This window comes from Silene latifolia, chromosome 1 (assembly GCF_048544455.1).
Source record: "Silene latifolia isolate original U9 population chromosome 1, ASM4854445v1, whole genome shotgun sequence".
NCBI classification, from domain to species: domain Eukaryota; kingdom Viridiplantae; phylum Streptophyta; class Magnoliopsida; order Caryophyllales; family Caryophyllaceae; genus Silene; species Silene latifolia.
This window is the reverse complement of record NC_133526.1, coordinates 52,917,811-52,989,899: the sequence shown is the minus strand read 5'-3', so window position 1 is coordinate 52,989,899 and position 72,089 is coordinate 52,917,811. Positions and strand designations below refer to the sequence as shown.

The following is a 72,089-nucleotide window of genomic DNA, read 5'->3' as shown; positions in this document are numbered from 1 at the left end:
CTCCCATGCTTCATACAAAGATTCCTCATCCCTTTTTTTGAACCCGGTGATTTGGGCCCTCAACATGTTAGTCTTCTCCGCAGGATATAATTTCTTGTAGAAAGCAAGTGCCAATTTTTTCCAAGAATCAATACCAAGAGTAGCCTTATCTAGGCTCTTCAACCATTGTTTCGCGGAAACAATCAAAGAAAAAGAAAATAAGACCCATCGGATTTGGTCTTGAGTAACTCCGGTTTGAGAAATCACATCACAATAGTCACAAAAAGTCTCCATATGAGAATGAGGGTCTTTACTAGGCATCCCTCCAAATTGACTTCTCTCAACCAAATGTATGACTGCGGATTTGGCAATGAAATTACCGGTTAAATGTTTTGGTGTAGGAGTACCATTTCGTAGGTTCTCCTCGGTTAGTACGGAATGTGATGAAAATTTAGGCATTGTGGGTTGATTTTGTGGCGGGTTTTGTATTGGGTTATCCTCTCCTTCTCTTGCAAAAGGGTTGATGAACTCAATGTTATTTGGTTGAATGTCCACAATCTCACCAATACCTCTCAAAGTATTCCTAGCAAGTCTTCTATTGTTGGTCAAAGTTCTTTCGATTTCAAGATCAATGGGTAACAAGTTACCTTGTGATCTCCTAGACATGCAAAATATCAAACAACTTGAAAACAATTAGAACAACCTTGAGGAGATTGACTTCCCCAAGGTAAAGAAAGACACAACTAAATTCAATTAATGAAAATCAAATCAAGTTAACACCGTCTCCGGCAACGGCGCCATTTTTGGTTCGTAGGTTTTTAAACTCGTCGTCAAAAGTTACCCAACCAAAACAATATTTATAACTTCACCAACTACTCTTAGTAAAGAGGCAAGTAAAGGTCGGATCCCAAGGGACGGGTATTGATGTAGGATTTTCAATTGTAAATGGTCGTGTCTTAGGGTGTCACAATTTGGGGTTGAGATAGGAGATCAATTAAAACTAATCAACAATAAAAACAAAGCAAGATAGATAAAATGAAGGTGTAAATAATTGATTAAAAGCACTAGGGTATCATGGGTTCATAGGGGAATACATGGGAGTTGATCATACAAACATGTTCTCAAATTATATGCAAGCAATTATTGTTGTGATGGGATCGAGTTAGTGTATATCTTACAATCCCTAAGAAGGTTTGGGTCCCGGAGCCGAATCGATTAGATTGTACAACACCAACAAGTCGACTTAATCCTTCCTATTCAACATTATGCGTGGTCTAATGAGGCTCGAGTTGGTTTATGTCTTACAAGCCTTATTGAAAAGATAAGTGATGGGTAAAAAATGCAAGGATTCATAGGCTCGCATTTCATCAAACATAACATGTGCATAAGTTGAAATCACAACAAGCAAGCAAATAAATTATGTGAACATATTATATTAAGCATGAATCATTCCCCATGTTGGTTTCCCCTAATTACCCATTAATCCTAGCTAAGGAAACTACTCACTCATGATCAAGTTTAACATGCTAACAAGGTTGTCAATCACATTAACAAGGCAAAACATGATGAATGAATGAAAATGATTAAAAATAATTAAAGCAAGGATTAAGAGAATTATACCTATGGAGATTCAAAAATAATAATGCAAAGAATAATAGATGTACTTGATGATTGATGGAAGGTTGCCAATCTCCCAATAAACCCAAATGATCTTCTAATTACCCAAAATAAATGATGAACAATAGAGAAATTAAAGAAAGATTAAGTATTGAGATTAGTATTAAGACTAGATTAAGAGTTGATTACAAGATTAAGGAATGATTACTAATTGATTACAACTTGATTACTAGATGGTTAAGAGAGCATGCTAATCTAAGTAGTACAATGGGGTATTTATACTAAAGATTAGGTACATAAATTAGGGTTACTAAGGGCTTAAACGACTATTAAGTCCTTAAGAAAAGTTGAGGAAATGCTCCTCTCGAAGGAAATGAGCATCTCCGTTTTGCTAGTCTTGCCATGATCCGAGCGACTTGAAAACAGGCACGGGCTCTCTGGGGTACGATCCGAGCGGATTGTCAAGGGAGACGCTTGGATCTTCTTGCTTCAGGACGAGCGTCTTGGTCACGGGACGCTCGGATGGTGGTGGGGAGACGCTCGGACCCTCTGTGATCCGCTCGGATCCCTTGGCAGGCAGCTTTTCTTCTTTTCTTCCTTCATAATCCGCGAGGATCAATCCGGGGATGCAAGGATCCTTTCGCCATTGCCCATTTCACTTTATTATCTACATAGGCCTTCCAGTATCGTCTTCCCTTTGATGCTTGGTCATTAGATGCGATCAATTTAGCTCCATTTCGCCATGTAAATGCAAGGTTTGCACTCCTCTCCTACCAAGGAAACAAAACCTCAAAGAATATGCAAAATGGGAAACTAAAGATAGTAAGTGACCCAATTATGCACTATAAAGCATAGGAATGAGGCTAATTCGAGGACTAAATGTGCTCAAATATGAGTCATATCACACTCGTTCCTTTGATTTTCAAGTAGGACTCCATGAAGGTGAGATCAAGTTCATTCACAATAGCTATGAAGGCGGGCAAGTAGGGTACTCGCTATGAATCGATAAGTGAACCGAATGATAAGGTTTTGAATATAGAAAGCCGAGCAATCCTTAATTCTTGTCAAATCTCGGCCCGTTAAGGCTCGTCATAGAGGTTCGACACTATAATTTTGAGGCTTTGAAGATCGAGTAGGTGATACATCTAATCTTAGCACATCCACGAACTCCACTAAGGTCATCATCCTAGTAACATTTTCAAGTCGGAACTCTATGCAAATTGTCTTGTTGAGGGTGGAGATTCTCAGGAAGCTTAGGAATTCAAGCACTAAGGGTCTATAAGTGAGTTCATGCATGTGAAATATTGTTGACAGACCAAATAATTCAAATAGTGCTTCGGTTTGGTGGTAAATTCCTAGCTTTCTTAATGTTTCATGACAGACGAACTTAGTAGGGAGAATGTTCTTACCCATAAGTCGGTGGAAGACAATCCTTTGATCTTCGTTGATGAACTCAATGTTTGAGAATTCATATAGGCTTTCAAGATCAATTATCTCTTCATTCTCTCTTCTTAGAGTGTTGAGGTGTGAGGTTGATGAACTCCCAATGACTCTTCTTCTTCTTTCTTCTCTTGTCATGAATCTCCTTGGGGTTTTCATTTTGATGGAGAGGAAACAATCCTTCTAAATTAGTTCTATTTGAATGTCTCAAACCCTAGGTTTTTGGGTGAGCTAAGGTTTAAGAGAGGTTTGTTTACTTGGAAGTGATATTGGGTGATTTCAAGTATTCGAGAGGGAGGTTTTATGTTTTGATTTTGGAGGGGGAGATGATGTGTCTTGATATGTGTGGTGGAAAGAGGGGTTTATGTTGGGAAATGTGTCCTCAACAATAGTGCGATCATGTGATTTAAATATCATTATTAAATCTCATTTTAAAGAATACAATTGGGAAGTAATTTTGTTACTGTCAACTGGTCAACATATATCGGTAATGATTGGCTGACTAGAGTTTGACATTACTGTCGTGCGACGGTGGTGATCAGTTGATCCCCTTAGGTCATACCTATAGGGAAATACTCTTAATTGATTATTTAATTAATCGTATACCGATACGAGTTAATTAAATTGCTTAAAATTGACGGATGATTTTGTGAGTATAATTTACGTAACTTATTGTAAATATGATTAAATAAGATACGGTCTGAGTAATCGAATTGTATCATTGCTCAGATGAAATTATTGTTTAAGGAAACAATTGAATTGAATGAATTATTATAAATACAATTTATTGTGATTTATAAATTGGTAAAATATTTTGGTACAAGTAATTATGAATTACTAAGTCGATTTTTGTATATGACGTATTTTTATTAATATGTTGATTTTTAATATGATAAAAATACATTGCATTGTAACATGTCATGTAACTTGAAACATGTGACAAAATTGACAAATGACAAAATATAAAATGGACTCTCCATTTTATAAGTGCCGAAATATTAAGAGGGAGTTAGTGGAAATTGTGTTAATTGTTTAAATATAAACACAATGATGAAAGCTAGCTAGTAGGCATGCCAACCTAAGCTTTTGAGAAGAGCAAAATCTAAAGGCATTGGGCATGCTACCCAAGGCCATATTTTCGGCCACCCTAAGGAAAGAAAAGGAGTTTTTCTTTTTCTAATTCATTTTTTTTCACAGAATACAAAAAATTTCTAGTGTAAGAAAATTAAAAATGCTCTCTACATCTTATGAGATTTCTAGAGAAATAAAATCACAAAATCCTCTTCTCTCTCAACCGAAATTTATGAGAGAACAAAACATTTTGTGTCATATTTTTAAGTAAGACTAATAATAATACTAGATCACATTATTTTTAGTCTTTAAGATGTATTCCTTGGGTATATGCTTTTGGGAGAGATTCTACACTTGAATCCTTGTTCTTCCATTTGGAAAGCTTAAGAACAAGAGAGAAAGGTGATCTCTCTTGTGCCCATTAAATCGAAATCCAATGTAAGAACATGATTTCTTCTCTTTTTATTATATTGTTTGCATGCATAAAATCCACATTTAATTTTATGACAAATTAATTTCGACATATATGAGTATGTTATTATGTATATCAATCTACATTTCCTTCAATCGGTATCAAGAGCCACGGTTGTTTGCATGCAAATTGGTTAAAAGTTTTTCCGAGTTATATGAATAACAAAATAAAACTTGTAAAATTTGTGTTATTATGATATATCACGAAATTATTACATGCATGTTAATATTTCTGGTCCTAAAATGTTTTAGGATATTTTGGTTAATTTTTCGGATTTTTATTGTTCATAATTTACAATAATGGCATTTAAATGTGATTTTATGAGTAAAAATGTCATTTTTGGTCTAAAAATAGCTATACTTCGAATTTTCACTTGGTTTTTGGATATGTTGTCACATATATTATTTTGAGATAACCTGTAAATTTTCATAATTTTTGGACTTGTTATGCTCGAAAAATGAATTTTTCATTATTAAATTCGGTTTTAAGTGAAAAATAGGTTAATATGAGTTAAATTTCGTATCTGGTCATAGAAAATTAATATGTTGTCACATGCAATTTTACAAGATGTGTGTAAAATAATTGGCTATAAAGAAGTCTTTTAGCATGATTTATGGATTTTTGAAGAAAAATAGCATAAATAGTGACATTATTAGTGAAAATTAATAAAAACATAATCTATGACTTAGGAAAAACGTCTAATGTTGCATCTTATCATATTTTTCAGATCTAAAATTGAAAAGTTAATGAAAATAATTTTTCCATGTTTTTTATGATTATTTTATTAAAAATCGATAAACCGCAACATTGTTTTTCCGGGAAAATTTCGAAATTTTTAACCTAAGATTTTGAACATTATGAGTGTCATGGTATTTTTCCAGAATGTTCATGAGTTTAAATTTCAAATTTTGAATTTATTTGGAATTTTTGTGATTTATTTGAAGTTTAATGGCTTATTTTGTAATTTTTGGTCCATTTATGAACAATTTTGTAAATAAAGGTTAATTATGGTCAAATTATTAGTGAAGACTATATTTTGAGTCCTAAGAGGTTAGGGTAATTAACTTATGCATAAATATGAGTTTATGTATTTTTGTGATTATAAAATGTTGAAATCACGCAAATCCGTAAAAACCGAGTAATATACGATATTGGCTAATTAAAGGCGATTTAGCATAAAATTTGAGCATGTTCATACATATTATAATGCTGCATTTTCTTTATGATTGTCATAATTTTAATTTATGTAATTTTTGAATTATGTAATTTTACTTAGTATGGCCTTAGTTTTTAATTGGTATTTCCCGAAATGTATGGGAATATCGATTCGGTTGTAATTTTTTATTGTGATCTCGTATCACCGTTTTGTAATTTAATAGATTTATTTTATATTAGTTACAAATGTATAATAGGAAATTATGTAATTTATTATGTAATTTTATTTATTCTCGGAGTTCCTAAAGACGGATTTCTTCAAGAATGACGATACATAAAGACGGTGTTACCTCGAGATGCGTGCCACAACCGAAGTTCAAGGGACCAATGGAGTTGGTTTCCGAATATGTAATAGTTAAATAGTTTTTCTATTTTAGGAAAGGCCATACTAGGATTTATTTATCTTTATGCTTGCATTTTATTTTATGTCACATGCATCGCTAAATCGCCATAACTAAAACATGCATCCTTATTTTATCGAGTTTATCGACCGTGTCAATTAGAATTATCGTAGTTCACCGCTTTAGTTCACTTAAAACGTGATAGATAATAAATTGACATGACCTCTCGCTAAAACAATTAATTGAGACATAGCCTTACCAAATAGTAGAAACCATGAAAACCTATTTCGTGAGGGAGTGCACTCGGCCACACCGGGGTACAAACCTTGTTACGTAGGGGAAGTGGGTGATAAATGTCTATCCACCGAATTCATGTTGATAAGGGTTTCATCGGCCACACCGTGCCCAAGTTAATGTGGGTTTGGATCATGGACACATTTATTCGAAATTTGGATTGAACTCAACAAAAGTTTTTCGATAAGGGTTTTATCGGCCACACCGTCCCCTTGTTGAATGTGTTTTGGGCTAAAGATATATGTTAATGTAATATTATCGACCAAGAGTTCTAAAAGTAGAATCGATTAAAGCGTTAATCCACCGAGTTATATTGATAAGGGTTTCATCGGCCACACCGTGCCCAAGTTAATATGAATTTGGGTCTTGGAATCATTTATCATAGTTGGGTAGAGGTCACTATGTAAATGCTTTACTTGTTATTTACAAGTATTAATAAAACGATAAATGTTGTGTTTTCCACTATTCCGTTATTATTGTTCTATTTCTTTACCACAATTCATATACGATATCATTTCGATTTTGACTCAAATCTCCATTAAAACATCGTAACTAAAGACAAATATGTATTTGCTTCTAAAACCTCATATGAACCATTGCTAAGGATCTCTTGTAAAGAGTATAGATTGAAGTTATTCATTATCAAACAGGTTTTTGATTCTTGACTAACACATCTACTTACAATGGATTATTTTTCATGTACTTAAATGAATTAAGTACCTTGAAGTGATAAATTGTTTTGGTAATTAGTTTTGTCAAGAATTCATAATTGACCAAAATAACGCAACCACTTCAATGAAAGTTTTAAGACTAAAACGAACATATGAAGAGTAATCTTCATGAATTCAATTTTGCTTCTCAAAGCAAAGACTCATTGAATTGAGTGGGAGCATTCTCTTAAACCGTTAAGATGAGGACGAGGTTCAAGAAGTAAAGATTATAATGGAATTGATACAAGGTAATGTTAAAGGTAAAGTTGTTGAGAATGACGATACTAAACCTATCAATCCCAACCGATAAAGTTTCCATTGTCTTAAATGTTGGACACGAGATAGGAAACTACCCCAAATTATTGAAGAATTATCAAGTTAGTTGTGGGACATCTAATGGGACCTTCTTCTTTAAAATGTTTATTTGATTAAACATAAAATTTTGCTAGTACTACTTCGTCAATATTATAAACCAGTGGTGGTTTACATCATTGTACTTGATACATAGAATGATTAGAATATGATGACTAGCAACAACAATATCGAGAGATAGAGTAATTGTGTACTCAATCTAGTTTTTGGGTTTGGAGTTGTACTTAATTGTGACTATTAAGTACATAAACTCTAAATAAGAATATAAACTTGTTAAGATACAAAAGAGGTTTTCACTTTTGTGACCCTATACACCACGATTTGATGTATGGCTAGCCCATTATCAAGGTGATTATATTCTAAACCAAACTAGAATGATATATCATGTAGATGATGTAAAGATTCAAATTGGTAACCCAAGATCAAACCTAAGATTCTGGAATGATGAACGCAAAGAGTTATCGAGTACTCTTGAAACCATTAGATTGTTAATGGTATATGCGTATCTTGTATTCAAAGCAAGATGTCTCGTGCCTTTTGGTTGAAAAGGAGATCGAGGTTGTAAATCATCGATTCAAAATAGGTTGATCATTTTCTTTTACCAACGATTTAAGTTGACGCTAATATGTTCACTTAATAAGGTAAATAGAGAAATCTTTGAAGAATTTCAAAGAGTTCAAGGAATTACGATTTAGTCGTGATGGGATTATCATAGTGAAGACTTTGATATAAGCCAAATGAATTGTGATATAGTATCACAAATTAATCTCTCTTAGCACACATCATGGAATAATGTGTGATTAGATAAGAAATCAAACGCTATTCGATATGATTTGGATTTCAATCAAGTTACTTTGAGTTACTTGATCATTTTGGGGATTTTATCATTTTTGTCTAAATTATTTTTCCACTAAATCGAATCATATAAGATATGAAATGGTAATGTACCATGTTTGTAAGTTTTCACAAGAAACAAATGCTCATTTTTCCCTTGCAATTATCACGAGTACGACGGGTTTGCGGCTCGTGAAGCTGTCTTACTAAAATACAAGTTTATTTCTAGAAGACAGAGTGGGAGAAATTATTCAAGAGCCACAAAGAATGTTATGTTGAGCCACAGAATGTTATGTTGAGCCACAAAGAATGTTATGTCGCAAGAAACTGGTCTTTCTTGGCTACATGAGACGTTTTGTGTAAGACATTGTTTCTTCAAAACCTAGGAGGTTAAATTCGTCACTTGTTAAAAATGATGAATTCATGCTACTTTTAAGAAAGTAAAGAGCTTATAACTAGAAAGTAAAGAGCTTATAACTTACAAAAGAAATTGTTTGATTCAAGTTGATTACTTCTAGAAAGTAATGAACATATGACTTACGTAAGAGTGTTTAAGTCACAACTCAATACAAGGCTTAGAGCCATGAGAATCCGAAACGAAAAGGCTTGATTAGTGACAAAGGGTTTGCACTAATAAAGAGATATTTTATAGCAAGATTGGTTGCAAAGAATTTTGCACTAATTGAAATGCTTAAGTCTATTTGGATCTTCTTAGGGATTGTGTTTCATTATGAGGTTATGAAATACGTAGCAAGTAAATCTAAAACCCGCTTCTTCAAAAGAAGGAATGTATTCAATACATGTCTTGAGTTTTGTAGATTCTTGCAATCCTAAGATTATGTGAAACTTAAGAGAGGGTCTTAAGTAGGACATCAATGAGTTAGAATCAACATTTTTGATCATGTGATAAAACATTTCTCGATAAGTCGAGAAGTTGTGTTTATACATGGAGTTTAGTGGGAGTTACGGAAATTTTAATTAGTCCGATATGTGGATGACATATTGATCATTAAGAATGATTTAAGACTTTTGGAGTAAATATAATACATCTTTAATATCTAGATTTATGTAGATAAATCCACGTGATATTAGCGTCATATAAGAAGTCTTGTGTTGATAAGATTCATGACTAAGTTCAATTAAGTTGAACATATTTGATTGATTTCATTTGCTTCCGCTGCCAAATCAATTAAATAGAAAATGATGTATAACACTTCATATACTTTGAGTATGATGAATTGTTTTCAAAATCGAATTTAAGTAATCTTTACCAAGTAAGCTATAAAGATTACCCTTAAGTGCTTGCAGAAGCATTAAGGAAGTAAAGCAATGTGTTTGTGATGCAATATTGTGTAAGGGTGTTACACAAGTGACAATTGACAATTGAGATTGCGCATGGTTTCCGACAAAACCATAATCAAAACACATTAAGATGGTTAAGATACCATTGTGGCTATGTTAATTAAGAAGAAGATTTTCTAGAATCGTTCTAGGCAATAAAGAACAATGAGAGATAATTATAACGGAAATTGAGTACACTTGCAATTATGAGATGTGCAAGAAGGATGAGTCCCACACACTGTGAAAACAGTGGGAGCTATTCTTAGGCTAGAGGGCCTATGTCTTGATTGGATTTCGACACGTACTCAGAAAGTTTTGTAATGCAAATGTATACATTACAAAGGAAAACAAGTATGTAGTAAGGTTGAGTAAGGTACAAGAAATTGATAAAACCTACTAACCAAAGCCTTCTCAAAGGCTAAACATGATGAGTCATGTCATTTCAATTGAATTGAAATGAACAACTACGTACAAGATCAAATTAGATTATAGAACATGAAATAGTAATCAGGCATTGACTATTCATGTGTGATAATCGCATTTGTCGTTCGAGTTTTATTTTAAAACTCTTTTATTATACTTTGTTACATCCAAACGGGTTGTAAAGACAATTGAACCCCGTTAAAGTGAACGCGGATTAGCATTGTATTCGCCCATAGTCACTTGTATGAGGTGACGTCTCGAAGTGACTAGAGTGTGATGCGATTGATGGCAAGTTCAAGTGCCATACAGTCATGTGAGATGACTAGTCGATCACATAGGCAGATTGTTAGGAACACTTTGTCGGGCCTTATGACCGCTTATAGAGTTCTGGCAAATTTATATAGCCTAGTCGTGGCGAGAGCTGCTATAGTATTCTAATGAGTCGATTCTTTTGACTAAAGACTATTCACCTAAGATGGCACAGTTTCAGATTAACTTTGATTTGTGTTACTACGACCTTCGTAAATGGGGTCAAATGGGCATATTTTGGGTTATGATGGCTGTGGCTAGTCGAAGGGAATGAGTGCGATAGGAATTGTCCATCCCCTTGTCAGGGTTAAAACAATATCTCAGGGCCACTCGAGGAGCAATGAACTGGAAATGCGTGGCCACGCTCGGAAAGTATCTATGATAGATAAGTCCGGTCAATCAGTTATTCTCCAGATCGAGGAAACCACTCTCGATATGATCACTTGCAAGTACGACCTGAAAGACACCTTGCATTGAGTGGGAGATAGTAATAGGACAAGAGAATTGGTGACGCACACTTGTCGAGGACAAGTGGGAGATTGTTGGGAAATGTGTCCTCAACAATAGTGCGATCATGTGATTTAAATATCATTATTAAATCTCATTTTAAAGAATACAATTGGGAAGTAATTTTGTTTCACAAACTGGTCAACATATATCGGTAATGATTGGTGACTAGAGTTTGACATTTGTCGTGCGGACGGTGGTGATCGATTGATCCCCTTAGGTCATACCTATAGGGAAATACTCTTAATTGATTATTTAATTAATCGTATACCGATACGAGTTAATTAAATTGCTTAAAATTGACGGATGATTTTGTGAGTATAATTTACGTAACTTATTGTAAATATGATTAAATAAGATACGGTCTGAGTAATCGAATTGTATCATTGCTCAGATGAAATTATTGTTTAAGGAAACAATTAAATTGAATGAATTATTATAAATACAATTTATTGTGATTTATAAATTGGTAAAATATTTTGGTACAAGTAATTATGAATTACTAAGTCGATTTTTGTATATGACGTATTTTTATTAATACGTTGATTTTTAATATGATAAAAATACATTGCATTGTAACATGAAACATGTGACAAAATTGACAAATGACAAAATATAAAATGGACTCTCCATTTTATAAGTGCCGAAATATTAAGAGGGAGTTAGTGGAAATTGTGTTAATTGTTTAAATATAAACACAATGATGAAAGCTAGCTAGTAGGCATGCCAACCTAAGCTTTTGAGAAGAGCAAAATCTAAAGGCATTGGGCATGCTACCCAAGGCCATATTTTCGGCCACCCTAAGGAAAGAAAAGGAGTTTTTCTTTTTCTAATTCATTTTTTTCACAGAATACAAAAATTTTCTAGTGTAAGAAAATTAAAAATGCTCTCTACATCTTATGAGATTTCTAGAGAAATAAAATCACAAAATCCTCTTCTCTCTCAACCGAAATTTATGAGAGAACAAAACATTTTGTGTCATATTTTTAAGTAAGACTAATAATAATACTAGATCACATTATTTTTAGTCTTTAAGATGTATTCCTTGGGTATATGCTTTTGGGAGGGATTCTACACTTGAATCCTTGTTCTTCCATTTGGAAAGCTCAAGAACAAGAGAGAAAGGTGATCTCTCTTGTGCCCATTAAATCGAAATCCAATGTAAGAACATGATTTCTTCTCTTTTTATTATATTGTTTGCATGCATAAAATCCACATTTAATTTTATGACAAATTAATTTCGACATATATGAGTATGTTATTATGTATATGAATCTACATTTCCTTCAGTTTAAAGTTGAAAGAGGGCGAGTACCACGGGAGGGAGACACGCGACTTGGAGAGGGAGTCGGGCGACTCTTGCTTTTTACAGGATTCATATGAGCAGTTAGGGACGCTCGTCTTGGAGTCGGGTCGCCCGACCTGGTAGATGGGTCGCCCGACTTGGGTATAAGATGCTCAGATTTCAACCACAGTGGAGAATTATCTTTTAAGAAGCCGGTGGGGTCCTGGGTCCTCAGAATGATCCGCACAGATTTCAGGCCAGTGGAAATTTTCTTGGAATCCATGATGAGACGCTCGGCTTGGTGCTGGTCCGCCCGTCTTAAGGTCTAAATCGCTCGGCCCGCGCTTAGAACATGCAGATTTCTGTCCAGTGCAAACTTTAACTTTTAAGAGCTCATTCAAGTCCCACTGTTTGAACTGAGGTCGAGCAACTTGAGTGGCTGGTCGCTCGAGCCAAGGTCGGGTCGGGCAAATTTTCGTTCGAGTGCAGAAATCCGCTTTGTGCTACCTTCCTAGTCCCTACGAGCTCAGGTCTGCTCGTGGGGGCCTTTGCCCCATATTATTTCTTCTTCTTTTCCTCGGTACCTCTTCATTACAAAGGTTTGATTTAGCCTAGGCATGTGCTTCCCCACACTTGATCATCAAGTACTAAACATTTGAAACACATTAGGATTCCTCCCTCTCTTGCTCTCATGTCAAAAGTTGTAATTAAAACAAGGAATTGAAAATGTAATGAAGTTAAAATGCAAGTAAGTGGGTTAGTAAATTTACAAGTGGTGGTTTAGGGAGGACTCTACCAAACTCTCCTCCATTTTAATGCTAGATCTCGGGGGGGAGAGGCTCAAGGCGAGTTACCTCATCCTCTCCTACAAAAGCTCCTTCATATTAAGGCTTGATACGTTGACCATTAACTTTGAACCGATTCCCATCTTCCGACATTAGCTCAAAGTCTCCATAATTTCAACGTTTGTGATAACAAAAGGGCCCGTCCATCGTGAGTTCAACTTTCCGGGGAAGAGCCGATATCGAGAGTTGAATAGAAGGACTTTGTCTCCCTTGTGCAAGGCCTTTTATTTGATTCTCCTATCATGGAGCAACTTGGTCCGTTCCTTGTAGATCCTTGCATTTTCATAAGAGTGAAGCCGGAATTCCTCCAATTCTTCAATTTACAAGATCCTCTTCTTACCACTTAGTTTGAGATCAAGATTGAGTGTTTTGATGGCCCAAAAGGCTTTGTATTCCAATTCAAGTGGTAAGTAACAAGCTTTTCCATAGACTAGCTTGTAAGGTGAAGTTCCTATGGGTGTTTTACAAGCCGTCCTATAAGCCCAAAGGGAGTCATCAAGCTTCATGCTCCAATCCTTACGAGTTTTGTTAACAACCTTGTCATGGATTTGTTTGATCTCTCTATTTGAAACTTCAACTTGACCGCTTGTTTGAGGATGATATCCTAAGCCAGTTATATGTTGAACACCATACTTTGTCAAGAGAGATGCAAGCTTCTTTTCATGGAAATGTGATCCACCATCACTAATGATTGCTCTAGGAACTCCAAATCTTGGGAATATTATTTTCTTCAAAAGCTTGGTCACCGTCTTTGCATCATCGGTTGGGGTAACAATTGCTTCCACCCACTTGGACACGTAATCAATGACAACTAGAATGTATTTGTTGCCTTGAGATGATACAAAGGGACCTTGGTAATCTATTCCCCAAACATCAAAGATTTCAACTTCCAATATACCTTGTTGTGGCATCTCATTTCTCCAAGATATGTTGCCGGTTCTTTTGCAAGGGTCACAATGGAGGATAAATTCTCTAGCATCTTCAAATATGGTAGGCCACTAGAAGCCCGATTGCAAGACTTTGGCGATTGTTCTCCTTGATCCATGATGTCCTCCATAAGAGGATGAGTGACAACCTTCCAAAACCCCTTGTACTTCCCATTGTAGGACACACTTTCGATAAAGACCATCACTACATGCTTTGTAGAGGTTGGGATCATCCCAAAAGTATCTCTTCACTTCAAATAAGAACGTCTTTTGTTGGTTGTAGTTTAATTTTGGAGGGAGAACTCCTCCTACAATGTAGTTTGCAAAATAGGCAAACCATGGTGTGGTATGCTTCTCGAGTTGTGAGTGGATGGCCAATAGAATATCATCGGGAAAGGAATCGTTGATTGTTGTATCTTCATCTTTGTTGTCAAATCGAATTTTCGACAAGTGATCCGCTACTACATTTTCGGCTCCTTTCTTGTCCCTTATCTCTAGGTCAAACTCTTGGAGTAACAATATCCACCTCAACAAGCGTGGCCTTGACTCTTTCTTCACCAAGAGATGTCTAAGAGCACGGTGGTCCGAAAATACAATAACTTTTGATCCAAGTAGGTAGGAGCGGAATTTGTCCAAAGCATACACTATAGCAAGAAGTTCCTTTTCCGTGGTATCATAGTTGATTTGTGATGCATCAAGGGTCTTGCTTGTATAATATATGGCATGTAAAGCTTTCCCCACTCGTTGGCCAAGAACCACGCCAATGGAATAGTTGCTTGCATCACACATTATCTCAAAAGGTAACTCCCAATTTGGGGGTTGAATGATTGGTGCCGAAATTACAACCTCTTTGATTCTATCAAAAGCTTCGACACACTCATTAGTAAATTGGAATGGGGCATCCATAAGCAAAAGTTGAGTGAGGGGTTTTGCAATTTTGGAAAAATATTTTATGAATCGTCGGTAAAACCCCGCATGACCGAGAAAGCTCCGCACCCCTTTGACATTCACGGGTGGTGGTAGTTTCTCTATCACTTCAACTTTGGCTTTGTCAACCTCGATGCCCTTTTCCGTAATCAAATGACCCAAGACAATACCTTCATTGACCATAAAATGACACTTTTCCGAATTCAACACAAGACTCACATCTTCACACTTTTGCAAGACAAGAGATATATTATGCAAATAAGAATCAAAGCCTTTCCCATAAACACTAAAATCATCCATAAAGACTTCCATTATGGTTTCTAAGTAATCGCAAAAGACACTCATCATGCAACGTTTAAAGGTAGCGGGAGCATTGCATAGCCCAAAGGGCATTCTCCTATATACAAATGTTCCATATGGGAAACTAAAGGTGGTCTTATGTTGGTCATCCGGGTGTATTGGGATTTGGAAGAATCCTGAGTACCCGTCAAGGTAGCAAAAGAAGTTGTTAGAGGCAAGCCTCTCAAGCATTTTATCAATGAATGGAAGGGGGAAATGGTCTTTTCTTGTTGCGGAATTCAACTTATGATAATTAATACACATTCGCCAACTGGTGATCTTCCTTGTGGGTATTAGCTCATTCTTGTTATTTTTCACCACCGTGGTACCTCCTTTCATGGGTACCACTTGAACGAGGCTAACCCACAAGGAATCCGATATAGGGTAGATGATTCCCGCATCAAGCAATTTCATAACCTTCGCTTTTATAATTTCTTGCATGTGGGGGTTTAATCTCCTTTGTCCTTAGATAGTAGGTCTATGGTCCTCCTCTAGATGAATCTTATGCATGCAAAAGTCGGGGCTTATTCCCTTAAGGTCATCTAGACTATAACCTATAGCCTTTTCATGTTCTTTCAACACAACAAGCAAACTTTCCAATTGACTATCATCAAGTTTTCCATTGACAATCACGGGTTTGGTTTTAGACTCATCAAGGTAAGCATACTTCAAATTAGGGGGAAGAGGTTTTAAAGTTGGGGTTTGTACCTCACGTTCTACCTTTGATGGCTCATTAGGAACATCTTCACCTCCATTACACATTCCATCCTCATTACATGCTCTACCTTGGTTGCTTGTTCTTCTATAGTGGATTGTGATGCTTCTTTGAGAATGTTATTTATCCTCATGGATTGTTCATAAGAGAGTTCTTTTTTTGCTAGAGCGGCTTCAATGAGATCTAATTCCAATGCCCAATGTTTACCGTTGGCCTCACTTGTTTCCAAGGCCTCCAATGCTTCCAAAGGGTCTTTGATGAAAATAGAACTTGCATGGTCCTCTACACAACAATCTATAGGATCCATCTTGTAAAGTAAACTAAGAGAAAAAGGTGAGAAATACCTTGAGGAAATGCTCTTCCCCAAGGTAGAGAAAGACACAACTAAAAACAATTAACGATAACAACTCAACTGAACACCGTCCTCGGCAACGGCGCCATTTTTGGTACGGTTCGAAACTTTGTCATCTAAGTCAACCAACCAAAACAATATTTATAACTAAACAAACTACTCTTAGTAGAGTGGTAAGTAAAGGTCGGATCCCAAAGGACGGGTATTGAATTAAGTTATCAATTGCAAGTAGCTATGTCTTAAAGTGTCACAAATTGATTGAGTTTGAAATGAGTGTCTAAACTACTAAGCAAGTGGAAGGATAAAAGGGATGTAAACAATTAATGAAAGCACTAGGGTGTCATGGGATCATAAGGGGATTCATGGTGGTGATCATACAAACATGTTTTCATAGTTGCAAGCAATTATTGTTGTAGAGGAACCGAGTTAGTTTATGTCTTACGGTTCATAGGAAGATTTGGGTCCCGGAGCCGAGTTGTCTAGATTGTACAACACCTACAAGTCGACTTACTTTCTACCTATTCACTTCTATGCATGGTCTAACAAGACTCGAGTTAGTTTATATCTTACAAGTCTTGTTGAAAAGATAAGAGATAGGTATAAATGCAAGGTTTCATAGTCTAGCATTTTATCAAGCATAACATGTGCATAGGTTAACACTACAACAAGCAAGGAATCTTATGATAACATATTAGATTAAGTATGAATCTACCCCCATGTTATAGTTCCCCTAATCCCCCATTAACCCTAGCTAGGTGACTACTCACTCATAGTTGCGTTGAACATGCTAATAGGGGTGTCAATCATACTAACAAGTCCAAACATGATGAATGATTAGGAAAACAAGCAATAATTAATACAAGGAGTAAAACAATTGTACCAAACTTATGATGAACAAATGGAAAGAAGGAATGATAGAAGAAAAACTTGATTGATGAATGAAGAGTTGTCAATTCTTCAATAAACCCCAAATAATCTTCCAAATCCAATACTAGATCTAAGAATTCTTCAATAACAATTAAGGAAGGATTAATATGTAATTAAGCTAATTAATTTCTAATCTACTCTAATGACTTGGTAAATATCTCCTAATACAATGGAGTATTTATACTAAGTACAAGTATTAGGGTAACTAAGGGCTTAAATGACGATTAAGTCCCTAAGATGAAGATTAACGCCTTACAAGTCCTATGAGGAGTCCCACTATTGGAAATCATATTTTACATATCACATATTTTAGTTTAAAGTTTTAGTCATAAAAACTTAAGGATCTTATGCATGCAAAACAATTACAATTATAAGGATAAAATCGGTTCCTTACATTGTAAATTTCGATTTATGGGCACAAGTAAGGTCTCCTACCTTCACTTGTTCTTGAGCTATGATGAGTAATGGGATGATCCTCCAAAGACTTCAAGTATAGAAGCCACTCCTCTTGATTGCACCCAAGATTATCCCTTATCTCTACTAAATAATATGTGCTAGATATTTGTTTAGTAGTTTACCTTAAAATTGATTACTAATACTCATATATTACATTAATAATATTAGTAATATGATTTGAACAATTTGGATCATCATTTCTCAAGTTTTTAGAGAAAGATGAACAAGAATAAGAGAGATGAATGCATGTGAATATGAATGAATGGTAAGAGACAAAAATAAGAAAAACTTCTCATCATGAAGAGTAAGGGGAGCCGTGAAAGTGGAGGCTATATGCCAAAATATGGCATCTCCTTTTTCTTTTACTCTTTTCTAAATATGTAGGTGTGTAAGCTAGTTTTAGGCTAGGCATGATTACATTATTTTATCTCATAAAATAATTCACCCACTAACTACTTCCACACCAATATTTCGGTCCATATACATAAAATGGACTAACATTTTATTTTGTCAATTTGTCACTTGTCACACAATATGTCTCATGTAGTATGATACATGTTATTAATTAATTTAATGCATATTTATCACATAAATATCATTTTATAAATTAATTAAATTACATATAACAAATTGACTAGTGATACTTGATCACATAAATAAAATGGGTCATTTAATTATAATTCACAACATCTTGTAATTATAATCAACCATTCATTCTCATCTCTATTGTTTCTCAAACAATAAACAATTTTAGTAATAAAGCATTTTTATTACTAAAATAAATCTTATTTAATCCCATTACAATAATAAATAATATTCTCTCTCACAATTGAATTGTTCAATTTTAAGGAATTGATCAACTTGTATCGTCATACAATTAATCAACTTTACAGATAAGGGCATCATCCTTTAGGTGTGACCTTAAGGGATCAACTAACCACCACCGTCCCACGACAGTAACGTCAAACTCTCGCAAGCCAATCGTTACCGATTAATGTTGGTCAGTTGACTATATAATTGAATCATCCCTTACGTATTCTTAAAATGAGATTTAAACATGTGATCATCATGATCGACAATTGTGATCGCATTATTGTCGGGGACACTCCAACAATCTCCCACTTGTCCTCGACAAGTGTGCGTCACCAATTCTCTTGTCCTATTACTATCTCCCACTCAATGCAAGGTGTCTTTCAGGTCGTACTTGCAAGTAATCACATCGAGAGTGGTTTCCTCGATCTGGAGAATAACTGATTGACCGGAATTATCTACCATAGATACCTTCCGAGCGTGGCCACACATTTCCAGTTCATTACTCCTCGAGTGGCCCTGAGATATTGTTTTAACCCTGACAATGGGGAGGACAATTCCTATCGCACTATTCCCTTCGACTAGCCACAGCCATCATAACCCAAAATATGCCCATTTGACCCCATTTACGAAGGTCGTAGTAACATAAATCAAAGTTAATCTGAAACCATGCCACCTTAGGCGAACAGTCTTTAGTCAAAAGAATCGACTCATTAGAATATTATAGTAGCTCTCGCCACGACTAGGCTTTATAAATTTGTCAGAACTCTATAAGCGGTCACTGCCCGACAAAGTGTTCCTAACTGTCTGCCTATGTGATCGACTAGTCATCTCACATGACTCTATGGCACTTGAACTTGCCATCAATCGCATCACACTCTAGTCACTTCGAGACGTCACCTCATACAAGTGACTATGGGCAAATACCATGTTAATCCGGGTTCACTTTAACGGGGTTTAACATTGTCATACAACCCGTTTGGATGTAACAAAGTACAAGAAAAGAGTTTTTAAAGTAAAAACTCGAACGACAAATGTGATTATCACATATGAATAGTCAATGCCTGATTACTATTTCATATTCTATAATCTAATTTGATCTTGTATGTAGTTGTTCATTTCAATTCAATTGAAATGACACGACTCATCATGTTTAGCCTATGATTAGGCCTTGCTAAGTAGGTTTTAGCAACTCCTTGCTCAACCTTGCTACATACTCATTTTCCTTTCGTAATGCATACCTTGTATTACAAAACTTTCTGAGTACGTGTCCAGATCCAATCTAGACAAAAGCTCTCTAGTCATAGAATAGCTCCCACTGTTTTAACAGTGTGCGGGACCCATCCCTCTCACACATCTCATGATTGCAAGTGTACTCAATTTCCGTTGTAAGCATCTCTCATTGTTCTATATTGCCTAGAACGATTCTAGCAAATCCATTTCTTAAATAACATAGCCACAATGGTTCTTTAACCATATTTAGGTGTTTTGAATACAGTTTTTGTCCAAAACCTTATGCAATCTCAACAGTCATTAGTGTAAGCCCTTACACAAATTTGTGAATTGCATCAAAAACACTTAACTTTCCATCCTTAATGCTTCTTCAAGCACTTAAGAATAATCTATATGGCTATTTGATAACTATTACTTAAATTCGATTTTGAAATAACTCATCATACTCAAAGTATATGAAGTGCTATACATCATTACTCATTTAATGATCCGGCAGCGGAAGCAAATGGAATCAATCAAATATGTTCAACTTTGATTGAACTAGTCATGAATCTTATCAACATAAGACTTCTTATTTGACGCTAATATCATGTGGATTTATCTCCATAAATCTGGATATTAAAGATGTATTATATTTCTCCAAGTCTTAAATCATTCCCAATGATCAATATGTCATCCACATATTAGACTAATTAAAATTACCGTAACTCCCACTAATCTTTATGTATAAACACAACTTCTCGACCTATCGAGAAAAGTTTTATAACATGATCAAAACATTGATTCCAACTCATTAATGTCCTACTTAAGACCCTCTCTTAAGTTTCACATTATCTTAGGATGGCAAGAATCTACAAAACTCAAGACATGTATTGAATACATTCCTTCTAGTTGAAGAAGTGGGTTTTAGATTCACTCGCTATATATATCTCATAATGAAACACAATCCCTAAGAAGATCCAAATAGACTTAAGCATTTCAACTAGTGCAAAACCCTTTGCTACCAATCAAGCTTTGATATCTAACAATTCACTTGGAATTTATTTCGGATTTTCATGGCTCTAAGCCTTGTATTGAGTTGTGACTTAAACACTCTCATGTAAGTCATATGTTCATTACTTTCCAGAAGTAATCAACTTGAATCAAACAATTTCTTTGTAAGTTGCAAGCTCTTTACTTTCTAAAAGTAACACTAATTCATCATCTTCAACAAGTGATGACTTTAACCTCCTAGGTTTTGAAGAAACAACGTCTTACATACAACGTCTCATGTAGCCAAGAAAGACCAGTTTCTTGCGACATAACATTCTTTGTGGCTCTTGAATAATGTCTCCCACTCTGTCTTCTAGAAATAAACTTGTATTCTAGAAAGACAGCTTCACGAGCCACAAACCCGTTATACTCGTGATTATAGTAAGGAAAAATGAGCATTTGTTTTTTTTTTGAAAACTTACAATCATGGTACCCTACCATTTCATATCTCATATGATTCATTTTTGATTTAGTGGAAAAATAATTTAGACAAAATGATAAAATCCCCAAAAGGATCAAGTAACTCAAAGTAACTTGATTGAAGTCCAAACCATATCGAATAGCGTTTGATTTCTTGATCTAACCACACATTATCCCATAATGCGTGCTAAGAGAGATTAATTTGTGATACTATATCACATTTCCTTTGGCTTATATCAAAGTCTTCACTTTGATAATCCCATCACGACTAAATCGTGATTCTTTGAACTCTTTGAACTTCTTCAAAGATTTCTCTATTTACCTTATTAAGTGAACACATTAGTGTCAACTTAAATCGTTGGTAAAATAAAATGATCAACCTATTCTGGATCAATGATTTACAACCTCGATCTCCTTTACAACCAAAAGCACAAGACATCTTGCTTTGAATACAAGATACGCATATACCATAAGATTAACAATCTAATGGTTCCAAGAGTACTCAATAACTCTTTGCGTTCATCATTCCAGAATTTAAGGTTTAATCTTGGGTTACCAATTTGAGTCTTGCATCATCTACATGATATATCATTCTAGTTTGGTTTAGAATATAATCACCTTTGATAATGGGTTAGCCATACATCAAATCATGGTGTATAGGGTCACAAAAGTGAAACCTCTTTTGTATCTTAACAAGTTTATATTCTTATTTAGAGTTTATGCACTTAATAGTCACAATTAAGTACAACTATAAACCCAAAACCTAGATTAAGTACACAATGACTTTATCTCTCGACATCATTGTTGCTAGTCGTCATATTCTAATCATCCTATGTATCAAATACAATGATGAAAACCACCACCGGTTTCTAATATTGACGAAGTAGTACTAGCAAAATTTATGTTAATCGAATAAACATTTAAAGAAGAAGGTCTCACTAGATGTCCCACAACTAACTTGCTGATTCTTCAATAATTTGGGGTAGTTTCCTTTCTAGCGTCCAACAATTAAGACAATGGAAACTTTATTGGTCGTGATTGATAGGTTTAGTATCGTTATTCTCAATAACTTTACTTTTAACATTACCTTGTATCAATTCTATTCTAATTTTACTTCTTTGAACCTCGTCCTTTTCTTAACGGTTAAGAGAATGCTCCCACTCATTTCAATGAGTCTTTGCTTAGAGAAGCAAAATTGAATTTCATAAAGACTACTCTTCAATTCATTTGTTTAGTCTTAAAACTTTCATTGAAGTGGTTGCGGTATTTTGGTCAATTTTGATTTCCAACAAATCTAGTTACCAAAATGATGTAACGTTTCAAAGTACTTAACTCAATTAAGCATATGAGAAACTGTAGATACCCGTATCCGTCGATATTGGAATTTATAGAGAACCCGACAAACACCCGATGATGATAGGACACATGTATTCTTTAGTTGTCATTGTCATTATTTGGAGCTCGTTTTACGAGGTAGAATGGGCGTCGTCGATGAAGTATTTTATTAATTTAAATGATATTTAAATTAATGTTTTTTTTAAGGGAATTCATTTTATTATTTTAAATGATATTTAATTTAATGTTTTTTAGTGAGTTCATTTTGTTAATTTGAATGATATTTAAATTATGGTTTTTTAGGTAAATTCAATTTATTTTATTTTATTTTGAATTTATTTTCCCAAGTTTATTTTATTGAAAATAAAATAAATAATTGATTTGAAAAATCATTTTATGAGTATATTTGATTTGAAAAGTCATTTATTTTAATTTATTAATTGATTTGAAAAATCGATTTTAAAAGCGAAGAACTCGTTTTTAACCGTGTGTTTTGAGCTCGATTTTAGCTCGGTTTTTAAGCCCGTTTCCTTTGCGAATTGGCACGAATCTCGAGTACATTAACCCACCTAGACCAATACCCATCAACCCATGTTCGAACCCCCTCACAAGCAGCCCAAATTCTCGTCCCAAACCCCTCACAAGCAGCCCGCAACCCAATCCCGTATACCCTGTTTTGCAGCTCAATTCTCGAGCCCAAACCCGCTCCAAACACTACCAAGACCCGTACCCATTAACCCTAACCCATACCCTAGTATCCTACCCATATTATCCTAGCTTAATCACCAAGAAAACCCCCAAAACGAACCCAAGAAACCCCCCCCAAAAGCTGCTGGACAGCAGCTATGTTCAGCAAGCCCGATTGCTCCTTCCTCCCTTTTAACCTATTTTAACTCCTTATAAATACCACCCCTTCACCATACAATCATTCCTCTAAGTCCTCCATACATCCAAGCATCACATACAAGCTTTAAACCTCAGAAACAAACCCTAAACATCCTTCAAAAACCCTAAACAAAACCGACACACAAACTGAAACTGTTTGTGTGTCCTCTTCGAAAACCCATTCGTTCCTCCATCAAAACTCCATAAAAATTCGAGTTTCTTGTTCCTAATTAACCACATAACATCCATCTACACATTAGACAAAGATTTACGAGCCAAATTGCCCTTGAGAGTACACGAGATCCCTCGAAAAACAGAGTGAAATAACACTCTGTTTTCGCGGTTTACTCTTGTCTGTCCAGTTCTGTTTGTGCTCGTTTTTCGTGCCCATTAACCCAAATCGAGCAGGGGTTGCTTTAAGATCCTTGTTCTCCTCTCTTTCTAGTTTCCAAAACATCTTTCGAATCGAATTTTCGTCGTGAAACGAGGGAGATATCACTGTTTTAAAATCGCTGTCCAGAAACTTTCCAAAACCCGTGTTTGCTTTGTTCTTCGTCGACGACGGCCTCTCGAGATAAAATCTACCATCGATTACGACCCAAGACGGTGTCAACGATACATGTAGGTTGAGGGTGCATCAAATCCCCTTCTCTTTTCTCTTTTTATTTCGTTTTTTTATGCCTTTTTTATTGTCTTTTTTTGTTTGTTTTTTCGCTTGTTTATCGATTGTTTTAAATTAACGATGAAACTAGTTAGTCCGAGTATGAGTTAAAGTACCACTATGAACACCCGCGTTGACTTGAGATGGGAAAAGAAACCGCTACATCTGTCGGTCGTACACCCCAGTCTCATTTACATATCCTCGTGTTCAAAGTAGGGCATAAATAAAACAATTGTCTAACTTCGTTCTTCGCTTTCGACCCCCTTTTGTTTCGCCAAATCGATGACCCTAGGACCCGTTGCATGTTAGTTTAACCTCTGATTGTTAACCTATGACGTATTTAGATGACTTTAATTTAATTTAATAACCTAATTAGACACGATAGGTGGCTTTGACGTAAGTTATAAAATCAATCGACGATTCTGTAAATAATTGAATGCATCTCCCTCTTTCACCTAATTTCTCGCTAGTATAAGAGTGCGTGATTAGCACCTTCTTATTGACACTCGATGAGTTAAATTAATTAGCGAATTTGACCTAATTAGACCCTTTAGGCCGTGTAGAATGCACCCTTGCGCGACAATCAATCGACATCGTTTTTAACTCGTTTTCTAACTTGTTTCCTATCCCTTTTCGCAATCATTCGATCTAACCAATGAATCTAACTTAGGAACTAGGTTGGCCTTGTCTTGGCCGTGAGGTTGCCGTGGGTTTGGGCCGTGAGTTGGCCGTGGGTTTTGTCTTTCCTATTTCGTTTCTCTTTCCTTGTTTGTCATTCGTTCTTTGTTTATTTTGTAGCTTGTAATTTATCGTTGTTTATTGAGTTGTAATTTTCGAGTTTGTTTTACTTCTTTTGAGTCAAAACCTCTTCAAAAACCTTGGTCTCGTTTGGTTAGACGGTTGTTCCCCAATGCTTGTAGGAGCGTAGTAAACCGCATGTTGTTTAAAGCAACATGGCCCGGTTTATGCTAATGCATGCTTTGGTGCGTAGCCCTATGTCTAATTCGATGAGATTAAGCGCGAGCACGCATTACGAGGAGTGACCCAAGGACCGTGGGTCATGTGAGCCGTGGGCCACCCTCATGTGCACGGTTTTCAAGGCCCAATGGCCGTGTGTTTTGTGTCATGTTTTGAGTTGTATGTAGCAATTGTAATTAGATCGAGTTGTAATTTATTTATCGTTGTGTCGGCATGAAATGCCTAGTTTGTAATAGGTAGATCCCAACGGCTCCCCCATTCCCCTTCAAGCCTTGTTTGTTTCGTTTGAATGTTGCTAGCTCAATCAACCCACATGCTAAATTACAACTTTGACAAAGTTAGTTTAGTTGCATCTAAAACGACATAGAAATTGTTGCCACATGATAGGGTTAAAACAACGTTTGCATATCATACATCGTAGTAGCTATGACCTTGTTTGAAATCCGACATTTGACTTAGTAGAGGCCGTTATCGACGGGCGGGGTTGGGTGTCCTTATGGGCTTCCCAACACGTACCCTCACCCCTTACTCAAGATCTATGGTTTGTGGATCCGTCTAAATACCATTGGATTACGAGAGTCATTCAAATCGAGTGATATAGGGTACAAGTCTTTATCTTTAATCACTCGTAGTCGATTGGCTTTATGCTTTTCGATGAAAGGTGTAAAGTTGACTTGAACGGTTCCAAGTTCCCAAAAAACTTGGTGGCGACTCTAATTGGTCTTAATTCGATTCGAAAGAACCTCGAGTCGATTATGCCTAGTGTGGATCCCGCGGACGCAGTTCCCGAGGGCCTTGTCCACAGAAACAATTCATTGTAAGTAGATATGTTAGTCAAGAATCAAAAACCCTTTTGATCACGAATGACTTTTATCTATACTCTTCACTAGAGATCCTTACAATGGATAATACGAGGTTTTTAGAAGAAAATTCAAATTTTGTCTTTAGTTACGATGTTTTAATGGAGATTTGAACTAAAATCGAAATGATATCGTATATAATTTGAGGTAAAGAATTAGAACAATATGATTAACGGAATAATGAAAACAAAACATTTATCGTTATAATAATACTTGTAAATAATTTAACAAGTAAAGCATTTACATAGGGACCTCTACCCAACTATGATAAATGATTCCAAGATCCAAATTCATATTAACTTGGGCACGGTGTAGCCGATTCATCCCTTATCAATATAACTCGGTGGATTAACTCTTTAATTGATTCTACTTTTAGAACTCTTGGTCGATAAAATTACATTAATATTTATCTTTAGCCCAAAACACATCCGGCTATGGCCGAGAATACTTTTGTTGAGTTCAACCCAAATTTCGAATAAATGTGTCCATGATCCAAATCCACATTAACTTGGGCACGGTGTAGCCGATTCATCCCTCATCAATATGATTTCGGTGGATAGACATTTATCACCCACTTCCCCTACGTAACAAGGTTTGTACCTCGGTGTGGCCGAGCGCACTCCCTCACGAAATAAGTTTTCATGGTTTCTACTTTTTGGTAAGGCTAAGTCTCAATTGTTTATTTTAGCGAGAGGTCATGTCAATTTATTATCTATCACGTTTTAAGTGAACTAAAGCGGTGAACTACGATAATTGTAATTGACACGGTCGATAAACTCGATTTAAAATGCATGTTTAGTTATGGCGATTTAGCGATGCATGCAACATATAAATAAAATGCAAAGCATAAATATAAAATCTTAGTATGGCCTTCCTAAAAATAGTAAATCTAATAAACTATTACAAATTCGGAAACCAACTCCTTTGGTCCCTTGAACTTCGGTCTTGGCACGCATTTCAAGGCAACACTTTCTTTGATGGATCGCCTTCTCGAGTGGCACCGTCTTCAAGGAACTCCGGAATAAATAAATTACAAAATGAATTACATAATTTCCTATTATACATTTGTAATTAAAATAAAATAAATCTATTAAATTACAAAACGGTGATACGAGATCACAATAATTACAACCGAATCGATATTCCCATACATTTCGGGTAATACCAATTAAAACTAAGGCCATACTAAGTAAAATTACATAATTCAAAAATTACATAAAATAAAAATATGACAATCATAAATAAAATGCAGCATTATAATATGTATGAACATGCTAGATTTTACGCTAAATCGTCTTTAAAGAGCCAATATCGTATATTTATCGGTTTTCATGGATTTGCGTGATTATAACTTGTTAAAATCACAATAATTACATAAATTCATATTTATGTACAAGTTAATTACCCTAACCATCTTAGGACTCAAAAATTAGTCTCCACTAACATTTTGACAATAATTCAACTTGATTTCTTAATATTGTTCATAAATGGACACAAAATACAAAATTATGCTATAAACTTCAAATTAAATCATAAGAATTTCAAATAATTTCGAAATTTGAAATTTGAAATTTAAACTCATGAATATTCTGGAAAAATACCATGACACTCATAATGTTCAAAACTTAGGTTAAAAATTTCGAAAATTTATCGAGAAAAACAATGTTGCGGTTTATAGGTTTTAACAAATATGACCATAACAATATGAGAAAAAATTATTTTCATCAACTTTTCACTTTTAGATCTGAAATATATGATAAAATGCAACATGTGACGTTTTTCCTTTAGTCATGAAGTATGTTTTAGCATTATTACTAATTATAGTCACTATTTATGTGATGTTTCATCAAAAATTCATAAATCATGCAAAAAGACTTCACTATAGCCAAATATTTTACACACATCTTGTAACATTTCATGTGCCAACATACTAAATTTCCATGACCAGATTCGAAATATAACTCATATTAACCTATTTACCCATTTAAATACGATTTTAACTTATAAAATTCATATTTCGAGCAAAACAACTTATTTTAACATGGAAATTTACAGGACATCAGTATGTATTACATGTGAAAACATATCCAAAAACCACTAGAAAATTCGAAGTTTAGCTATTTTTCGTCCAAAAATGACATTTTTCTCATAAAAATCATTTTTTAATGCCAATAATATATAAAATGAACAATAAAAATCCATAAATCGTCCCATATGACCTAAAATCCATTTAGGACCAGAAACTTTTAACATGCAAAATTATTTCGTGATTTATCTTCATAAATCCTAAATTTCAAGTTTTATTCGTTAATCGTATTATCTCGGAAAAACGATCCCGATCTTGCATGCAACAACCATAATGCTCTGATACCACTTGTTGGAAATCATATTTTACATATCACATATTTTAGTTTAAAGTTTTAGTCATAAAAACTTAAGGATCTTATGCATGCAAAACAATTACAATTATAAGGAGAAAATTGGTTCCTTACATTGTAAATTTCGGTTTATGGGCACAAGTAAGGTCTCCTACCTTCACTTGTTCTTGAGCTATGATGAGTAATGGGATAAACCTCCAAAGACTTCAAGTATAGAAGCCACTCCTCTTGATTGCACCCAAGATTATCCCTTATCTCTACTAAATAATATGTGCTAGATATTTGTTTAGTAGTTTACCTTAAAATTGATTACTAATACTCATATATTACATTAATAATATTAGTAATATGATTTGAACAATTTGGATCATCATTTCTCAAGTTTTTAGAGAAAGATGAACAAGAATAAGAGAGATGAATGCATGTGAATATGAATGAATGGTAAGAGACAAAAATAAGAAAAACTTCTCATCATGAAGAGTAAGGGGAGCCGTGAAAGTGGAGGCTATATGCCAAAATATGGCATCTCCTTTTTCTTTTACTCTTTTCTAAATATGTAGGTGTGTAAGCTAGTTTTAGGCTAGGCATGATTACATTATTTTATCTCATAAAATAATTCACCCACTAACTACTTCCACACCAATATTTCGGTCCATATACATAAAATGGACTAACATTTTATTTTGTCAATTTGTCACTTGTCACACAATATGTCTCATGTAGTATGATACATGTTATTAATTAATTTAATGCATATTTATCACATAAATATCATTTTATAAATTAATTAAATTACATATAACAAATTGACTAGTGATACTTGATCACATAAATAAAATGGGTCATTTAATTATAATTCACAACATCTTGTAATTATAATCAACCATTCATTCTCATCTCTATTGTTTCTCAAACAATAAACAATTTTAGTAATAAAGCATTTTTATTACTAAAATAAATCTTATTTAATCCCATTATAATAAGAAATAATATTCTCTCTCACAATTGAATTGTTCAATTTTAAGGAATTGATCAACTTGTATCGTCATACAATTAATCAACTTTACAGATAAGGGCATCATCCTTTAGGTGTGACCTTAAGGGATCAACTGACCACCACCGTCCCCACGACAAGAACGTCAAACTCTAGCAAGCCAATCATTCTTCGATTAATGTTGGTCAGTTGACTATATAATTGAATCATCCCTTACGTATTCTTAAAATGAGATTTAAACATGTGATCATCATGATCGACAATTGTGATCGCATTATTGTCGGGGACACTCCAACACCCACGACCTGCTCATGATAGACGCTTTGTGCTGCTTGAGGATCCGCTCGACCTAGGCCTTGAGATGCTCGGATTCAGAATCGAGTCACCCGACTTGAGGTCGGGATGCCCGGATTAAGCAGCGAGTCGCCCGACTTGAGTTTGGGACGCCCGGATTACTGCACAGATTGGCTTCTCTTCCTCTTGACTGCCTCAAGATCCATGGGGATCGTTGAGGAGCCGTGGGGGTCTTCGTCAATGCCCATTTTACTTGATTTATTTACTTAGGCCTTTAATATTAGCATCCCCTTTGTTGCTTGGTCGTTAGATGTGATCAATTTAGCTCCGCTTTGGCCTCCATATGCGCAAGGCTTAGCATCCTCCCCTACAAAGGGCACTAAAACCTCATAGAATGTGCAAAGTAGGGAACATAAGATAGAAACGACCTTAATAAGTGCTAGAAAGCTTGAAAACGAGGCTAGTTAGGGGACTAAATGTGCACAAATATGTTTCACATCAAAGTCTAAGAGAACGGTGTATTGGGCTCAACAGGGGGCACTCGATCGAGGTGAAGGCACTCGATCGAGTTCGAAATAGGCTACTCGATCGAGTAAGGCGTACTCGATCGAGTACCTAAAGGTCAGTACACTGCCTAGGTAATACACAGCAGGTACACGATCGAGTAGAGGGCACTCGATCGAGTATCCACTAGTCAGGACACCCTCCAACGCCAATATAAAGTGAAGAAATCATTGTCAAACTCCGGGGTTCCACCCCGACATCATACACCTGCATTACGAGTCCAGACAATATGACAAAATACGGCCTTTTGGGCAGTTACAACCAAAATAAATCCAATGTATGAAGAAACAAAAGAAACAAGTATCACAAGTCTATGAGACAACAACAACAACAAGAAGCAGTCACTCGAGGTCGCCACCTCGATCCTCCACCATCTCCTCATCTCCTCCTCCTCCACCAGATGTGTCAGCTCCAAATGTGCCTCCTCCTGCGGTAGCTCTTATACCTGAGTCTCCTCCTGCTCTCCATGGCACCAGACATCCATAAGGATAGCTCTTCGGAACTCCCCACGCGGCCTGATCCACTTCGTAGGAGTGAAAGACTCCACTATCGTTCCCGACACCTCGCCACCAAACTGGTTGGGCTAGGTTGGTCCAATTACCCCTGCATGTATGCCATCTCATGAAGGTTTTGGAGCACTAAGGCGTTAGAAACCCTCTCTGTGAGCTCACTCACCTGCATCTCGGGGCTAAAAGAGGAAGGGTAGCTGGGGTAGTGATACTGTGGAGGCACGGGCTGAGTCTCACCAACCCTCTCTCTCACGCATCTAGGACCTCTCCCCACCTTAGGTGCCTGGTCCTCAGGTCTAGCCTGGTCTCCTTCGGTCGGCTCCGGCATCACCTCCAAAAGACCCTCATCTATCAGGTAGTACTGACGGGTAGGGGCGGCCTCATCGTCATCTGAGTCCGATGCAACCACCACCGCAGTCAAAGGCACAGTCATAGGAAGATGCTCCGGGTCGGGTACTTTTATCCAACTCAAACCCCACACCCTCCAAGCTAACCCACCACCCTGCAAAGTCCTCCGCCATTTCTGGCCGATGAAGAAAGCCTTATCCATAGTGGGCACAACCGGGACCATAGGTTTGAGAGCCGAAGTGGCCTCAAAGTTAGTCAATCTCTCAGCTAAACGGGTGGCAATGACACCACAACTCAGGTACCGGGTCGAAGATGTGGCCATCAAGGCCAAACTAGCACAAATGATGGCCGAGGCACTAAAGGCGACTCGGTACACTCTGGTGAGGTTCAGGTAGGTGACCAACAACATAGCCTCATGCGAGTTTAACTTACTCACATCCCTTCTATCATAAAGCAAACAAGTCAAAGCTCGGAGGAAGATCATCAGAGTGAAATGTTGAACATCAATAATCAACATGTTACTCGAAGTAGGAGCAGGCCTACCAGTGAAACAGGGCATGTAGCTTATAGCCCCACACTCAGTCAGGATATCTCTAAGAAATCCCTTCTCAGGTCGTGCAAGTCTAAGGTGAGAAGCAAACTGGTCCTTGGTCAAGAGAAAGTTGGTGTTCATAAGACGGAAATCTACGGTCTTCGCTACCGCATCATAAGGAAAAGAGCTCATAAACTCCAAGGTCAAGAAAGGCTAAGAGTGCTTCCTAAGATGATACAACCCCGCCAAACCCAGGGTCTCAAAGATATAACTCACATCCACCTCTATCTTGAGGTCATCAAGAATGCCCGTGTCGATGCACCTAGTGGGTTTCATACGCCGTTTCATCAACTCAACAAAGGCATCTCTTTGCTTAAAATCAACAAAGACTACGGTAGGGTACTCAGAAACTGGTGGGATAGTAGGCCCCTGACTCCCCTCTTCCACCTCCAGCCGAGTGGCCCTCGATCTCTTGCTCTGATGGGTTACAGCTGCGGCTCTTTGCATCTGTTTTAACATGTTTTACCCACACAATTCGGGTTCTTACTTAATCAAAATGAAATTTTCAAAATACTCATGGATAGGGAAACAACAATTTAAAGTAAACCCTTTTTAAGACAAACGTAAATTTTCCAAGTCACTTTACTCTCATGCTTCATAAAAGATGGTTTCAAAGCTTCAAGACACCAAGTTTTAACAATTACTAGGAATATTGGAATCTTAATCCCTCAAACATAACTTCACAAAAAGATCATTATTACAAAGTTTAGGGCGAAACTCAGTTTTGGGGCACTTTTAAGACAAAGTTTAAAGACGACCTTTTTGGGTGAAATTAGCCTAAATCAACACCAAATATGATACCAATAACATTCCTTAGCCTATTTTCCCTTTTTGGTTTGCAAAAGATGAACAAAAATCAAATTTGTAGAGTAAACCCTAGAAATTTCGGTCCAAACATACTCATAAATCGGTTTGATTTTGTAATTTCTAGAATCAATAACAATGATTTGAAGTGATTCTTACCAAAATACAACAACTATAATCCAAATCCATGGGTACAATTCGAATTTTCATAAAAATTGACACTTTCACATGTTGCTAATTGATTAAAAACAAAGAAAGAGAGTAGCAATCTTACCTTGAATGAGTTTTAAATGGATTGAGTGGAATAGCAAGAAAGATTCAAGAGGATTCAACCACAATTTACACAAAACTTTGAGAGAAAAAAGTTAAAGAGAGATTTTAGGGTTTGATTGATAAGAGAAATAAGGAAAGAATGAATGAAATAGAGAGTATGAATCCTGTTATAACCCGGGTACTGTAGCTACTTACTCGATAGAGTGACTTGGTTATTCGATCGAGTAGCCTCTACTCGATCGAGTTGGGGTTGCTCGATCGAGTTTTCGCTAGCAGATCCAACGATTTCAATCAAGTGACCCAACTACTAGATCGAATAAGGTCTACTCGGTCGTGCAGGCACTCGTACTCGGTCGAATAAGCTTAAAACAAGTCGGAGATTACGAAATCGGTTAACGGTTCCTGCAAAACAACAACTCGTTCTGAGTCTAGGGTATACTTGGAACTCGTCACTGATTATTTCCATCCGATTACTATCCATTAACACTAACTCGTATGTAACACGATTATCTCTTTTTGGTAGAATGTGAAAATTCTCATTAAGCTCAAACGATCATTCAAGTTACAAGGATCAGTACACCATTAAATTACGAACCTCATCAAAACAACCAGTCCTCACTACATAACTATCACTTATCAGACAATAAGAAGGTTCCTAGCTACGAGCCAAGGTCGACTTTTGAGTAGATTACCTTCTGATTAAATCACCTGCAACCGAAATTTAACCATACTTTGAACCTGCTGAAGCACCCTGGTTGGTCTAGGAATGCAGCCATCATGCTTGGCAGAGTTCCTGCACGCCCATATGCTATAGATCAAGCTCGCAATACAGGCCATAACAACCTGTTTCTTCAAAAGACTCCTGACTTTCCAATGAAGCATATCATCCAAGGAAATGCTAGACCAATTCAGACCCAGCCATTGACTCACCAACTGCAAACACTGCATGCTAAAGTGGCAGCCAAAAAACAAATGATCCTGTGACTCTTGGGCAGTAGCACAAATGCAGCAAAGACCATCAGATAAAACCCCAAACCTTAGAAGCCGTTGCTTAGTAAGCAGCCTATTCTTAGCAAAAAGCCATGTAATAAAGTTAACTTTAGGTAAGCATAGGCGATTCCAAATAAAGGGACCCCAAGGCACCTGCTCTCCAGTAGTCATCAAACAGTCATAAGTCTGCTCAGAAGAGAAGGGTTTTTGAATCCAGTGTTGGATATTCATTACCATCTTCAGTTTGTCTTTAACCTTGCAGATCTGGCGCCAAACCCAGCTGGAGTTAATAATAGGAGAGTAATTCCACCAGTCAGTCTGCTTAATATAGATATGATGGACCCAACGCACCCAAAGACTGTCCTTCTTGTTAGCAATCCACCAGGAGTATTTGGCAATGCTAGCCACATTCCAGAGATAGCAGTCAGCAATTCCCAGACCTCCCTTTGTTTAATCCTGGCAACAGTTCTCCCAAGACACAGCAGGGACTTTATGGTACTCATTATCACCTGACCATAAGTAGTTCCTACAAATGATAGTCACTTTGGTCATGATACCTTTAGGGAGGAGAAAAATTCGAGCCCAATAACAGTGAAGCTGAGATAACACTGTTTTGACTAGAATTAATCTCCCAGTATAACTAAGTTGTTTAGCCCCCCAACTCCTGATTCTAAGCACCATTTTATCCACCAACTTGTTACATTGATGATTAGTGAGCCTCTTGTAAGAAATGTCCACCCCCAAATAACGAAAGGGAAAACTTCCTTGCTTGAAGCCAGTAATATTCAGAATGTGTGCTACCTCAGACTCAGGCAAGCCATTCATATACACATCAGACTTGCTAGAATTAATGGTGAGGCCAGAAGCTAAGGAAAAAGTAAGCATAGCCCTCATCAGAATCTTGACAGAACTAGCATTTCCTTTACAAAAGAGCAATAGGTCATCTGCAAATGCAAGGTGGCAGAGGCCTAAAGCTCTACACAAAGGATGAAATTTAAATTCAGGTCTGAGAGTCACCACAGCCAGGATTCTTGTGAAATACTCTAAACACAAGGTGAAGAGAAGGGGAGATAAGGGGTCCCCTTGTCTTAAGCCCCTTCTCCCTTTGAAGTAGCCAAACTGAGAGCCATTCAGTGACAAAGTGTAAGAAGGAGTTGTAACACACTGCATTATCCATTTAACCATTTGAGTGGGAAATTTCAAAGCAATGAGCATGTCTTCAACAAAATTCCACTCAATAGAGTCGTAGGCCTTCCTGAGGTCAATTTTCATCAGAACTCTAGGAGAGCATTGTTTCCTGTTATAAAGCCTCATCAGGTCTTGACAGATGAGAATATTATCCACAATCTCTCTCCCATGTATGAATGCACTCTGATTAGGACTGACTATGTCAGGTAAAACCTTGGACAATCTGGCACAAATGATTTTTGATATACATTTGAAGAGGACATTGCAACAGGCAATGGGTCTGAAGTCCATGACAGTCTCAGGAGAGTCTTTTTTAGGAATCAGAGTCACCATAGTGGCATTTAGTTATTCCAGCAGCTTGCCATTCTCAAAGAATTCATGCACAGCTTGAATAACATCACTTCCAGTGATATCAAAAGAGTCTTTGAAGAAGCAGGATGTGTAACCATCAGAACCAGGTGCCTTATCAATGGGGATAGCAAAAAGTGCTTCCTTGATTTCAGCATCAGAGACCCTTTGTATCATACCAGTAGCTTGCTGATGATTGACACACTTGCCTCTCCTCACAACTCCTAAGTTCACTCTAACAACATCCTTAGAGCTGCCTAGGAGATCCTTGTAATAGGTCAAGAAAGCATCCTCAATGGCCTTATTATCAGAACAGAGTACCCCAAATTGATCCTTAATAGAAAGAATTTTGTTGAGAGCTCTCCTAGCCTTGATGGAGCTGTGAAAATAGTGTGAGTTCTCATCATTACATTTCATCCATTGAACTTTTGCTTTTTTGTTAAGGAACATATTCCTAGCCTCATTCAGTTCCTTATAGGACTTAGCAGCAGCTCTTTCTTCAGTCTGCAAGCTGACATTATGTGGATCCTGATGAAGCTTTTTCTGAATATCCTCAAGTAGAAGCTGAGCCACCTTAGCAGTGTTGATTATGTCCCCAAACCCCTCTTTTTTCAGCTGCCTAAGAGGGAATTTAAGGAGCTTGAGCTTCTTAACCACTTGAAAGCTCTTACAACCCTTGATCTGTTGCTGCCAAACATCCATGACAGTACTCTTAAATCTATCATCCTTGCCCCACATGTTAAAGTACTTGAAGCAAGATGGTTTCCTATCAATCTCATCCCAAAGACGAATAATGCAAGGGCTATGATCAAATAGTCCCTCAGGTAAGAATGAGGCAATACCTGAAGGGCCATTGTTAATCCACTGGTCATTAGCTAAGACTCTATCAATTCTACTAAACACGACTATCTCAACCAAACACTACATATACTATTTAGAGCTGATCAAGTGCGGGTCGGCCCGCTAAAATAGCGGGCTTGGACAAGAAAAATAAAAATTAACGGGTAACGGACAAGAAAACAAGGCCTACTAGAATAAATGGACGTGCTTGGACTAAACAAAATTGCCTATAGGCGGCCCGCTAGGCCCGCTATTAAAAGTACCTCATAAAAGATCTCAAAAACCCTCAATCCTCCGACGTTCTCTGCTCATTTCACTTACAATTTGTACACTTAAACCAATTAGTTAGCGTAAATGAATACGTATGCCTTACGTATAAGTGGAAGATTGTCAGTATTAACCCTTGTCGTATAACGATTCTTCGAGAATGGACATGCTAACGGGATTGCCGTATAAAGATAGTACCTTTTAAGTATTTATTACACGGGAGTGTATGTAACCGCTAACAATGCCGCACAAAGACCAAGGCAAAAATGAATTTTTGATGTTGTAGTAGAACATTGTCAAACTTGTGTTTTTTCCAAAATCTAGTAAACTTATCATTTGCAAATTAGTAAAATTTGTTAAGGGTAAGCTTTTAAAGACAATTGTTAAGTTTTAGTGGGATGTAGCGATACAAACTCGTGTTTTAATAAAAACACTAATTTATGTATTTGATTTTAGTCAGGCCCGCGGGCTGGCTTGCTCTTTTCAAGTGGGCGGGTACAGACAGTGGAAACTGACCCGCTTAGCGGGCTTGAGCTATAAAATAAGGCCCGTCGGACACTTTTTTAGCAGATGGGCCTGGCCCATGTCCGGCCTTAGCCCGCTTTTGATCGACTCTAATACTATTCTACCATGTATCAAACAATTTACAATGTATCAAAAGCAATAACCAATGGAATCGCTTCAAAAGTTCCTCTTTTAAGCATATATATATAAATAGGATCTCGTGCGAACCTAAAGTTCAGTGCGAACTGTGCGAACTAATAAAACCAATAGACTAATTAGACTAAACAATTGAAAGACCAAAACCACATCTTCCCCGTACTCTATCATATCCTCTTCAAACAACAGCCACCCAACCAACCGACCTCGTCATCACTGTCACGCCATTGCCGACCAACAGGTTGGGTTGCCACCGCCGTCACTCCTCCGACAACCTAGACGACGACGCTCCTCCGACGACCCAGATCCCAGCAACGACAAGATGTGTCACCCAATTTATCACATCGACGCACTTCTGGTTCCAATCATCACTGACGAGTCACCTTAGCTGTATTTGTCACCGGATTTTCACCCTCACACACACACACACTAACATCATAGATCTGTGATTTCAATCACAATATTTTTTTAAAAACGAGATCAATTACCTCGAACCAAGCAAGCCCAATTGAAATTTGGATATTAAAATGTAATTATAGGAAGCTGATGACAGTTCATGTATATTGCAGGTGGGATATCCGTCTAAACGATGTGGGTGAAGTGTTCCAGGGCATCAAGTGAAACAAAATCTGAAGCTTTCTTTGTCGATTGTTAGTTGGTTTGATGCAGACCCGTGTAATTGGGAACATGTTCATTGTGAGAACAATGTGGTCAATCGTATTCAGCTTGGAAATCAGAAGATGTCTGGCTCTTTGTCCCCTGAAATTGCCAACCTTCCAAATCTTGTGGTCCTTGAGTTGATGGGGAACGATTTAAAGGGTCCGTTGCCTAGTTTAAAGGCGGTGTCGACGGTTGGGCCAGTGGTAATGGCGGTCAAAATGGTGGGATAGGTAGCTGTAAATTGTTGGGTTAATGTGGTGGGTATGAAAGCGGTGGATTCGTGGTGTTTTGGAGAGTGGTAGCGGTAGTGGGCTGGCGGTGGTGGTTGGTGCTGGTGGTGTAAAGGTGGGTGGTAGGTGATTCTGGCGTGAGGTGGCCCAACCGTGGTGGTTTGAAGTCGGATACACAGAATAGTACCTTAAATACACATATACAAACTCTAGATACATGTGTATTTGAAGTCGGATACATGTGTATCTAGGTTTTATAAGATGTGTATCTAGCTGTAATGACATGTGTATCTAGGTTATTAGTATGTCTAGTATTTATACCATATGTATCTGAGGGTAGTAGTATGTGTATCTGGAAGTACTAACTTGTGTATCTGAAAATATTATACTGTGTATATACTGTATGTGGTTGTGAACCATTGTGGATGAGGAAAGTATATACTGTATGTGGTTGTGAACCATTGTGGATGAGGAACAAAATCATATTCCTGTATATCATATTCTTGTTTCACAGTACAACTAAGCAATGCAATGTAAACAAAGTATGGAACATTTTTGCTCAAAAAAAATGAAAAAGGAAGAAGTACGGAGCCTTTTAATTGCTTTTGACATGTACTGTGGGAACTAAAATAGTGAATTATATGCAACATTAGGAAAGTCAACGGGAAAATGACAATTGTTTTGTAAATGAATCGATTACGAAATATGTATTCATGTTCGTGATGAAATTAAGATGTATTGACAATTGTTTTTATGATGCTAGATACGCTTCTTTAACGTAGTAGATACACACCTTTAAGGTACTAGATACGTTCTCTTAAATTACTAGATACATTTCTTTAAATTACTAGATACACTCTGTTGGGCCTGTAATTTCGCACTACTGACAGGATGGAATTCTACCCTGGCCTGACGATTAGGGCAGGTCCGTCAAGGTAGTCCAAGTTTGGCACCAGCCGATGAGCCTAGACTCCCGCGTCATCTTCAGGATCAAGTTCAACCCTGGCCTGACAATCAGGGTGTCTGGACGTCAAGCCATCAGGGAATCAGGACGTCAGGGTATCAGGAGACAGGCGCCAGGCCGGAGAGGACAACGGTCAAGTGTAAGGTCAACATTTGACCAATTCATGGATAATTATATACGATTATTACCATATTAATATGGTAATTAAGAGCATATTGATGATGAAGATTCCGTCATAAATAAGGAGAATTAATAGGCATTAATGCACAATAAAGACAACAATTAAGGAGGAATATTCAGCATTAAGTACAAAGATTTGGCAGCCATTCAGCCTGCCTATATAAGGAGCATTTGAAGATCATTTGGGAAGACAAGACACACTTCAACGTACACAACTTACGCTCTACAAGATTACAAGCCACACAACACTTAGAGAAATATTACAAACATTGTCATTATCATATTTATATTCTCTCAATATCATAGTGAAATCCTCTCCTGGCTTGGTGCCCGTGGTTTTTTCCCATTCAAGGGTTTTTCACGTACAAATTCCTTTGTCTTATTATTTACTTTATTTGCATTACTTTTATTATAATCAATCCTGCCTAGGTACAATTACGATATATCAAAATAGGATAATACTAGTTAACCCCCATACTATTCTACCCTGGTCATATTCCAGCCTTGCGCAAAATATGGACAAAACAATTGGCGCCCACCGTGGGGCAACTAGTTTACTAATCCTACAAAAATGTTCACAAGATTTTTTCTTCTCACAAGTTTGAGAACCTTGAGAAAAATTGGTACAATTGTTTTTTATAACTCTCGTTTGGAACGAAGAAATGCTAGATCCGAGAGAAATATTACTAAAACAAGTCAAAAGTCCTTCCAACGATCATAAGTGTTACAACCTCCGGTGTTGCCTAAGGAGAATGTGGAATTCAAGGGCATATTTGTCACTAAAGAAATTCAAAGATAAGTTTTTCCTATACCTAATACATGTTTTTGCAAAGTATAAGAAATATATCTTAAAATTTTGGTACTTGCTTTTATTCTACGGTGAATTTTCCTAATTATAATAATTTGATGTTTTTAGGAAATGTAACCTTAAACTTCAAAGAATTCGAGCCTGGCTGGAAAACTTAGTCCTGACCGGAACAGGCTTCCAAGTTAGTTATAAACAGTATCAGTGCAGGCCTGATCATCATTTCAAGCCTGAATATTCAGTTCAACCCTGAACGGTTATACCAAAGCCAGATTATTCTTAAGATCTGATCAGGACAGGTCAGCCCTTTCAAGGCAGAGAATGCTAGCCTGATTATTTGTAAGATTTGGTCAGGTCAGGTCAGTCCTTCTACCGCCATAGCGCAAAAAACATAAAGGTATTCAAGTATTCCTGCAATGGTAAGTTGTTATTCTTTGCATAACGTTTAAATAAATATGTCATCGTACCACATATTGCAAGGTAGATACGAATCAAATACTTTTTAAGTGACCATGTTACATATGATAGTTTTTGGGCTGTCCTGATATGCCAGGGTTAGTCAAGCTTAGCCTAGCCTGACTGACTTTTTGAAAGATGAATCAACCTGACCTGACTCATTGATCCTGATACACTTAGATCTATTATCATATTACTGTTATGAATCCTTACATGATTACTCATTAAATTTTCCTTATTATATATCAAGCATGTCTAGCACGATTCTAGAACCTTTGATCAATAGAATTTTTAGTATTAACATGTTACACACATTACACAACATGAATGTTTGGAGACATAATCTATCCTGGCCTGCTAGTTAACATGGTTGTGATTTATAATTCACGTGTATCATTTATAAGCTACTTGTGATATCCTTGTAAGATATTTCGGTCCTGCCAAGTGCAACTTTATGTGACATGTGGTAAGTTTATGAGTTACATGGTGATTAAAGGAGACATAACAGTCAGTCAAGAACAGATTAAAGCAATACTGGAGTTCCAATTACCAAAACCAGTCAAGGACATCCAAAACTGACAGGCCGGATTCTGACCTGAACAAAAATTAGCCCTGGACTGTTATTTTGGAACCTTAAAGCCTTCCGAGTCAGGTAAGTTTCTTACCTAGCAATTACAGTACCCAGTTAGGGGCACATGTGTAGCATCATCCTGCATGGAAATAGATCAGGTATGAGTACCCTGACATGCATGTCCTAATAAGATCTCACTCCCCTGATTCTGTCAGGCCTGAATTAGTAAGTTTCTAAAAAAAAAAAAAAATATATAAATATATATATATGGCTTTGCTTGATCTCATTTTGATACAATTGAAGTATATGCTGATGTTATTGTTAGAAATCTATATCTCATTACATAACATATTCATATATGTTTCAAATTTAATTTAGTCTTAAAATTAAATAGATCTTATGCATGCAAACATAAGTAAATATTAAGGAGAAATCATCATTCTTACATTGATATTTCGGATCAAAGGGCACAAGTAAGATCTCCTTCTTACTTGTTCTTGAGCACTCCTAAAATGGAAGAACAAATGATTCAAGTATAGAATCCCTCCCAAGGAATAATACCCAAGGTAATCACTTAATAAAATTAATATTATTGATACTAGAACAATATTAATTTGAATAAAATTGACCCAAAAATATTTTTGTCCTCTTGGAATTTCAGTCAAGAGGAGGAAGAAGAAGGAAGAAATTTTTATCTCTCTAAAACTATATTTTTAGATGGTAGAATGAATTATTATTACACTAACTATTCAAGTAGTATATTAGGTAAAAATTAGAGAAAAACCCATGGTTTTCTCTATGACAAAACCGGGTAGAGGGAGGGGTTGTGAGGGCCAATGCATGAGCAAGGTGTTCTTCACAAGAGGCACTAGGTATGCATGGCTAGGTTTAGGAAAAATGATTATGTTTTCCACTTAATTAATCAACATAATATTTTCCTAATACTCTCACTAAATCGGTCCATATTAAGATAAAATGGACTCCATTTTATCTTTGTCAATTTGTCACATGTCACATGTCATGTAAAATTGTTATGCATTTTTAACATATTAAAAATCAACGCATTAATAAAAATACGTCATATAGAAAATCGACTTAGTAATTCATAATTACTTGTACATAAATATTTTACCAATTATAAATCACAACATCTTGTATTTATAATAAATTATTCATTCAAATGCAATTGTTTCCTTAAACAATGATTTCATCTAAGTAACAAAAAAATTCGATCACTTAGACCGTATCTTATTTAATCAAATTATAATGAGATACGTAAATATTACTTCCAAAATCGTCCGTCAATTTTAAGTAATTTAATTAACCCGTATCGTCATACGATCTATTAAATAATCAATTAAGAGTGTTACCCTTTCGGTATGACCTAAGGGGATCAACTGATCACCACCGTCGCACGACAGTAATGTCAAACTCTAGTCAGCCAATCATTACCGATATGTGTGGACGATTTGAGTAAAATATTACTTCCCAATTGTATTCTTTAAAATGAGACTTAAACATGTGATCATCATGATCGACAGTTGTGATCGCATTATTGTCGGAGGACACATATTCCAACAATCTCCCACTTGTCCTCGACAAGTGTGCGTCACCAATTCTCTTGTCCTTTTACTATCTCCCACTCAATGCAAGGTGTCTTTCAGGTCGTACTTGCAAGCGATCATATCGAGAGTGGTTTCCTCGTTCTGGAGAATAACTGATTGACCGGATTTATCTACCATAGATATCTTCCGAGCGTGGCCACGCATTTCCAGTTTATTACTCCTCGAGTGGCCCTGAGATATTGTTATAACCCTGACAAGGGGTGGACAATTCCTATCGCACTTATTCCCTTCGACTAGCCACAACCATCATAACCCAAAATATGCCCATTTGACCCCATTTACGAAGTTCGTAGTAACACAAATCAAAGTTAATCTGAAACTGTGCCATCTTAGGCGAACAGTCTTTAGTCAAAAGAATCTACTCATTAGAATACTATAGTAGCTCTCGCCACGACCAGGCTATATAAATTTGCCAGAACTCTATAAGCGGTCATAAGGCCCGACAAAGTGTTCCCAACAGTTTGCCTATGTGATCGACTAGTCATTCTCACATGACTTCATGGCACTTGAACTTGCCATCAATTGCATCACATTCTAGTTACTTCGAGACGTCACCTCATGTAAGTAACTATGGGCGAATACAATGCTAATCCGTGTTCACTTTAACGGGGTTCAATTGTCTCTACAACCCGTTTGGATGTAACAAAGTATAAGGTGAGTTAATAATAACTCAAACGACGAATGTCGACATCACATCTGGGTAGTCAATACCTTATTACAACCTTGTGATGCATATCGTAAGTGTATAAACACTAGTCGATTGCAATAGAAGCTTAACATACCATGTGTCCATGTGTTCAAACTTCTTTTATCGCATTTTCCTTTACATTCATGTTATCTCTCATAGCATGAAGCTTACCAAGTACACATATAGGTTTCCAACCTCGGTTTGGGTTCTTTATCTTGAAAGAACTTTCTGGTTGTTTATCACACAACCAACGAATTTGTGGTGGATGATATGACTTGCACTGGTCAAGTATTCCACCCACTCACAATGCACTAGGTATATGTTTTGCAGAGTCTTGCAACTATTGTCAAGATGATTAGCCTAGCACTTCTCACAAGTCCTAGCATATTAGAAAATATTAGTTTTGAGTAACTTCTTACTTCAACTAAGTATCTTTCCAAACTTCTTATTTCTCCTTTTAGCTTGAAAAGCTTAGGATTTTCATAAATCCTTACGTGTGTTCGAACTTCAATATGTGCAACCTCTTGACACATAACAGAGTGTTCTGTCCATAACTGGAATCGCTCATCAGTTCTCCTCGAGAATTCATGACGATTCTTCTATGTCTTGCCAATGAATCATCATGCTCTTATGCATATGATTCATTATTGGACATATGTATGATTATTCTAATGGCGGAAACATTAGTAACTAATAATCATATGATCAACCATTCTTAGGTTCAATGAACGACCATGACTGCTAATGGAAATTCCATTTTCATTGACATGAATAACCTACGTTTCTGGTTGATTCGATGTGTATATCTCAATACCTATCCAACATCTCATGATGTGATTGGATTCATCATAGTCCATTTTCATCCAGAATTGAAAACTCAAATACTTCTTAGTGAAAGATAGTATTAGCTCGTCATTCTCAATGAGCAATGAGTTATCAATATTACACGATGATTGCTCCCACTAAATTCCATGTCTTCACATGATAATTTCCAACTCCCACTTAATTCCACATGTTTCGCAATTGACTACTCAATTGAAATATATATATTTTGCTTTGTCAAGTTATTAAGATAAAACCACATATGTTCCCATCATATCCTTTCAAAATACCTATTTTGAAAAAGGTTTCAATCTTAAACTTATGGAAAGAGATTTTAATCTCTAACTCATTCATTTTATAATGATGCGTAGCAATGTCATTATTTAAATGTGAATTACATCTAATACACGTCCTTCTCAAAATACCCTTTCCGGAAGGAGGTTTAACCATTTTATTTTCATAATGAGGTTAAGTAATGACATTAGCGTAGTTTAACACTTAACTTAGCTCTTGTGGATATCGACATATCATTCTTTGCAACTTTTAGTCATAAATCTCATTTATTTTCGAGGATGCAACTTTGTTTCATTTAGGCTCTTAAGTAAATATCAAGGTTGAAACTATTGGTCAAAAGTCGTTTATAATATAGCTAAATCTCTTGTTAAGACTTTACATTAGTCATTCTTCTTCCAAAACTTTCTTTTGGTCTCCTCGTGTAGTCATCTTGAGAACATATTCTTTTGATTACATCACTTGGTCTCTTTTGTTATGTAGATTTCATCTATTCGAGACCATAGATCTTATCTATTCGAGTACACTATCTATATAGGTATACAATCATTCTTTCTTGTGCTTATCTCATTTTCACAAGTACACAAATTAGCTTTGTAGTCTTTGTGTCGTAGTCTTTGTGTCTTCATTTTTCTCCCACTCTATCTTTAGAATAAATACACTAGAGATTCAAAGATAGCTTATGAGACACAAATAATGATTTTGAAGTATAAGGAGGACTATCTCATAGGTTGACTAATAGTTTTAGATTTGATAAGTGTACTTGGTGATTGACATTCCTTTAAGAGAGTTCATCAACTCAATCATCACTTTTTATAATTGATCATACACAAGCCTTAAGCTTGTGGATATATAATGAATCCCATCATTATAGTTGTCTATTAGATCACTTTAAGTGAATGATCATATGTTTCTATGAGCAAGCATATAAAGACGAATTTTAGAACACGGAAAAATACGATAAAACGGGTGACTTGGGTTGCAAACCAAGCCACCATAATCCAAAATACAACAATTGTTTAGAAAGGATCAAACATTTCCATGTCAAACACGGAAATCAAAATGTTCTAAAATCCGAAACATAAATTAAAATAAGACAATAAAAAGCCAAGCTTCATGGAAGCTACTCCTAGCTTCTTAATGGTTTCTCAAGCTTGCTTTTCCTTTCCCTTGTCCTTGCTTGGTGGAGGCCTTATTTACAATAAAAAGGGGATACATTATCACAACTTTGTATCACAATACCATAGTTGAATTAGAAACATAAAAGAAAGGATAGTCATTTACCTACTGGAGTGATCTTTCCAGCTTTGATGTCACCAAGATACTTGGAACAATTTCTTTTCCAATGTCCAACACCATTACAATAATGGCATTTATCAAGAGGACCCTTCTTGATCTTGGAAGTGCTAGCTTCAAAAGTCTTAGCCTTGGTGAAAGTGGGAGCTTGCTTCTTACCCTTCTTCCCATTCTTTTTGAACTTCCCCTTGCTCTTGGTGCTTATGTTAAGCACATCCTTAGGTGGGTTAACATTTAACCACATGTCTCTTTCGGCTTGCACAAGTAACTTGTGCAATTCTTCAAGAGACACGTCCTTGTCTTGCATGTTAAAATTCACCCGGAATTGAACATATGCTTTGACTTTGGATAAGGAGTGTAGAATCCTATCTACAATGAGTTCTTTGGGGATTTCAACCTTTTGAATTTTCAAAGTCTCGACTAGCTCCATCAACTTGAGCACGTGAGGGCTAACCTTTTGGCCCTCCTTAAAGTCGAGATCAAAGAATGTCGCGACCGCCTCATATTGGACGATCCTCAGAGTTTGTGAAAACATTGTCACAAGCTTGGAATAGATTTCATTAGCGGTGCCCATTTTAAAGGCTCTCCTTTGGAGATCCGCCTCCATCGCAAAAATCAACACATTTTTCATTGCGGCGGACTCCTTGTGGTAAGCCTCATATGCTTCCCTAGTAGCAGCACTCGACCTAGCATTAGGTTCGGGTGGAGAGGCCTCAGTGAGGTAACGAAGCTTGTCGTCACCTTGGGCGGCTAATTTGAGTTGGGCATCCCAATCGGAGAAATTTGACCCATTCTTTTCAAGTTTACAACGATCCATGAAGGATCGGAGCCATGAAGTATTAGTGAGAGGTGTGGCGTTGGTGTTTGGAGTGGCCATTTGTTATGAGAAATAGATGCGATCTACAAAACGAATATTTAAAGGAATAAAACATATGTCGTTTTCAAAATAATAACACTCGTAAAATTTAATTTAAACAAGTTTTATTGCATTTATCTAGTGACCTCTACCCAACTTGATAAATGATTCCAAGACCCAAATTCATATTAACTTGGGCACGGTAGGGCCGATTCATCCCTTATCAATATAACTCGGTGGATTAACGCTTTAATCGATTCTACTTTTAGAACTCTTGGTCGATAAAATTACATTAACATTTATCTTTAGCCCGGAACACATGCGACTACGGTCACGAATACTTCCGTTGAGCTCAATCCAAATTTCGAATAAATGTGTCCATGATCCAAATCCACATCAACTTGGGCACTGTAGGGCCGATTCATCCCTTATCAATATGAATTCGGTGGATAGACATTAATCACCCTCTTCCCCTACGTAACAAGGTTTGTACCCCGGTAGGGCCGAGTGCACTCCCTCGCGAAATAGGTTTTCATGGTTTCTACTATTTGGTAAGGCTAAGTCTAAATTGTTTATTTTTAGCGAGAGGTCATGTCAATTTATTATATATCACGTTTTAAGTGAACTAAAGCGGTGAACTACGATAATTTTAATTGACACGGTCGATAAACTCGATTAAAAGATAATGCATGTTTTAGTTATGGCGATTTAGGGATGCATGCAACATATAAATAAAATGCAAAACATAAATTAAATCCTAGTATGGCCTTCCTAAAATAGAAAATCTAATTAACTATTACATATTCGGAAACCAACTCCATTGGTCCCTTGAACTTCGGTTTTGGCACGCATCTCGAGGTAACACCATCTTTAATGGATCGCCTTCTTGAGTGGCATCGTCTTCAAGGAACTCCGGAATAAATAAATTAGATAACAAATTACATAATTTCCTATTATACATTTGTAATTAAAATAAAAATAAATATATTAAATTACAAAACGGTGATTCGAGATCACAATAAATTACAACCGAATCGATATTCCCATACATTTCGGGTAATATCAATTAAAATTAAGGCCATACTAAGTAAAATTACATAATTCAAAAATTACATAAAATAAAATTATGACAATCATAAATAAAATGCAGCATTATAATATGTATGAACATGCTCAATTTTATGCTAAATCGCCTTTAAGGAGCCAATATCGTATATTAATCGGTTTTTACGGATTTGCGTGATTCAACCTTTTAAAATCACAATAAATTACATAAAATCATATTTATGCACAAGTTAATTACCCTAACCAACTTAGGACTCAAAATTATTCTCCACTAACATATTGACTATAATTAACTTATATTTCTTAAAATTGTTCATTAGTGGACTCAAAATTACAATAAAATGCTATAAACTTCAAATAAATCACAAAAATTTCAAATAAATTTGAAATTTGAAATTTAAAACTCATGAACAGTCTGGAAAAATACCATGACACTCATAATGTTCAAAAACTTAGGTTAAAATTTCGATATTTATCAGGAAAAACAATGTTGCGGTTTATCGGATTTATCAATTATAATCATAAAAACCTGAGAAAAATATTTTCATTAACTTTTCACTTTTAGATCTGAAATAGGTGATAAAATGCAATATGTGACGTTTTTCCTTAGTCATGAAGTATGTTTTAGTAATTTATACTAATTAAAGTCACTATTTATGTTATTTTTCAACAAAAATTCATAAATCATGCAAAGAGACTTCATTATAGCCTATTATTTTACACACATCTTGTAAAATTGCATGTGACAATATACTACATTTTTATGACCAGATTCGAAATATTTCTCATAGTAACCTATTTTTCATTTAAATTCAATTTTTATCATGAAAAATCCATATTTCGAGCATAAGAACTCCAAAAATTATGAAAATTTACAGGTCATCTAAAAATAAAATATGTGAAAACATATCCAAAAACCACTGGAAAATTCGAAGTTTAGCTAATTTTAGTCCGAAAATGGCATTTTTAATCATAAAATCACATTTTAATGCCATTATTAAATAAAATGAACAATAAAAATCCATAAATTAACCAAAATATCCTAAATACATTTTAGGATCAGAAACTTTAACATGCATAATAAATTTCATGATATATCATAATAAACACAAATTTATAAGTTTTATATGTTAATCGTATAACTCGGAAAAACAATAACCGATTTGCATGAAAACAACCTAAGGCTCATGATACCGCTTGTTAGAAATCTATATCTCATTACATAACATATTCATATATGTTTTAAATTTACTTTAGTCATAAAATTAAATAGATCTTATGCATGCAAACATAAGTAAATATTAAGGAGAAATCATCATTCTTACATTGATATTTCGGATCAAAGGGCACAAGTAAGATCTCCTTCTTACTTGTTCTTGAGCACTCCTAAAATAGAAGAACAAAGGATTCAAGTATAGAATCCCTCCCAAGGAATAATACCCAAGGTAATCACTTAATAAAATTAATATTATTGATACTAGAACAATATTAATTTGAATAAAATTGACCCAAAAATATTTTTGTCCTCTTGGAATTTCGGTCAAGAGGAGGAAGAAGAAGGAAGAAATTTTTATCTCTCTAAAACTATATTTTTAGATGGTAGAATGAATTATTATTACACTAACTATTCAAGTAGTATATTAGGTAAAAATTAGAGAAAAACCCATGGTTTTCTCTATGACAAAACCGGGTAGAGGGAGGGGTTGTGAGGGCCAATGCATGAGCAAGGTGTTCTTCACAAGAGGCACTAGGTATGCATGGCTAGGTTTAGGAAAAATGATTATGTTTTCCACTTAATTAATCAACATAATATTTTCCTAATACTCCTACTAAATCGGTCCATATTAAGATAAAATGGACTCCATTTTATCTTTGTCAATTTGTCACATGTCACATGTCATGTAAAATTGTTATGCATTTTTAACATATTAAAAATCAATGCATTAATAAAAATACGTCATATACAAAATCGACTTAGTAATTCATAATTACTTGTACCAAAATATTTTACCAATTATAAATCACAACATCTTGTATTTATAATAAATTATTCATTCAAATGCAATTGTTTCCTTAAACAATGATTTCATCTAAGTAACAAAACAATTCGATCACTTAGACCGTATCTTATTTAATCAAATTATAATGAGATACGTAAATATTACTTCCAAAATCGTCCGTCAATTTTAAGTAATTTAATTAACCCGTATCGTCATACGATCAATTAAATAATCAATTAAGAGTGTTACCTTTTAGGTATGACCTAAGGGGATCAACTGATCACCACCGTCGCACGACAGTAATGTCAAACTCTAGTCAGCCAATCATTACCGATATGTGTGGACCGATTGTGAAGTAAAATATTACTTCCCAATTGTATTCTTTAAAATGAGACTTAAACATGTGATCATCATGATCGACAGTTGTGATCGCATTATTGTCGGAGGACACATATTCCAACAGTTATCACCTATAGGCTCAATATTGACACATCTTTGAAGTCTGTGCGGCAGAAACAGCACAAATCTGCCCCTAAAAGAAATATAAACATCTACGAGGAAGTCAAAAAACTCCTGAATACGAGGCAACATTATTCAAGGATTAGAAGCTATATTTATCATCGTCTCCATTTTTACTGGCCAAGCCAGGCAAAGGAAAACCCCTGCCGGTTTATCTCTTTCTCGTTGATACTACTGTCAATGCCTAGTTAAAGTACAGGAAGGTCAGCAACATCCTGTCTACAATGTAAGTAAAAGTCTACTAGATGCTGAAATGAGGTATGTATTACTTGAAAGATATGTTTTAGCTTTAATTATGTCTGGTACTAAGCTGCATCCTTATTTTAAGTCTCACCCTATATTAGTTAGGACCAATTTACCCATAAAGTCTGTCCTACGTAAGCCTGAACTATCAGGCAGGGTGGCCAAATGGTCAGTACAGATTAGCACATACGACATCTCCTTTGAACCCAGGGCAGCGATTAAATCGCAGGCCCTAGCGACTTTTGTGGTGACTTTAGCCCTAACCGGAACCGGACACGATAAAAGAGGTCAACCAACTAGAAAATAAAACCCCAGACCAAGAATGGACCCTATTCATAGATGGGGCATCCGACGCCAGGGGGACAGGGTTAGGATTAGTGCTCAAATCACCACAGGGAGATATGATAGCACAGGCCGTAAGCTGTGAGTTCAAAGCTACGAACAACGTATCTCATTTAATTACAAACCTCGGTGTTCAAAACCTAAAGGTAAAAACTGATTCACTTTTAATTACAAATCAAATAAAAGGAATTTGTACAGCAAAGAATGAAAAAATGATTTTATATTTGGAATATGCCAAAATACTTTGCGATAAATTCATTTTATTTGATATTGAGCAAATACCAAGAGACCTGAATATCTAGGCTGAAGCTTTGACCAGCCTTGATTCAAACTTCACCCCTACAATTTTTAAACAAAGTACCTATTGTGCATTTACTTGAACCTACCATCAGCAAGCCAGAATAGGTGAACCCTGTCAACATTGACAATGATTCACAGATTAAGCCTTATTATGATTGGTTCCTGTAAGGTATACTACCTCAGGGCAGGCGCAAGGCTAGAGCATTAGAGCTTCTACCTATTTTGTTATCAATGACACTTTGTTTAAAAGATTTCAGGCTAAATCATACGTGAAATGTCTCGTACCACATGAAGCAAAGCAAAGTTTTCAAGACTGGTTATTATTGGCCAACCCTGAGGGCTGACTGCCTGGACTACAACATGAAATATGAAGCCTGCCATAAGCATGCTCCGACTATTCATCAAGCGTCGAAGTTATTACATCCGATCTCTACACCCTAGCAATTTGAGAACTGGGGCATGGCTAACCTAAAGCAAATGGTCAAGCTGAATTAAATGAAAAGATATGGTTCGAATATCATTGAAGCAAATATCAGCCGGACCCTAACAGATTGAAGAACCTTACATGCCACAAACACTGCAAGGAGACATGATTCCAATATCTTGGAATGTCATCCACCTAAAAGCACAATCATACTTGTGGTAATTTCTGCTCTGCATGTTCTAGGTAAAAATTCCAAACTTACTCATCTGAATGTGTGCTATGCCGTGCCTTTCATGAAACATGTTACGTGACAATATGCATTCTTTTCCTGCCTATGTGTTTGCATTTCACATGCTAGATGTTCTAACCAAATTTGTTTTACTTGAATCCCGAACAATTATACATGATAAATGTTTATATGCATAAATATTCAGGATTGAGGGCTACTCTACTATATATTTTTGAAACAAAAATTTGCACTTGACTGTGCCTGACGAGTTGGTAAAAACTACCAGATACAGTAAATGTCAGGACCAATCAGGCATGAAATAATTGCCTGACCTGACTAGGTTTACTGCCACGGATTACAACCGGCTGGACGCAGCAAGACAGGTGCAAGGGTGTTCTCTCCCAACCACTTAGTCTAAATGCCCTCCTGACAGGCCGAATACCAAGCCCTCCAGCTAGGCAGGGGACATAAGCCCTCCTGACAGGCCGGTTTTCCCACCCCTTCAACCACTATGGCAAAAACCATACATGGTTGAATTACTTACGACGACTTTAATCGCAAGACAGGAGCAAACACTAAAAAAAACAGGTTAACAGGTTTGAAGAAAACAGGTTAAACAGGTTAACAGGTTTGAAAAGAATGACCGGATTAAACAAAGCAAGCCTGAAAGACGATCTTTATATCATTAATAAAACCCTTACCCTCTGGGGCAAAGGTAGCAAAATGTATATCTATCCTATTAGGGATAATCTCCCTGACTAGGACCAACAAAATATAAAATTGTCTTTACAAGGACATTCCCCCGGGGCAAATGTACAAAATGATTAATGATTCTACCAAGGACATTCTCCTTGGTTGGACAAAATACCATTGCTTGACATTTATGCGAATAACATCCCTCTTGTAAGGGCGAGATACTAACACCGATCAGAAATTATTCCTCGCCTGACCGAGCGCCATAATTCCTCTTTCTCAAGAAACATACTAGCCTTCATCGGCTCAGGATACTTTTCCAATATAATCCTTGTCTTACCCTGCCTTATCGCAGCAATGAACATTGACACACATACTCCGCGAATACACTTGATAAAAAAGCAAACATTACTGATTCATATGGTGGGGCAAAGACAAGCCAGGTCAACTGTACGTAGGCTACATGATTGAATCATACGTACAAGGTAACATATTGAATATACCGAGTAGGAATGGCAGAGGCATCAGTCAGATCAATTAGCTTATCAAGGTAAGCTCCAGTACTGAAGACAGGCCAACCACCAGTGAACTTTCCTGCTTGACTTTGGCAAGCCTGGCATTCAAGTCTCACTGCCGAAAGTTGAAGCCCGAGAAGGCCTAACATGCTTAAGAACCCTGAGAAGACTCTAGCCTGCAAACAACGAAGAAAGCATTCCACCCTACAGCAGAATGGCCACGACCTCTCCATAAGAAAAATTGCCCTGAAAGAAGTTACCCTTTCAGAGGGATAATAACTATTTGACAGCTAATCATCAACTCCAAAGAAGGTATATCGTTTTAAATATTTCCTGCTTTCCTTAGTACTAACAGAATTTGTACAGGACAAACAAAAGTTGAAGGGTACTTACCACCAACGCATGCATCATAATTAAGATACGCCAGGTCAGGCCCAACCAAGTTGGCCCTGATACATATAACCAGTCCACCCAAATGGGAGAATTTTCAAGAATCTATACGTCAGAATCAGCAGGAATGATCCCTTCATCCTTCAAAATTTTCTCAAACTTAGGTTTGAGACGATTGAGGAAAAAGTGTTATTCATCGAGAACCTTCATCGGCTCATTTTTTTGTAGAAGATGGTGACATTATCAACAACTAGAGCAAGGATGCATCTCCAAGAGTGATGGGTTGATTTCCAGAAGATTCAGGCTTATCTTCAGAAATATTTTCAGGGTTTGGGACGAAAGGTGTGCCAGGAGCAAAGGCAACCCTGGCTGATTTTCTTTTTTACAGCCATAGTTAGATTTTCTGGTAATTTTTGGGAAAATAGACGAAGGTTGAAGACAAAGATCGAAGAAAGATTGGGAGAATTATAGAGGGATTGATCAAGTTTTGATGGGTAGTAAAGCATGAAGTGAAGAAGTTATTTATAGACGATAAAAATTGGGATTTACTGCAACTAGTCATTTTCTTAATGATGAATCGCGCTGTATCATCCTGGAGAAGTCGTCTAAAGATGAAAAGAGAAGGTTATCTCCTTATTTCTAGCCTGACCCATCGATAATAAGGAGATAAGGGGCAATTGTTGGGCCTGGAATTTCGCACTACTGACAGGATGGAATTCTACCCCGGCCTGACGATCAGGGCAGGTCCGTCAGGGTAGTCCAAGTTTGGCACCAGCTGATGAGCCTAGACTCCCGCGTCATCTTCAGGATCAAGTTCAACCCTGGCCTGACAATCAGGGTGTCAGGACGTCAAGCCATCAGGGTATCAGGAGACAGGCGCCAGGCCGGAGAGGACAACGGTCAAGTGTAACGTCAACATTTGACCAATTCATGGATAATTATATAGGATTATTACCATATTAATATGGTAATTAAGAGCATATTGATGATGAAGATTCTGTCATAAACAAGGAGCATTAATAGGCATTAATGCGCAATAAAGACAGCAATTAAGGAGGAATATTCAGCATTAAGTACAAAGATTTGGCAGCCATTCAGCCTGCCTATATAAGGAGCATTTGAAGATCATTTGGGAAGACAAGACACACTTCAACGTACACAACTTACGCTCTACAAGTTTACAAGCCACACAACACTTAGAGAAATATTACAAACATTGTCATTATCATATTTATATTCTCTCAATATCATAGTGAAATCCTCTCCTGGCTTGGTGCCCGTGGTTTTTTCCCATTCAAGGGTTTTCCACGTACAAATTCCTTTGTCTTATAATTTACTTTATTTGCATTACTTTTATTATAATCAATCCTGCCTAGGTACAATTACGATATATCAAAATAGGATAATACTAGTTAACCCCCATACTATTCTACCCTGGTCATATTTCCAGCCTTGCGCAAAATATGGACAAAACACACTCCTTTAAGTTAATCGATACATTTATTTAAATTGCTAGATATACTTCTTTAAATTACTAGATACATTTCTTTATGATGCTAGATACGTTTCTTTAACGCACCAGATACACACCTTTATGGTGCTAGATACGCTCTTTTAAATTAGACGTACTAGATATTAACTGAGTTTAATATCTGAGTACAAAAGAATGAAAAATAGGGATTTGTACATTAACTCGGTCTCCCTGGATTCTGGGATTCGTTGATATGCATCGGACCCGGTAATCATTAGTTCATTACCCATATGAATTCTGAAGGAGAAGGCTCAAATTCATCTACAATTTTATTCGTTGTTCTTTTATTTTCGAAATACCTGTTGATATATATTACACTGGTTAACTTTGCACAACCCAAAAAATGGCCGCGACATTACAGCAAATGGAGAAGCAAAGAAAAGAAATTAAGTTGAGCATCTTGCATCAAGCCACTGAACAATATCACTAAAAACTCTGGAAATGGCTTCATGAGGTTCGCCTTCAAGAATAGAATGATAGCCTCCTTCATAGAGTTTCAGTGTTTTATCCTTGCTACAAGCTCGATCATATAGAAACTTGCTCACATTTGGATCATCATCTGATACTAATCTTCCAAATGTGACTAAATGTCAGTTCTGTGAAGAAAGCCGTGAAACGCACATTCTACTTGGGGAACATCAGGTCTAGGACCACCCAGAACTGTTTAGGTATAATACTTATTACTACTGACTACTTTACTTGATTCATTTTTGTGTTGCGAGTATTAATCTAGCAACTGAATGCAACGGTTTTGCTTTACATGACTCACACTAGTAGTATATTGTATACTGTTGTAGACTCAAATTCTGATATCTCTTATAGGACAGCAGCAATGCAATCTTGTAAATAATTTTAGGTACCATCAGAATTCAAACCCGACTCCGCAGCATTACCATTTTACCCTCGTCCAACAACTGCCTGAATTCCTATAGTTTCAGCTTTAGTCTCAGACAAATAACTATATTTCATCTCAGTTAAGCAAAGTGCATCAAAATCTTGAATAAAGCCATCAATTAATTACGCATTCCATCCACACCAACCTCAAATTTCAACAAAACAAGCTATAATTCAAACTTAGCTAATCATCTAGATCATTTTACGATTCAAAACCATACCTCAAATATTCGATCCAAATATCGTCCGCAAAATCTCCTGCATTTTCGCAATTTCAACAACAATAGTTTCATCATTTCACAAACTATAATATAAACCTAATTAGAGAGAAAGAAAAAAAACTAATGAAAGGATAGAAAAAAAACTGACCGGGGATCAAATGAAGTTAATGCTGGAGATCTGTATGATGTATAACGGCGAAATTAATTAGTGGATTTATTATTAATTGCCGATGAACTGGAGAAATCAATTGCTGGTGGTGTTCACCGGTGGAGAAAAGGCAGGAAAAAATGGAGGTCATGGTGACCGAAGATACGTACCAAAGATGGAGATGCACCAACACTGGTCGCCGGTGATGAGCCGGTGTCGTCGTATCTCGCTGTCGGCGGCGACAGCAGATGAGGATAAGTGATGAGAGAGGAGAGCGAAGGGAGGTCGGGGAGAGTATGGAATAGGAAAGGAAAAGGGGTTAATTGGAAAAAATACACTCCTTTACTTTATAGGTAAGAAGGATGGTGGTGGTTGGTTGATTACAAGGAAGCACGATAAGGGTGTCTCCCTCTCGACATCTCAGCAAGCGCCTACTTCCACAGCTTGCGCAGGGACATGTTTTTGTCGGTATCCTTCTTCATGACCTTAGCCACTGCCATCTCAAAATCCTCTTGGGTCACATGGATTCTCCTCTCTCTTAGAGCAAACATACCCGCTTCTGTGCACACCGCCTATCACACATTCACATGATAACAAATTAAAAAACTGCAAGTAGACCACTTCAGAAACTAACCCTTTGTCCTAACATACTATCGGAATAAGGGAGATTACATCCTCCCTCTGCTCGGATCACTCCATCCAAGTAAACTGTAGCACTTGGTAAGAAAAAGGGAGGTACAATTATATTATACTGTGCTTAAGAAGCTGTCCAACAGGACACGGTGACTAAAGACCAAATCAGCAAGTATGCGTACCAGGATAGAGCATGACCATCTTATGATGAGATGGTACTATACAGAGAGTTGAAAAGGAGGATTCAAATCATTGCATGAAACCATTCATTTGTGTTATACCTCTGTGAGGGAGCCACCAAAAAATAATACTCCTATAGTACTGTAATAGAAAAAAAATGCCACATCACTCGTATAGCAGATTAGCAGCCTTTCTAGATTAGGAGATATCATGTATAGTACTACATTATAGGTAAAGAAGTGTATCTAGCTTACGAGAGAGATATGTATCTAGCAAGTAAAGGTCCGTATCTAGCAAGGTAAAGGAGTGTCTCTAGCTTGCTAGATATGTGCATCTAGTAAGGTAAACAAGTGTATCTAACTTTTTAAAGACGTGTATCTAGCAAGGTAGAGGCGTGTATCTAGCTTGTTAGAGATGTGTATCTAGTAAGGAAAACAAGTGTATCTAACTTGTTAAAGGCGTGTATCTAGTAAGGTAGAGGTATGTATCTAGCAAGGTAGAGGAGTGTATCTAGCTTATAGGAGTGTATCTAGCTACCTAAAGGTATGTATTTACAACTTAAAAAAGTGTATCTAGTTAGCTAAGAGTATGTATCTAACTCGTAAAAATGATCTAGTTTTCCGAAGTAAAAAGTATGTATCTAGCAACTTAAGCGAGTGTATCTAGCCTACTAAAGGTTTGTATCTACTAACATAACGGGATCAAACGAGAGAGATGGGTATCCTATTCTTAGGACTTGAAATCGGGACGCCTAATCAAATCATGACACTTCTAGCATTGCTAAAAAAATGTTTACAGCAAGTCTAGAAGAGCTGGCTGATTGGAAGTCGCCTTATGTGCCAAACCAAACTGGCCGTGATTCTTGTGATAATACATATAACTCGTGACATTAAGATATGATTCCAACCTGCAATTATACTTGTATGAGCTGGCTGATTGGATGTCTAGAAGAGCTTGCTCACTCGAGTGCACAAAATTAGCCAAGGTATGATTCCAACCTGCAATTATACTTTTTTTTTTTTGATGACGAGGGGGTTGAATTAGACCTGGCAAAACGGGTCAATAGGTCGGGTTCGGGTCGGGTCAATTCGGGTTCGGGTCAATTCGGGTCTCTCGTTGAGTTCGGGTTAATTCGGGTCTGGACGGGTCTTTTTGGGTTTCAGGTCTGTTTCAGGTTTGTTGCCGGGTCTGTTTTGGGTCAAGCGGGTCGGGTTGTTTCGGGTCGGGTTGTTTTGGGTCGGGTTGTTTCGGGTCGGGTCATTTTCGGGTCAATGAATAATAGAGAAATAGCCATTTCAAGTCCTTTCGGTTCAATTAGAGTTATATTTTATCGGGTCATTTTCGGGTTTGGTGGTTTCGGATCGGGTCATTTTCGGGTCGGGCTAGTACGGGTCAAGAAAGCTCGGGTCATGTTCGGGTCGGGTCGGGTCAATTTGGGTTTCCGGGTCACATTCGGGTGAAGTAGTTCGGGTCACTTCGGGTCTCGGGTCAGCTTTTTCGGGTCGGGTCAATCGGGTCGGGTTGCTTTTGCCAGGTCTAGGTTGAATCCCCCCCCCCCGGCCCATGCATTCCCGCACCACCACATGGACCATGTAAGCCACCCCTTTCGGGGGCTGCAGTGGCCAAGTGATCATCGCCCCCTGCAATTATACTTGTATGAGCATATTTTCAATTTTTGGTTTATATTCGTATAAGCACAGCTCACCAATCACGTGACTATAGATAAAAGGTTTTACAAGAATGGGGCACATACCGTCACTTTGTCTGCCGAACCACTGTCTGATTTCCAAGATAAAACATTTCCTGCACCAAGGTATACAAATGATGAAATAAGGTTACACTCGATTGATTTTTGGATTAAACTAGGGCACAAACAACTAATGATGGTAATTGACCCCATTGTATTAAATATCGGTCAGGACACGGCATGTGACCAAGTTATTAAGGTTTTGAAGGTTATTACTGCAACCGCAATTTGAGACGACATCAGCCGCATTATATCAAAACGACTGAGATAATGCCACATTAACCAATTAAATCAAGCCTCCAACCGAAATTTAGTGCCATGATTATTCATCTTTTTGGGAACAACAAAATAGTAGATGTCCCTTACCAAAGGGTTGAACAACTTCTTTGGAAATTGCTGCAATAGGAGATTTCCAAAACCAAAATGCCAGCAGAAGATAAGCTAATGCCTGCAAAACAAACAGGTTGATATAAACTTTGCAATCTCCAACGAATTTAGGAGTAGCACCACAGTCTACAGATACAAATACCCACCTTTACAGGAGTCACGTACTTCATAAATGGATCGTAAGATGCCTTCCTCTGCAATATCCGTTGTTCTTGATCTGCATAAATGTTCCAACATTTGACAGAAAATTTGGTAGAAAATGGTAACATGGTATCCATATGAAATACTTTCCAAAACTCTTAAGAGTATAAGGCCATCTTACACTAATGTAGCAAGTTTGCAAATGTGCTTCTATAGGCACTGGAACATTACTACATAACATACAAACTCAGCTGAAAAGTGAAAAGTGGGCAACAAGAGCTAGCAGTCTAGACTCTACCAAACACAGCTAAATATATGTATCTAATAGTTTAAAAGAGTGTATCTAGCAAGTTAATGGTATGTATCTAGTAATCAATACACATTCAAACAATTATTACTTGTGACGGTCAAAAGTTATAACGGCAATCACAACCAATTTATATAATGTTAAAAGGAATGGGGTTGCGAGACGTCATAACTTAAAGACGGTCACAAGCAAGACTTGCTGATATTCAAATCAGGTAGTACAGTACAAAGAATGTTCTGACAACTACCATACTTGCTGCAGCAACCAGTTTGTTCAGGAATCATTGAAAGCCAAAAGCATATGATAAGAGAAAAATTAGTTAACTCATCTGGGTAGTAGTAATAATCTATACATTATTTTTCCATGATTGTTTATTTACATACGAAATCATACATCATATACCAAAAACGATTTAATTTCAGTAAAACCCAATAATCAGTATCCGAAAATCGAGACAGTTGAACAGTAAAATGAACTGTTGTTACTTTGGGAAATGAATACCATCGCAAGTCAGTTTACGCCACCATGGGCATCCACCATCACCTTCACTATCATCTTATGGAATTTGTGCTATTGAAATGCAAGGGTAAAACGAAAGGATTACAACTATAAATGCATGGTGACCTTTGATAAACCTTCTCTCAAAATAGATTGCTTAGTTTTAAATAACCCGAAATTGGCAAAGACGATGTCAGTAGTAATAGACAATCAGGAAGTTAACCTGGGTGATTCAATGACCTGGTGGAGATTTAACATTACTTTAGATTAATAAATGACACTCACAGTTCTCAAATGTCGATTTTCAGAACAATACAACGACCACCAGACCCAATTTGTAATGACCAAGTTTTATAAACCATAATTTTTTATTAGAATTCATAGCTAAAGATCAAACTTTTTTGATTATAATCTTATGATTTCTCATAAAACTACTTAAATCTTTACAATTGAACAGATTGAAAGATTAAAATAAGAATTGAAGCTAACCTTTTTTCTATGATAAACGGAAATCCGTTGTTGGGAAGGGTCGTCGACGAGAATCTAGGTGGCAGAAGCGGTGGAGGAAGTGGCGGCCGACGGTGGAAGTGGAGGCCGACTGTTTGTGGTGGGAGGTAATCAAATTCAGGTGTTTGCAATGGGAGGTGTGGACGCGGGCCCAAGGGGCGCTTGGGAAAACAAGCGTTTGCATTTGTGGAGTCGCCACCAATTTATTGTGGAAAATTGGAAACCGTTCACGTCAAGACACAAAGTAGTGACATGAACACCAAGAACTCGTTACCCTTAGCATTCTATGTCTAGAATGACTCTCGTGGATGCCAATGAACAGGGATGTTCACAGAAATCTGGAGTAAGGGGTGAGGGTACGTATTAGGAAGCTCTTTTGATCGAACACCTAATCCCGCCCGCCTCGATAGCGGCTCTACTAATGATTAGGGAAATTGTCTATACTCGATATATTGTCGATTATATGCATGCAATGCAACATCCATTGTTTTGATCCTAACATGTGAAGAATTAATACTAAGTCGGTTAACACGTAATTTAACATACAAGTGGGTCAAAGTTGGGATTTAAGTTCAATTACATGTGAAGGAATATAATACAATACAAGAAATATAATAAATACAAGAATGAAAAATTACAATGATTACATGGGATTAATGATTTATGTCGAAAATACTTTTAAAACGGATAATTTGAGAAAGAAAGAAAAAACAAATTGACGAACAGGAATTAAGGTAATAATACGATTAGTAGTTAATTAATACGTAATTAATAAACTAGGTCAAAGCAACACGGGAGTTCAGGGACAGAAATCAACCAGGAACAGGCGCAGCAGAGCTGCGTCCTTTGGAAGAGGCACACGATTCTTTGCGTCATTCCTTGGCTCGATTCCGTTGTGATGCGGAATTGCAAGTCGTTAATATTCATTGGTGAATTTAAGGCTTGATTATATTATTTGACTCGGGTGAAAGTGATTAGCAGGTTATTTACATGTGATTAATGGTCATGAAAGCGATAAACATGGATGAAAACTAATTAGAACGAATATACAACAAGATTAATAAGGATTAATTAATAATACAAATTAACAAACTAAACAAACTAATTAGGTTAAACAAGCTATTAAGACGGACTAATGATGGTGACGATAAATAACAGATGCAAATTTATCAAAGAGGAATTCCAGAGACTCAATATTGATGAATCGAACCTCTAAAACCCGAATTGATTTTAATGACGAAAACCCGCAAATATGGATTATAAGGGATTTAAGCCGGGATATTAATGACGAATTAAATACTAATGACGATTAATAATACATGTCAGATCATTATGCTTGAATTATTATGTCAAAGAAACGACGAACGATTGAAAACAAAAGAAAAACAAACAAATTAACAAAAGACGAAGGAAGAAGAAATGAAGCAGGAACTGCGGCAGCCTCACGAAGAGGCGCAGCAGTTCCTGCGTCCTTTCTCGACGGTCATCTTCTAGTAATCCGTAAAAAACGATTTAAAGCATGGTTTTAGAAATCGGTTTTAGTAATACTTTCGACATAAACCTTACATTATTGATTACAAAAGTAAATAACAATAATAAAATAGGGATTATACACCCTCAGACTTACATGTTTGAAGAAACGAGATAAACTAAGTTAACGTTTAGTGATGCTCGACTCGAATGTAGACGAAAGTGCCCTCGTAAGAGGAAAACGAATAAGATTGATTAATGTTGATTATCGTGGAGTTGGTCAAATTGGTCAGTCATGCAAAACGAGGCTGGTACTCAGAAAGATCCGAGCTTACGTGGTCGAAAGTTCAAGCACGTAGACGCCAAAAAGTAAGAACGTGGTCTAGAATGCAAAGGGAGAAGAGAAGGGCGGACACTCGCGTGAGAAATATGTGAGACTGAAGGTCTCTATTTATACTAATCACGTGGAGGAAATTAGGGTTTTCGGAGAAACTTTGGAAGTGAATCTCGAAAAGATATGAAAAGATAAGAAAAATACGCAGAAAAGGACTTGGGAAGAGGCGCAGCAGGCACTGCGTCTCTTGGAAGAGGAGCAGCACCTGCTGCGTCCTTTCCCAAGTGGTTTCCTCCTGCGGAAGAAAGATTTCCGTGTTTAGGTTATGAAATAACGGATTAATCTTGTTTTCCTTAATATTTTGTGTGAATATTACGGGAAATTATTTGCCAAAGATTAAAAGATTGTAAAAATATGGAATAGAAATATCCGGAACATTCCAGAACATTCTGACTCGGTTTCAGAAAATGAAGACGGTTTTATGACCCGGACTCCAAATGTACTCTAATTACTGCCAAAACGACCGTATCGGCACGTAGATGACAATTAAGAGGTAGACACAAGTGTTTGAGCGATCACTTGACGATAAACTTACGAACTGTCATAAATCGTTCCGTGCACCAAACATGCGGCCCAATCATCACCGGGTGGTTTGCGGGAGGTGCAGAAATGAGGTATCTACAGAGCCCCCACTTTGACTGAGGCTTGGGCAGGGCGAAAGTCAAAGTATAGCCATCAGGTCAATCGAAGATTACAACCTGACGACTATGGCGACGCGAGGCGGCTCAAGGGGTCTGAGCCAAGGACCTGTCGTCGGGAATATTTTAGAGTCTGTCGACTATCGGGGAGGGTCGTTTAAAGTCCATTAGACTACGTAAGGAGGCTTGTCAGCCATAAGAAGAGATCATGCCTGAAATCCCTTGAAACTCCAGGGAAAACAAAACACGATATTGGGAGAAGACAGCAGGACATAGTCTGGAACTGCTGGGAGAAATCTGCTTGTGTTCGGCTTCAAACAAACTTCAGAAGGGCTTGGGGTCGATGTTGATCTCCATGTCTCGAGAGGGAGTGACTGTCGGTCGTGAACTCACGCTGGGGGAACATAATCGGGAACTGATCTCCATGTCTCGAGAGGGAATGTCTATCCGTGTACTCTCGCTGGGAGAACATAATTGGGAACTGATCTCCATGTCTCGAGAGGGAATGTCTATCCGTGTACTCTCGCTGGGGGAACAGAATAAAGGTGTGTCAAAACACCTGTCAAAGAAGGAACGCTCGTTGTGACAAGCTAGGTCTTGGATGAAAATAATAACATATGGCAGTTGGCAGTTGGCTTGAAAATGCGGGTCCGGGCGAAGAATATACGTCGAACGGATCAAATATGCGATATGACATCAAGGAAGAGGCGCACCAAAGATGGGCCCACAAAATAACGAACTCATAACGAATTTTTGAAAACTCGTATGAAGGGAGGCTGAGGAAAAGGCGCAGCAAGAGCTACGTCCCTTGGAAGAGGCGCAGCACCTGCTGCGTCTATTCCTGGGCGTGTCTTTCCTGCGTAAAAACCCGATGAAACAGAGGGTTTATTTCATTATTTTGAAACATAAATTCTCAATTTCTCTCTCAAATTCCAACCATTTCCGTCAAAATTTGATCCAAAAGCTTTCATTCTCCATGACTAATCGAGGTATGTATACTAATCTTGCATTTATCTTCCGTATTTGATCAAATGGGATCGACAAAATTAGGGTTTTCGACCCTAATTAGTCGAAAATTTGGGGCTTTTCCTCCAAACGATTTTACCTTGCAAAATTGACTTTGTGAATGGCCAATTGGTAATATAAGGATCATAACCATGTATTTGTTTCGAATTTTCGTTGAGTTTTGAGCATTTGAGTGAAATTGAGATGGTTTCACAACTAAACCGTAAATCGCTTCGAAAATAGCCTTAGGATTGCCCATTTGTGACGAAACTTGATATTTGGAATCCTTGCATGATGGGTATGTTGGGAAATGTGTCCTCGACAATAGTGCGATCACATGATTTAATATCATAATTAAATCTCATACTAAGAATACGTGAGGGATGATTCTTTATATAGTCAACTGACCGTCATTAATCGGTAATGATTGGCTAACTAGAGTTTGACATTACTGTCGTGTGACGGTGGTGGTCAGTTGATCCCTTTAGGTCACACCTATAGGATGAGGCCCAAATAGATATTTAATTAATTGTATGCGATACAGATTGATTAATTCCTTAATTAAGGGAGTGCAATTTTGCGTCTTATTGTAATGTGATTAAATAATATTTAATTTAGTAATTAAGTGTTAAATTACTAAATTAGTTGAGGTATTATATAAGTTTTGAGGTAGAGGTAATTAGTTATTTAAAGTTACAAGAAGTTTTAATTTTAACTAACTAGTAATTATGGGACCCATTATATGTTGATATAATGGTAGTATACTACTCAAAAAGTGGAGTGTATATTAAATTATTAATTGTAATATTTAAGTATTAAATGATTACATTAATAATTAATTATGTAAGATAGTTAAACATATGACTTATAAGTATTTGTGGGACAAATGACAAAAGGCAAAAATGGACCAAAAAGGGTCCAATATTTCGGCCAAATAAGAAGAGCAAAAGATGCTCTTTTGTCTTGGTTGGTTTTTGTTTAAAGCATGATAGTGACACTTCATACTAGCTTTAATCATGCCTATATCTTACACAACTCTACCTATTCTAAACAAGCAAGTAAAAACAAAAGGGAATTATTCCCTTATGCTACACCAACCGGTTTTGGTGCTCTTAAAATGAGCACTTGTTGCTCATTTTTTTATACTCTAGTTTTTACTTCTTTTGCCTAATTCTTCCTCACATTCAAAGTAACAAAACTCTCTAAAAATACTAATACATTCAATTTATTACTAGAGGTAGTAATACAAGAAACATTAGTATTATTAAGGTTATATTTCTACTATATATTTAGTTAATATTAGTAGGAATTTTTGGGATTAATCTTGGGTGCAACTTATTGGAGTGTCTTCTATACTTGGAGTCTTAGGAGGATCATCCATCACATTTAGCTCAAGAACAAGTGAAGGAAGGTAACCTTACTTGTGCTCATATATTTCGAACCATATAGCAATGTAAGGGACATTGTTTTTCTTATAAATCTTTCATTTTGTTATGCATGCACTAGATCTAAAGAACAAATAATTAACAAGTTAATTAGTTCACTATTAGAGGAGTCTAATAATAGGTATATGAACCTAACAGGGTAAACTTTCTACCATCTCGGAATTTTGATTTGTGACGGCTTTTTTAGGACACTTTCTAGGGCATAATCGCCGTTATAACGAAATGCTGTCGAAATTCCGACTCGAACCCATGACTAGGCTTCAACTTAGGCTTGACTTAACCCAAATTACCATAGGAGCGGACGGGTTTATGGGAAATTTGCCAAAGATGGTGAGAAAAGAGCGATTTCGGAGCTCCGAAAACTCGAAAATCCCCTAATCAAGGCTTGTCGTCACTTGACGCGGCCTAAATTTACTTTAATTTTGCAGGTGACGAGGCTTCTACATCCGGGAGAGATCCCATGGACGTGGACACTGCTGTTGACCCTCTCAGGTGCTTGAGGAGGCGTTGGAGGAGGCTTTCACCGCTGCGGTGATGGCTGCTGAGGACGAGGTCCTGGAGGAGGAGGCTGTTGAGGAGGAGGAGGCCCCGAGACGGGCCAACGTTGAACGGGGTGGTCACCGGTGAGGGGACACTGCGTGGCCGAGACGGGACGAGGGCACCGCTTTGGGCTGCGGAGGGTCACCTGTCCTACAGGACGGTGAAGAGATTGGTAAATAGAATTCATCACTCTTCATTCATCTTCTTTCACTTCTGTTTGTCATTCCTTTTCTTCTTCATCTGAGCTAAAGATAGCTTTTGTTTCAAATCAACATAGGAGGCCGGGAACATCAGGTCGTTCTCGTTCTACACGACGGCGATGGGATGCTACGAGAAGCTGTCGGCTGAGGAGCGAGCCATGATCAAGCGGGGAGCGTTCGGCGCCCTAGTGCAGGCTTGGAGGGATATCGCGAGGAGGAAGCTTCGGGCTAACCTCAGTCTCGTCCGAGCTTTCTTGGACCGGTTTTGGGACACGGCCTCCATGTTTCACAAGCCTTTTGGTGAGGTGGGGGTCACGTTGGAGGACTACGGCATGATTTCTGGTCTGCCGTATGGGACTTAGGTGGTGGAGTGGCCGGAGACAGCCATGAGGGTTGACTCGGCGGAGGCTAGGAGGCTGATCGGCTGGAACTTGGCGCCAAAGGCGGCTGCGGTACCTGGCTTGATGCCTAGTTCTTACGTGCGGGACTACTTCGCGGGGAAGACCCCGGCGTCGGTGGTGATCGAGGGGAGGGAGACGGCTCCTCCTCCCTGCACTGCAGAGCAGAGAGTCCGTTTCTGGCTCTGGTGGTTCTTGTCTTCGATCTACCTCGGAGACAAGGGAGAGAGGCTTTCGACGAAGCTTCTTCCCTTTCTTTCTGACCTGAGCTCCCTAGCCCGTTGGGACTGGGTCACTGCTGGTTTTGCGGTCCTCATCCGCTTCATGAGGGCCATGGTTCGTCCGGATTTGATGGAGAAGGGGACTTCTCCTGCTGCTGTCGGCCCTGGACTACTGTTGGATGTATGAACCTTCACTTCTTTTCATGAAAGATCATTTCCTTTTCTTATCAAATCACGAAAGATCGTTATTGATTATCTTAATTTACAGGCATGGGTGTACTCCTACTTTCCGGGCCTCGCGCCCAAGAGGACGGAGCCGGTGGAGAAGGCATATCCCGTTGTGAGGGATTGGGTGATGTGCCGCACGAGGAGTCGGCGTTTCTTCCACGACGTTTGTCGGCGGGAGGTGAACGCTCTTCAGCTGGACGGCGCCACTTTACATTTGTTCATCTTACTTTCTCTTACTTTTAGAACTGGTCATAAGAATGACCCTTCGTTTGCTTCTTTAGTGGGTGCCCAGGCCTTCGGAGGAGTACGCTGGCGCTCCTCCTTTCGTGGCTGAGGTCCTTCTACCTAGGAGCTCGAGTCGGCTGCTGCTGAGGACGTCGATGGGTCCTGTGTGGTACTTGGGTGAGCGCCTGGCTCGTCAGTGCTCTCGGGACGTCTTGACGGTTCCCATCGATCCTCCTCGGATGATGTTTAGGGAGCCTTCTGAGGCTGACTTGGCTGGCGTCGGTGGCGACGCTCTCCTTCTTCCTGGTAAGGACTACTCGACGTTCCTCTACGGGAGGTTGGCGTACTGGCCGGTTGTGGTAAGTGCTTTATCCTCCTTCATTTTTGATTATTTGAGAATATGATGAATGATCATCGGTTAACGGAAATCACCTGATCTTGCAGGAGGTCGAGGCGGCGGGCATCGAGGCCCCAGAGTACCCCGAGACCCTTGAGTACACCGACACGACGGAGATGACGACGATCTCCGAGCTACGTGACTTTGACGTGGCGGTGAGAGATGCTGGCTTGGATGAGTAGCAGCATCTGATTCGGAGGGTGAGTCTTCTAACTCGTATAGTTTTGTGTAAGAACACATTTGCTCGAGTTTGTCCAATCGCTAGGAATTTTCCTTTTGAAATGCAGGTTGCGCCATCCCGGTTCGTGGCTTTGTGGAGGGTAGCCAACCGGCTACGGGCTACTGCCGTCGAGGCACTTGCTGGTGGCCGAGGACGTCAGATATGAACCTTCCGTTTACTTCATTTTCGAATTTTCTAATCTTCCTTTATGTTTGAAGTGATTGACATGAGCCAGTTTTGTTGTTTGCAGAGGGAGCGCGAGCTGGAGCGAGAGCTTGCCCAGTCCCGAGAGGAGACAGCTCGCCTGCTGAGGGAGCTCGAGGTTCGCGACACCGAGGTTGCTGCTCTCGAGGCGAGAGTTGCTGAGCTAGACGGCGACCAGCAGTAGCTTTTTTTTTTGTTGCTTCTTGTTTTTTGGCTGTATTTTGTACATTTGTACATTTTAGGACCCACATTTTGGACGTTTGGACCTTGTTTTGGGGCTCGAGCCCCCAGTTTGGTGTACATATTCCCTTTTGGTTGTATATATGATCGCCTGAGTGCCTTCGCTGCTGGGTTGTTTTGGTTTGTACCTGCAGGTTAGCTTTGAACAGGTTTGGTAGATGACAGTTTACGCCGAAATTTACACAGAAATCACATAGAACATATATTTGTACATATAGCCTAAATTAGCGCAAAACAATGACTCGAAAATGCAAAAATTGGACCGGAAATTAAATGCAAAAAATTTGGTCGGAAATGTCCGGACGGTAGGGAGGGCTACCCCCTAAAAAAAGAAAAAATAAAAACATATAAGTTTGAAATGTGATGTGGAAGGAGAGTGAAATGATTCCTTAAAAAAGAAAATTAAAAAGAAATGTATAAGTTTGAAAATGATTAAAATTAAATTAAATACAAAAATGTATAGATTTGAAAAAAATGAATAAATTAAATGAAATTGGTGAAATGATTCCCCAAAAAATAAAATTAAAAGGAAATGTATAAGTGTGCTAAAATGACGAAAATGTCGATATCGTCTCGAAATGCGTGTCCGCGAAATTAGGTAACACGAAATATGGCAACCTGACGCATTTACCAAAATAATAACACGTATGAATAGGAAATTATTCGTTGAGGAATTTAGGAAAGATCCAACGCGGAAAATCACAGAAAGGATGTTGAGGAAGAAGCGCATCAAGAGCTGCGTCCCTTCGAAGAGGCGCAGCAGGTGCTGCGCCTGTTCCCCAGTGCGTCTGTCCTGACGGATTTTAGGAAACAGCTTTTAGTATAAATAGAGACGTCGAGGGAGGTTTTATTCACATAATTCTTCCGTCTTTCTTCGTCTTATACACAAAGCTCCCAAAATAAGCATACATCATGAATACTCTTGAAATTTGTCTAAAAGAATGGACAAATGAGTTCTCCAATGTGGAGAAACACGACATGGGTGCTTATAATTTTGGATCGCTTTTGAGCTTTAAGTTGATCAAGGTAGTCAAACCGTTTCTAGATGCTTGTCTTGACTATTGGGGCCCGAATTTGTTGGAATATGTGTCCTCCGACAATAATGCGATCACGACTGTTGATCATGATGATCACATGTTTAAGTCTCATTAAAATGAATACAATTGGGAAGTAATATTATTCTTGTCATCAACTGGTCAACATATATCGGTAATGATTGGTGACTAGAGTTTGACATTCTTGTCGTGTGACGGTGGTGATCAGTTGACCCCTAGGTCATACCTAAAGGGCAATACTCTTAATTGATTATTTAATTAATCGTATAATGTTACGAGTTAATTAAATTACTAGAAAATTGACGGACGATTTTGGAAGTAAAATTTACGTATCATATTGAAATGTGATTTAATAAGATACGGTCTGAGTAATTGAATTGTATCATTACTCGGATGAAATAATTGTTTAATGTAGCAATTAAATTGAATGAATTGTTATAAATACAATCAGTTGTGATTTATAAATTGGTAAAATATTTTGGCACAAGTAATTATGATATTACTAAGTCGATTTTGTATGTGACGTATTTTTATTAATACGTTGATTTTTAATATGTTAAAAATACATAACAAATATATGTGACATGTGACATGTAACATATTGACAATTGACAAAATTAATATGGAATCCATATTAGCTAAAGGTGCCGAAAATAGGAGGGGCTTTTAAGCTAATTAATTGTTTAATTAGTAGCTAAACACAATGATTGTTTTGCTTTAGTAGTCATGCAAGCCTATGGTGCATTGTGAAGACAAACCATTTCATGCATTGGCTCACCCAAAAGCCCCCCCTACCACCCGGTTTTTGATGTGAAAAACCATCATTGGTTTTTCATTTTTATTTTACCTATTACTCTAAAATGTGTTAGAAATTAATTCATTCCACTCATCATCCAAAATATAGTTTTAGAGAGAATTAAAATCCTCCCTTTTATCTCTCTAAAACCCGAAATAGTATAAGAGTTTATAAATATTTTGGTTCCATTTTTCTACCTTGATTAATATTATAACTAGTATTTGTAATATTGATTTAATTAAGAGAAGCCTTGGGTATAAAGCATAGGGAGAGATCTTACACTTAGATCTTTGTTCTTCCATTGGAATAGCTCAAGAACAAGAAGAGATAGGTGATCTCTCTTGTGCCCTAATAGCCGAAATCCATTTTGTAAGGACATGATTTCTCCTCTATTTATATTATTGTTTGCATGCATAAGATCCGTTTTAATTTTATGACAAATTTATTTAGACCTATAAGAGTATGTTAATATGTATATGAATCTACATTTCCTTCAATCGGTATCAAGAGCCACGGTTGTTTGCATGCAAATTGGTTAAAAGTTTTTCCGAGTTATATGAATAACAAAATAAAACTTGTAAAATTTGTGTTATTATGATATATCACGAAATTATTACATGCATGTTAATATTTCTGGTCCTAAAGTGTTTTAGGATATTTTGGTTAATTTTTCGGATTTTTATTGTTCATAATTTACAATAATGGCATTTAAATGTGATTTTATGAGTAAAAATGTCATTTTTGGTCTAAAAATAGCTATACTTCGAATTTTCACTTGGTTTTTGTATATGTTGTTACATATATTATTTTGAGATAACCTGCAAATTTTCATAATTTTTGGACTTGTTATGCTCGAAAAATGATTTTTTCATTATTAAATTCGGATTTAAGAGAAAAATAGGTTAATATGAGTTAAATTTCGAATCTGGTCATAGAAAATTAATATGTTGTCACATGCAATTTTACAAGATTTGTGTAAAATAATTGGCTATAAAGAAGTCTTTTAGCATGATTTATGAATTTTTGAAGAAAAATAGCATAAATAGTGACATTATTAGTTGAAAATTAATAAAACATAATCTATGACTTAGGAAAAACGTCTAATATTGCATTTTATTATATTTTTCAGATATAAAATTGAAAAGTTAATGAAAATAATTTTTCCATGTTTTTATGATTATTTTATTAAATATCGATAAACCGCAACATTGTTTTTCCGGAAAATTTTCGAAATTTTTTTAACCTAAGATTTTGAACATTATGAGTGTCATGGAATTTTTCCAGAATGTTCATGAATTTAAATTTTGAATTTTGAATTTATTTGAAATTTTGTGATTTATTTGAAGTTTAATAGCTTATTTTTGTAATTTTGGTCCATTTATGAACAATTTTGTAAATAAAAGTTAATTATGGTCAAATTATTAGTGAAGACTATATTTTGAGTCCTAAGAGGTTAGGGTAATTAACTTATGCATAAATATGAGTTTATGTATTTTTGTGATTATAAAATGTTGAAATCACGCAAATCCGTAAAAACCGAGTAATATACGATATTGGCTATTTAAAAGGCGATTTAGCATAAAATTGAGCATGTTCATACATATTATAATGCGCATTTTTTTTATGATTGTCATAATTTTAATTTATGTAATTTTGAATTATGTAATTTTACTTAGTATGGCCTTAGATTTTAATTGGTATTTCCCGAAATGTATGGGAATATCGATTCGGTTGTAATTTTTATTGTGATCTCGTATCACCGTTTTGTAATTTAATAGATTTATTTTATTTTAGTTACAAATGTATAATAGGAAATTATGTAATTTATTATGTAATTTTATTCATTCCGGAGTTCCTAAAGACGGATTTCTTCAAGAATGGCGATACATAAAGACGGTGTTACCTCGAGATGTGTGCCACAACCGAAGTTCAAGGGACCAATGGAGTTGGTTTCCGAATATGTAATAGATTAATAGTTTTTCTATTTTAGGAAGGCCATACTAGGATTTATTTTTCTTTATGCTTGCATTTTATTTTATGTCACATGCATTGCTAAATCGCCATAACTAAACATGCATTGTCTTTTTATCGAGTT

At 37.0% G+C, this 72,089-nt stretch overlaps 2 protein-coding genes and 1 non-coding gene across 4 annotated transcripts in view; 1 reads left to right on the top strand and 2 right to left on the bottom strand.

Moving 5' to 3' along the window:
• LOC141620919 (small nucleolar RNA R71) overlaps nt 1–66 on the top strand; it is a 107-nt gene extending 41 nt beyond the window's left edge. Inside the window, exon 1 of the small nucleolar RNA XR_012532067.1 lies at nt 1–66. This exon is cut by the window's left edge and continues 41 nt beyond it. This is a non-coding gene — a small nucleolar RNA (small nucleolar RNA R71).
• Nucleotides 67–35,190: 35,124 nt separating this feature from the next.
• Nucleotides 35,191–53,516, bottom strand: LOC141646795 (uncharacterized). The gene is made up of 5 exons (XM_074454756.1): nt 53,511–53,516; nt 52,723–52,910; nt 51,439–51,492; nt 50,960–50,985; nt 35,191–36,035 (listed from the first exon to the last, which is right to left on the bottom strand). The coding sequence occupies exons 1-5, from the start codon at nt 53,514–53,516 to the stop codon at nt 35,191–35,193; spliced, it is 1,119 nt and encodes a 372-aa protein (XP_074310857.1).
• A 1,964-nt stretch (nt 53,517–55,480) lies between these two features.
• LOC141589227 (protein GET1-like) lies at nt 55,481–60,450 on the bottom strand. 2 transcript variants are annotated; one of them, XM_074410262.1, is made up of 5 exons: nt 60,301–60,450; nt 59,012–59,236; nt 58,845–58,926; nt 58,485–58,534; nt 57,650–57,729 (listed from the first exon to the last, which is right to left on the bottom strand). In XM_074410262.1, the coding sequence occupies exons 2-5, from the start codon at nt 59,141–59,143 to the stop codon at nt 57,676–57,678; spliced, it is 318 nt and encodes a 105-aa protein (XP_074266363.1). In that variant the 5' UTR covers nt 59,144–59,236; nt 60,301–60,450; the 3' UTR covers nt 57,650–57,675. The 2 variants fall into 2 exon arrangements, 1 of the variants encoding a protein (XP_074266363.1); XR_012520325.1 differs by lacking the exons at nt 57,650–57,729; nt 58,485–58,534; nt 58,845–58,926; nt 59,012–59,236 and adding an exon at nt 55,481–56,490.
• Between the last annotated feature and the right edge of the window lie 11,639 nt (nt 60,451–72,089).

Coding starts and splice junctions, on each gene's coding strand:
- LOC141646795 (XM_074454756.1), bottom strand. Junction 51,493..52,722: donor GCCTCTGCCATTCCTACTCG/GTATATTCAATA, acceptor TTGTGCTTTTAG/GTGGATGACATTCCAAGATA. Junction 36,036..50,959: donor CCTATTCTGGCTTGCTGATG/GTAGGTTCAAGT, acceptor ATGGCCCTTCAG/GTATTGCCTCATTCTTACCT.
- LOC141589227 (XM_074410262.1), bottom strand. CDS start 59,143: ATGGATACCATGTTACCATTTTCTACCAAATTTTCTGTCAAATGTTGG. Junction 58,927..59,011: donor AGTACGTGACTCCTGTAAAG/GTGGGTATTTGT, acceptor TTTGTTTTGCAG/GCATTAGCTTATCTTCTGCT. Junction 58,535..58,844: donor AGAAGTTGTTCAACCCTTTG/GTAAGGGACATC, acceptor ACCTTGGTGCAG/GAAATGTTTTATCTTGGAAA.